This window comes from Vitis vinifera, chromosome 5 (genome assembly GCF_030704535.1).
Source record: "Vitis vinifera cultivar Pinot Noir 40024 chromosome 5, ASM3070453v1".
In the NCBI taxonomy this organism is placed as follows: domain Eukaryota; kingdom Viridiplantae; phylum Streptophyta; class Magnoliopsida; order Vitales; family Vitaceae; genus Vitis; species Vitis vinifera.
Window position 1 is genome coordinate 11,158,964 of NC_081809.1, and position 72,089 is coordinate 11,231,052.

General features: G+C 32.0%; 2 protein-coding genes, 1 long non-coding RNA gene and 2 pseudogenes across 6 annotated transcripts; all 5 read right to left on the reverse strand.

Annotated features, from left to right (window-relative positions):
- The window catches only part of LOC132253716 (glutathione transferase GST 23-like), a 1,569-nt pseudogene extending 539 nt beyond the window's left edge, over nt 1-1,030 (reverse strand).
- Nucleotides 1,031-13,726: 12,696 nt separating this feature from the next.
- LOC104879322 (uncharacterized) lies at nt 13,727-19,276 on the reverse strand. Of its 2 annotated transcripts, XR_009465688.1 has the most exons (3): nt 18,683-19,276; nt 15,463-15,559; nt 13,727-14,007 (listed from the first exon to the last, which is right to left on the reverse strand). It is a non-coding gene; the product is annotated as an uncharacterized LOC104879322 (long non-coding RNA). The 2 variants fall into 2 exon arrangements; XR_009465687.1 differs by lacking the exon at nt 18,683-19,276 and having other exon boundaries at nt 15,463-18,664.
- A 5,624-nt stretch (nt 19,277-24,900) lies between these two features.
- Nucleotides 24,901-30,996, reverse strand: LOC132252615 (disease resistance protein RUN1-like; annotated as a pseudogene).
- Nucleotides 30,997-38,395: 7,399 nt separating this feature from the next.
- LOC100259744 (disease resistance protein RPV1-like) lies at nt 38,396-44,481 on the reverse strand. Of its 3 annotated transcripts, none has more exons than XR_009465690.1 (8): nt 43,828-44,481; nt 42,432-43,509; nt 41,987-42,286; nt 41,791-41,893; nt 41,126-41,691; nt 39,537-41,060; nt 38,960-39,464; nt 38,396-38,731 (listed from the first exon to the last, which is right to left on the reverse strand). XR_009465690.1 is itself a non-coding variant. In XM_059736949.1 (7 exons), exons 1-7 carry the CDS (start codon nt 44,328-44,330, stop codon nt 39,285-39,287), a joined length of 4,254 nt encoding a protein of 1,417 aa, XP_059592932.1. In that variant the 5' UTR covers nt 44,331-44,481; the 3' UTR covers nt 38,873-39,284. The 3 variants fall into 3 exon arrangements, 1 of the variants encoding a protein (XP_059592932.1); XR_009465689.1 differs by having other exon boundaries at nt 38,914-39,464; XM_059736949.1 differs by lacking the exon at nt 38,396-38,731 and having other exon boundaries at nt 38,873-39,464.
- Nucleotides 44,482-65,488: 21,007 nt separating this feature from the next.
- LOC100244144 (glutathione transferase GST 23) lies at nt 65,489-66,945 on the reverse strand. Its single transcript, XM_002282777.4, has 2 exons — nt 66,464-66,945; nt 65,489-65,982 (listed from the first exon to the last, which is right to left on the reverse strand). The coding sequence occupies exons 1-2, from the start codon at nt 66,770-66,772 to the stop codon at nt 65,632-65,634; spliced, it is 660 nt and encodes a 219-aa protein (XP_002282813.1). The 5' UTR covers nt 66,773-66,945; the 3' UTR covers nt 65,489-65,631.
- Between the last annotated feature and the right edge of the window lie 5,144 nt (nt 66,946-72,089).

Below are 72,089 nucleotides of genomic sequence, written 5' to 3' on the forward strand. Positions count from 1 at the left end.
AGTTCTTTTCATTTTAATCATAGGTATTAATGGGAGATTTCAATTTGATTCCTCTTTCCTCTCCAAATTCCTTAATTCCAAACCTAGCTAGGGTGTGATAGCCAAACAGAATACAGCCAAGCTCCAGCTCTCCCAAACCAAACCAAACTGATCAAGAACTCAGCTCCCAGTTAGTTACAACAACCCAAGGAAGTTAGAACAACTGTATAGTAGAGTAGATTCAACTGGTATAAAAACCATGATGTTGCTATTATATTCAAGAGATGAAATGAAAAACACGGTTTTCAGTTCAGTTTCTATCATGGTATCAGAGCAGAACGAGCTCTTGAAAGAAGTCTTCTTGAAAAGATAAGCTTCAGGCTGCACAATACGCTCATCTCTCAAAAAACAAAAAAAAGATTTAAAAAGTCTACAAATTCTTTTCATTTTAATCATATGTATTAATGGGAGATTTCAATTTTAAAAAGTATCATGGCTAATTTTTGGATCACTTCAATAAATTTTTACAGATAGCTAATTAGAAATTCACTAATGAATACTTTCACAAATGACTGAAACCAAGAAATGGGCTATGAAAGCTAGATGGAGAGCTTTCATATATTTCAGTCTTGCAAAAGATTCGGAAATTAAATCATAAGAATTGATAATAAAAACAAGATTAGTGAGTTAAACCTACATTTGATTCTCCAAAATTGATCCAAAACCGAGCCATGGCTCTCTCATATGCATCTGTCGGCAGCAGTACATTCTCTGGCCATGTTTCTTCGAATTATTCGAGGATTACAAGGGACTCGGCTACTGCTTTGTCACCATGAAGAAGCACCAGAATCTTCTTATGAACTGGATTGTGGTGTAACTGCAACTGGCCCTTGTTACCAAGGTCTTCCTCTATATACTCATAGTTTATGCCCTTGAGTTTTAGAGTCCAAATCACTCCGTAACCAAAAGGGCTTGCCCAAAACTCTAATATCTTCACTCCTGCCATTGTTTTCTAGTATGCCAGCTCAATTTGCAGGGCTATTAGTTTCAAATATTTGAACTTGGAGGAAGATGGGACCCTTCTCTTCAACTAAGGATTTTCAGCTTGTGTAAGGAGGATTATTTTTCATGGCATGCCTAGTTTTATGGACTTCTTTTAAAAGGCAGATATGAGAATTTTTTTGAAGATGACATCAATTGTTTTTAAAAGAAGAAAGGAAAACATTTAAAAGGAATAAAGATATGAAATTTTTTGAAGATGACACCAATTCTTTTTTTAAGGAGAGGAGATTTTTTTTTTTTTTTTTTTAAAGGAATAGGAGATATGAATTTTTATTTTGGAAGATGACGTCTTTTTTTTTTTTAAGGAGAACGAGAATTTTTTAAAATGGAATATGAGTTTTTTGGAAGAGGATATCATAATTCTTTTTTAGAGGATATTTATTGTATATTGTTTCATGTTAATAAAGTTTTGATTTTTATTGAGTGCTTATAAAATTGTTAGGACTTATTTTTCTGGTTGTTATGTAGTATCTCTGATTTTGTATATTGTTTCATGTTATTTAAGCTTTGAGTTCTATTGAATGCTTGTACTATTTATCTAATTTTATTAAAAATCAAATTTTGAAAAATTTTGGTTTAAGTTTTAAATTTTTGGATATTATTCATGTAATTAGAATTTTATTAAAAATCAAAATTTGAAAAGTTTTGTTTGAGTTTTAATTTTCTGGATATTATTATTCATTTCATTAGAGTTTTATTAAAAATCAAAATTTGAAAAGTTTTGGTTTAATTTAATTTTCTTGATATTATTCATGTAATTAGAATCTTATTAAAAATCAAAATTTGAAAAGTTTAGTTTGAGTTTTAATTTTTTGGTACTATTTATTTCATTAAAATTTTATTAAAAGTCAAATTTTGAAAAGTTTAGTTTGAATTTGAATTTTTTGGATACTATTCATGTAATTAGAATTTTATTAAAAATCAAAATTTGAAAAGTTTAGTTTGAGTTTTAATTTTCTGGTATTATTCACTGCATGAGGAGTCTTAGTGTAATGGATAGTAGGTCACAGACTCAAGCTTTGTCTTGTTGTTATTTACATAGGATACTAGCGTTCTCTTTAATAGAATTTTAAATCAATTTCAAAATTGGATTCTAAATGAGCCAATATTCCTATGGGCCTTAGTGTTACTACTCCGAGCTCATATACCATGATGATATGATTTGAAGGGAGGGCTAGTTTGACTCTAGGTTTATTCTTGTGCATAAGAGTGTTTTGGTAATTATACTAGGTTGCATAGGAGATAGTGAACAAGGCCTTTGGTTTGAGTTAATTGATTAATTAGATGACCCTATGTGATTAATTAATCAATTAGAACTCGTTTTGGGCTAGATTAAGTGACCTAGGCCTTGATGGACTTAAGTCACTTAAGCCTAATGGACAATCCTATAAATACCCCTTTATGGATTAGGGTTTCATAATGACTTGTGGTGAGAGTTGTCTTCCAACCCTAGAGAGAGAGTTATAGCCTCCTCTTTTTCAAAACCCACACTTTGGAGTGTTAAGATTGTGGTTCGCGTCCTCGAGTAGAAGATCTTGGGTGTGCAAGACCTCATTGGATGAAGGCTTACAACACTTAGACGTGCATAGGTCGCGTGCATGAGAAGTGCATGGGATGCACATAGGCGTGTGCATGAGAAGTGCACGAGACATGCACAAGCCTTGCGCACAAGAATTGCATGGGATGCGCACGTGGGCAACAACATGAGGAACATCCATACATGTTCTTCACAGTAAGGAATTTATTTGGGAACATCCAAATCCAAGGATGAACACTTTTTCTCTATATCTTTATTCTAATATGGTTTTTATAGCCATATGTTTTGACTATAATAGATTTAGAGAAGCTTAGAATAGTTTACATTCACCCTATGATATCTAGAGCATGAGAACGGAGTAGTCTAGGGTTTCCAACACTAGTAACTCTATTTTAAGAGTGTTGATTTATCACATGGCCCATAAAAGTGAATACATGGACATTTATTTTTAATATGAATGAATGGATGCATGTTGATTTTTTCTTTTTTTTTTTTCTTTTTTCTCTTTAGATTAGGTTGTAAACTTCTTAAGGAGTATAGAATTTTAAATTTCTCCATAAAATATTTTTCTTTTAATGGATGAGTTGTAAGCTCCATTTTGAGAGCATAAGGGTTTGTATTCTTTGTAAAAATTTTAAACTTTGGTCTATCTATGGTGACCCAAAAAAGGGATCAGAGCTTATGATTCATTCAAGGGCATTCAGATAGAAAAACCAATCAAGAAAAGTGAGTTTTTTGAGAAAAAAAAAATTGAAAAAAATGGAGAATCAAGCTCTCAGCATAGTAGTCCAAGTGGTAACGCTCAAACGCTACAAATCACAACTTAAGCGCTTGAGTGCTCCTTTAGGTGGTTTGAGTACTCTTATTATGGTAGCTATAATTTCTCCAACATGATTTTTTTTTTTTAAGGTTTTTCTATAATTTTAGGGGTTTTTTTTCCAATATTTTTAAAATCAAACTGGTCATTGAATTGAAAAAGTTGACCAGTGGTCGAAGAACTATTAAACCGATGACATCATAAATATATTATTAATAAATATATATATATATATATATATATAAAAATTAAAAATCAATAATATTAATTATATCTTTGATAAAAGATAAAAATAATTAATATTTTGAATTTTGTTAAATGAAATATGTATAACATTTTAATGTGAATATATTCAAAATGAAAGGAAATCTGATTATCAGATTTTAACTAATTTTATAATTTTAGAAAATATTATATTATTTTTATTTAATATTATAAATCCTTTTAAAAACAAATATATTTTTTCATTCGCCATTTTAATAAACAAGATGCATGCAGCCGAGCGGTGCTGTACATCTTTTGTTCAGCATACATCGAATGTGGATAAGTTAAAAAAGGCCCTTATATTCCCAACTTACCCAAGTCACATGTGCAGCACAGGAAACCAAGGTGCAGCCCATCCAATAGTGTTTGGATTGGGCTTTTATTTGGGCCTCATGGAATTAAAAAAGAGGGGAAGCTTGGGTCCATTTTAATGAAAGAACAGTTGGGATATGTGAAACCGCCCAGTCCAGGTGGTTCACTAGTTCAACCACTGATTCGGGCAGCTTGTGACCGATTCAATTGCCTAGCGGTTTAACAAGGTGGACTAGACTAGAAGTCCACCGGTCCAACTGATTGGAGTGGCCGGATTGGTTCGGTTTTTAAAAGAATGTTTTTTTATTTCTCTAACTTAATTTTGGTTGCATGGGTATATTGGTAAATTTTTTAATAAATTGGATTCTAAATGTTTTTGCTACCAAAATTTGTGACAAGATGCCTAAGGCGGGGAGGAATTATTTTAATTTTCCTTTTTATATTCTTAAGCTTACATATATATGGCATGTTGTGCATGAAAATTTGATTTTTAGTAATTTTGATAGAAATAAATTTCCTTGAAAATTAGATTTCAAAAGGATATTTTTATTAAATTGGAAAAGTAGTGACTAAAGAAAGAACTTTTTATCAAAATAAAATTTAAATAAAGAGAGAAATTTTTCCTTTTATAAAATCATTTGGAAGGATTTTAATTTTTTTTTTTACTTAAAAAATTATTTTATAAGATTCCTAAAAAATAAAAGCTTTCTTTTTGGATAAGATACACTCTATAGTTTAATTTTTTCATTTTTAGAAATTTTCTTATTTTGAGAATTTTTCAATTAGAATAATAAATAATTTTGGAAAATTTCAGGATAGGCAATAATAAGATATTACTAAAAAGTTTTGGAAACTTAGTAATTTAATGAGCAATAAATTTCTATAAAAATACTAATTTCAAGATCAGACACTTATTACATTGGAGTGGTGTATGAGAAAGGAAAATTTTATATGAATTGATTTAAAACTTTGAGAGCATCTTTGTTATCAAATTAATTTAGGATAAAATGCTCTTACAAAAATTTTATAATTTCCAAAGTTACATTCTCTTATCTCCCTTGTGTTTCTAATTACAAAATTAATAATTTTAAAATTTTTTATAGAAGATAATTATTTATCAAGGGAATTACCAAGGAACTAAAAAGCTCTAATCAACTCAAAATATAAAGTGGGCAAGGCCTTAGCAAAACCCACAACCTTCATTATCAAGTCCATCTTGGTTTTATGTCATTGTCACCCCAACACTGAGTTGGCTAAGAAATCAAATGATATGAAATTTCCAATTGGCGAGACTAGATATGTTAGTAGAGCAACCACCTCAACAATGAGTTTTTTTTTTACTAATATTAATATTAAAGATAGTAATCACACACTTAACTTAAAAGTAAAGTGGTTGAATCAGCCAACGTGATCCCACTTACATAATTAAGGGTTAAATAAAAGGATGTGTTGATCTTGCCTTTTTAAGATAAGAAGATCAATATGAAAGGGTCTCTACCTGGTAATAAGATCATGCCCAACCTAAGGTGGCATTAATACTTATGATTCTATGATATCTAGCAAAAGCTATGTAATCATAAGAGCTCTAGATTTTGCTAAATCTATTATCTTGCTTTAGGGTTAATGCATGTTGTTTATTTTTGTTACATTAATCATGTCCTTTAATTCAATTACTCCCATTCTCACAACAAACAAATTAATTAAGCATAACTATGTGAATTAAAAGAAAAACTTTTATATAGTGCTTACGTCAAAGGAACTTAAATGGGTGTTTTAGGAATTTAATCTTGTTGGAGTTGGGTTTGGGTGCCCAGATGGGCTGACCTAACCCTATCCAATAAATGAGAAAATGTGGGAGCAGTTTCTGGGAGTTTTAAAACTACCCAAAAACTGTCACTATTAAAAGATTAAAAAAAAAAAGTGTTTTTTTTCTCTTCTCTCTTTGTGAAAACTCTCTCATTGAGAATTCTCTCTCTCCATGGAAAACCAAAGAGAGAAAGAGTACATTTTCTTTCTTCCTAAAAACAAATGTGAAGAAATACGTTTTCTTCTTTCCCTAGAAAACATAAGAAAGAATATTTTTTTCCTCTAAAGAAACAAAAAGTTATTTCTCTTAAAGTCATTCCTATTTTCTCCATAAAAACAAAGGTTAAGGCTCTTGTGCTGTGAGAAAAGAATGGTTATCATATTTGTAGTTCCATTCACAACTTGAGGCGAGAAAATTAGTTAGTGAAACAACCAATTTGGATCTTGGGTATTTCAAAAGGTAACTCGGAATTTTCTACCTTTTTTTTGTTTATTTTTTTGTGTTTTAGAGAAAAAAGAATATTTTTTTTGGAAACAAATGAACAAAGAAGAAACTTTTTTTTTTTTTTTTATGGTTGTGGTTTCAAAAAAACTAAAAAATAAATAAACAAAAAAAAATGGATAAATATGATTTTGGATATTGTTCCAAATTATTAATAATAATAATAAAAGCAATGTTCTAGAAAAAAAAAACCACTTGGAGAAAAAATATGTGTAAAGTGCACCCCGCTGTAGGAGTTTTGGATGAATTGTAAAAATAGGTGCAAAGTGCATCCACTGTAGGAGTCTTAGACGAATTGAAATGGACAATTAAAAACAAAAAAAAGAAAAAGAAAAAGACAAGAGCCACAATTTTCTGGTTATGGTTCCAGAAAAGCCTTTCTCCAAGACAAACAAAGTGGAATATTTTTCTGGAATTTTTTTTTTAAAAAAGTAATAATAATACTAAACAAGTTAAATATGTTTTAGTTTACTTATTGACATCAAAGTGTAATTACTCTTGTGGGTTAGAACTCCTCTCATGCTCACTTCAAACCCAAGTTCGAGCTTTGAGGTCCTCATTCCTATTTCAAGTTTTTGAGTTGAAGTCAAATTATGTTGATTTGTTCAAATATAATTAGACTATAAAAAAATAAAATAAAAAATGTATGTTACTCATTATAAATAAATAAATAAAAATGAAGGAGGGATTGCTTATGAAAAGGCTTGATCCTTGACCATAAGAGTAAGAGTCTTGTACTCTACAAACTAGGCTAGATGTTTTTTGTTTTCATAGAAAGACTGATTATTGAAAATAACATTATAAAAGACATTGTGAATATTCCTAATATTGTTGTTCCTTCTAGCTTCAAGAGAAAAGATTAGTTCTTTTTCTAAATGTTACTTTTTTATGCTTTATACATGAAATGTATATATCTTATTTGCAAGATATGACATGAATATTTATTGTTTGATAAATGAGTATGTCTTTTTTGTACATGTGTGTCTTCAATTCTTTTGTATATATTATTGATACATGCTAGTTGTATTATATTTTTTATGGAGTGGGAGGTTTTAGGCTAAAAAGAAATTTAAGTAATTTCTTGGCCAAAATTAGAAATACTTGAATAGATTATTTCTAATTTGTAATAATTAAAATTGTATATAGGAGTTGATTGGGAACATAGTGAACTTTCGTTTCTATTGCAATTTAAGGTTATTACACATTAGAAGATGATTAGAGCAGGTAAAATCATTAATATCCAAAAAAGTACCAATTAATAAGATTGTGCAATATCTCTAAGTAGTTGAATATGTCAACTACAACTAGAAACATCATAGTAGAACTAAACAAGGATGAGAAACTGAATTGCGATAACTACGAGGTTTGGTATTGCAAAGTTCAATATATCCTTGTCGAGCAAGAGACTCTTGATACACTGAATCATATCATGTAAGAACCTAAATAAGGAAACTTTGCTCAACATAGAAAGATCAAGAGGCTCAAATGGCCTAGAAGAAAAAGAATTTTTTAGCTCACATTACATTATTAGACTATATGCAAGATGATCTCTTGATTGAGTATAAGGTTTACGAAACTTCTCATGAAACGTGGCAAGCTCTAAAGGAAAAGTGTGGTGGACTTTCAATTACTAAACTGAGAGAACTTGTAATGAAATTTGAAAATTACAAGATGCGACCAAACTATACAATGAAACAACATCTCAGGGGGATGAAAAGAATGATAAGAGATCTTAAGACATCTGGGCATGTCTTCACTGATAAGCAACAAGTTGAGGCAGTCATCAAATCTCTACCAAAGAGCTAGGAACATTTGGCTATGAACATGACACAAAATGAGAGTGTCAAGACTTTTGATAATACAGTTCGTCATTTCGAATTGGAAACCGAGTGACTTATGGTTGCTAGGCCTAATGAACAAACTCATGTAAGTGAATCCAATTCTCACAAACTTCCGGCTTTAAGTGTGATAGAAAATTCTTTAAGAAGAATAAGAAATCTAATGAGGCTTCAAAGAAATGAAAGATTAAGACACATAAGAAGTTTAAGCGTGCCAAGAAGGATAAAAACAAGTTGAAATGTTATAACTATGGCAATAAAGGTCACTTTACTCGTGAGTGTACTAAGTCAAAGTAGACTTAGTCCCCACTAACCGAATAGCTAGAGGCCAAAGAGCATATGTAGAGTTTAGGTGAATTAGTTTCGATACAAGATGAATCTATGTAGGGAACAACTCCAAAGTTGAGGTCAAGAGTATTGGAACGTGTAAATTGGAGTTGCGTAAAGAATGGACCCTATTCCTGCATGATGTTATTTAAATTCTGGATATTCGATGGAATTTGGTCTCTATGTTAGTCCTTTTTGGTTTAGGTTTCAATTTGAATTTTCATAATTCAATAATGAAGTTGTATTTGGGAACAACATAATATGGTTTTGGATTTATTTTGAATGGTTTTATAGTTCTTGACATTGATAACTATGTGTTGTCTAATACTAATGATAGTTATTATTTGTTGATGAGTACTTCTAGAAATGCATGTGATAATGTGATCATATGGCATGCTAGACTTAGGCATATTGGACAAGAAAGAATAAATAGACTAGCTAGAGAAAATCTTTTTGGTCAATTCACTAAAGATTGATATGCCAACTTGTGAATATTGTCTAGCTGATAAAACTGCAAGAAAACCATTCGGAAAAGGAACTAGAACTAAAACACCATTTCAATTAATTCGTTTTTGACATTGGTGATCCTATGAGTGTTAGAGCAAGGTATGGGGCCTTGTACTTCATCACATTTATAGATGACTTTAATCGTTATGGTCATGTTTATCTGATTTCTCATAAGTCAGAAACATTAGATTGTTTCAGTCGCTACATTAATTTAGTTGAGAATCAGTTGGACAAAAGGAATAAAACATAAAGAACAGATCTGGGTAAAGAATATCAATTAGAACAATTTAAAGATTTATGTGATGAAAAGGGTATTGGTACACAATAGACTATTCCAAGGACTCCACAACAAAATGTTGTTGCTAAGAGGAAGAATAGAATGTTGTTACACATGGTTATGTCAATGGTGGCTCAAGCAAATCTTGTTATTTCATATTGAGGAGACGCATTGTTGACTACTTCTCATGTACTTAACCAAGTACCCTCAAAGTTTGTTTCATCTACTCTATATGAGTTTTGGAATAACCGAAAGCCTGATCCTAGCAATTTGCGACCTTAGGGGTCGGTGGCTTATGTTCACAATCCTTCTCATAAATATGGAAACTTAGGTCATAGAGGAAGGAAATGTGTCTTTATAAGATACAGTGAACACTCCAAAGGGTATGTGTTCATAGGTGAGCATGAAGATGGTATAGTAACTGAATTAGAATCACGAGATGTCAAGTTCTTAGAGGATGATTTCCCATGTATGGGTGAGATTGATAGAGATTTACATCTTTATGAAATGATGGATCCCGACATAAGATCCATACCCGAACAACAATTGATGCTTCAATCAAGTAAGAATGAACTAGTACTCGTAGCAAGTACAGTAAGATAGTCAATGTGGAGAAAAAGTTCTTGATAAATTATTTCTCTACAACGATTTGAGATTGAAGGGGAAGTTCATATTGTCACTCAATATGATGATGTTGAGCCTAAGTTGGTTCAAGAGACTCTTACTTGTCTAACTAAGGATGAATGGAGAAAAACAATGGAAGAGGAATTGGAGTCGATGCAAAAGAATCAAGTCTAGGGCTTGGTTGATCTGCCTTCCGATTGAATAGCTATTGGGAACAAATGAGTTCTTAAAATAAAATGAAAGGCAAATGGTTCCATTGAAAATTATCAAGCTCGATTAGTGACTAAAGGGCACACCCAACAAGAGGGTATATAGACTAAGGAAACCATCTCTTCAATAGTTAGGTTTGCCTTAATTCATCTCATTCTAGCTATAGTAGCTCATATGGATTTAAAGCTACACCAAATAGATGCTAAGACAACTTTCCTTAATGGAGAGTTGAATGAAGAAATCTATATGGAACAACTAGTGGATTTCATTATCCAAGGCTAAGAGAACAAAGTGTGCAAGTTAAATTGATTGATTTCTGGCCTTAAACAATCATCCAGGTAGTGATACTTAAGATTTCATTGTGCAATAACTTCATATGTTTTCACAATGATTGATGAAGACCATTGTGTTTATATTAACCAAAATAAAGATAAATTTGTTATTATCTTTATACATGAATGATATACTTATAGCTGGAAATGATTTGGAGTTTGTTTAAACCATTTAAAGATGTTTGTCATTTACTTCTGAGATGAAAGATATGAGAGAAGCATCTTATATTCTTGGAGTAAAGATCCATAGAGATGGTTCTCATAAACTAGTTGTTCTTTCACAAGAGCACTATATTAAGAATATCCTTGAATGATTTAATATGCAAGATTGCAATTCCATTGACACTCTATTTGCAAGAGGTGAAAACCTAAGTAAATAAATGGGTCCAAAGACTCCAAAAGAAAACAAAAAAACATAACTAATGTTCCCTACTCTAGTGCTATTGGGATTCTAGTGTATGCTACGATGTGTACAAGACTATATATATCTATTATGTTGTTAGGATGGTGAGTCGTTGCAAGAAAATCCTAGAATGATGCTTTGGAAAATAGTAAAGAGAATTCTTCGGCATCTAATAGGCATGTGGACTATTCCTTTTATTATCAAGGCAAAGAATTGCGCTTGTGGATTATTCACATATTGCTTGGGTAGATGATATAGATGAGCACAAATCAACATCTAGATACACATTCTTGCTTAATAATGGTGTCAAATTATGGAAAAGTAAGAAACAAACTTGTATAGCTTTGTCAACCATGGAAGCTGAATTTACTGTTTGTTCAGCTATAATATAAGAAGTCGTATTATTGAAAAGTTTTTTTGCAAAGCTTGGGAATAGTCAAAGATATTTTTAAGCCAATGACAGTCTAAAGTGACAGTCAATTTGTGACTATTTATGTAATTGATCTGAAATATCATAGAAAAACTAAACATCTAGATACCAAGAATAATTTTAAAAGAGATATTATTGTGTGAGGAGGAAATGATCCTGAATATTTACCTACATGTGAAATGGTTGTTGATCCATTCATGAAATCCATTATAAGAAACATGTTTTCTATACATTTAAAGTCATTAATACTATGTAGGTTATGATCTATGTGGATCATATGTCATGGGTCATTATTGATTGGATATATGATGCTTTATATATGATAAAATAATATGAGTATTTGTTATTCATATAATTGAATATGTAATTGGTACTTACATATATATGTATGTCAACAGGCTGAGCTTAACTCTCTCACATGAGCAACCGGCCCAATCAATATGTTTATGAGTTGGGATGAGACAATATATTAATGATGATGAATGAGTGAATAGTATACAAAAGATGTTGAGTGTCGCCTTGATTAAGTATCAAGATGAGGTCTATAATAAATGAAATCTTGACCGAATGTAATCGCCCATAATTACATTTGCCTGCTTGAACCGGACTTGAGTTTTAACATAAAAGGTTTAAAGAGAACAATAGATGCAAAACTCAAATGAGCTACTGGTGTGAAGCTCTTAGTTAAGGTTCATATCGTGGTAGTTTGACATACACTCTCTAAGTGGAGAGAAACCACCATAGCATGTATTTCATACTACATGTGTTTGAATGTGACTAATAAGGAAAGTGAGTGATTAATCCATGCATCCTCACTGTGTGAGATCCTTAGGGTTTATTACAATTATAATAGCCCATTATTGTACTCTTTGTACTTTTGACTATGTTTTAAGGTGACAAATTAATGTTGCTACTTTGGTATGTTTTCGATGGAAATGAAATAATTTATCCTTATGGGACATATTGGGCAAACAATTAATTTGGATCTAAAAGACATGGGCTCAAAAAGAAGCCTTTTTTCTAGTTACATTGATAAAGATGTGTTCATGGTCAACCAGTTATATTACCTTTGTAGCCGATATAATTATAAATACATTTATAATGTTGGATAGTATACAACTTCGAAGGATTAAGTGTATACATTAAAACGTAATTAAATAAGTCTAAGGTATAGCAAGACATGATTATTATTATTCACTCATAATTTTTTAGGGTTAAGCTACTATGTATCCTTAACATGTGCATAAGTTTATAGCTCCCAAATTGTAGGTGTGCTCTTATGGTCACATGACCCATTTGCCTATATGAATGACCTTAAAAAATGGAATATAATGGATTTGGATGAGTGATGGGGCTAGTTCAGCCCATCTTGTGCAAGTGGGAAATGTTAGAGTTGGGTTTGGGTGCTCAAGTTGGCTAACCCAACCCAATCCAATAAATGAGAAAATGTGAGAGCAGTTTCTAGGAGTTTTAAAACTACCCCAAAATTGCCACTATTAAAATATTAAAAAAAAAGTTTTTTTTTCTCTTCTCTCTCTTTGTGAAAACTCTCTCGTTAAGAATTCTCCCTCTCTGTGGAAAATTAAAGAGAGAAAGAATACGTTTTCTTTCTCTATCTTCCTGAAAACAAAGGTGAAGAAACACGTTTTCTTCTTTCCCTAGAAAACATAAGAAAGAATAATTTTTCTTCTGAAGAAACAAAAAAAATCCTTTCTCTTAAAGTTATTCCAGTTTTCTTCATGAAAACGAATGTCAAGGCTCTTGTATTGTGAGACAAGAATGATTCTCATATTTGTAGTTCCATTCATGAATTGAGGCAAGAAAATTACTCAGTGAAACAACCAATCTGGATCTTGGGCATTTCAGAAGGTAACTCTGAAACCTTATTTTTCATCAACTCTAAATAATCCTAATAAGTAGCCATCATAAGAAGATGGAGAGGCATATAATAAATGGCATAAGGCGGGATGAGAATGTCAAGTGTCTTATACTTAGGTCTTTGGACAATTTGTTGCAACAACAACACATGTATCATGCAACGACTTATGATATTCTCTTTAGCTTGTAACACTATAAGATAAAAGGGCAATAATGATGTTTTTTAGGCGTCAATAAATGTATAAGATGATGCTTCTTGAAAGCGCCCTTGTCGCCCCTGTCAAGGAATGGATATAGGCAACCTTGTCGCTTCTAGAAAGCGTCATCTATAAAAACACTTACATTGACGCTTATTCAAGTGTCATCTTTCCAAAAGCATGACATTCTTTAAGTGCCATTATTTCCACCAAATTTTCAATGTTAACACTTACACTAGCGCCAAGGAATGTCCAAAATATCATTTGTCTATTTTGAAACTCAAAAAAGTGTCATCTTATGTGGACAATAATACTGAAAATCCCCCCATTGAAATGATATATTTTGTATGTCCTGTTATATATAATTTTGGCTGCATGATTTTTTATAAAGTACAAAACAATAACTTCAATATTAATAACTATATCTTCCAAAAGAAATTGAATAAATTTGGGAATAATATCATGATAAAGAACTAATGTCTACATAGTTAATTAATACGTAAATTTGTTAATGTATCAAAATATTTACAACAAGCATATTTTGCAACTTCAACATAAATCAAGTACACATGTACCAAAAAACAAGGTCTCTAAATTCCTTATAAAAAATAATATTACAAGAAGAAGAAGAAGAAGCCAAAAGTATTTTTAACCAAAAGTATTCCTATTGGTTGCATATCCATTCTTGAACTTGATATCTTTTACCTGTATACATTTAAAAAAAAAACAATAGAAGAAACAAATTATGTTTAGTTAATATACATGCAATGAAAGTTAAATTTAAATCTATAAATGGTCCATGAAAGAAGTGCAAATGAGAATAACTTGGTATTTAATGAGATGTTATGCTTCAATGAAGATGAAAAATTGTTTAATTTGATACTTGTTTATAAAATATTAATAGACTTTTTAGTTTATTATTAAGTTAGAGGAAACAAGTTAGGCTTTCAATGGTATAAATTCTACAATATGGAATGTAATATAATATTTTCTTATCTATGTCTAACATATGAAACTCATTTCTCATAAATAAATATATAAAAATACCAATAGGTATGGTTTATAATTAGTTTCGATCATAAATCATCATATCTAGTAATATAAGACATCTAATATTAACCATTTGCAAATGTCTTAATTTCTTCTTACAATTTTCCTATATTACCAAATTTAGTTTACTAATAACATTCCATAAGGAAAAAAAGAGTATTAAACTAAAAATCAATAGAGTATAAGGAAAAAAAATTATGACAAATAGAATGAAGAAAGAGAAATCTTTTTCCTAGAAAATGCCATGTCAAATCAAAATGAGACCAAGGAAGGAAGATCATCTCTCTCCACATCCACTCTGCCCCTATTTCTTTTACATTTTTAGTTTCTTTGTATTGAGAAATTTTGGACTCCTAATTTTCTCCAACATTGTTTGGTTTGTATTTATGATAGAAGGACCTCTATCATTTCGTGTAAATAACTTTCCTGTCTATCATACTCCTTTTGTTTCTCATAAAGGAAAAACTTGTTTCTCACCAAGGAAAATGAAACACATGTGGTTCAACTATCTACTAAAATCAAATATTGATGGTTTTCTTAATGAATGGTTTATTGAATTTTTTTCATACTTAACTTAGTAATTAATAAGTGGGTATAGGAAAAGGAATCACATTCCCTTAGTTTAGAAGTTGGGAAAGCGTATGGCAGCCTTAGTGGTGACAATGGTGGTGGTAGAAAGGTGGTTGGAGATTGATTGTGTTGTGGGAATAAGGGTATGATGTCATTCTTGAAGAAATATGTACAACAGAAAATTCAATGAAATCTAAATTATTACATATGGTAGCCTCCATAACAAAGAGCTAAACTATCATAAGAAAATGACCATAAATTTTAATGAACTAAAGCCTATACACAATGGGTGGAACCAATGATCCATAAATATGTGTTGATTGTGGATATCTTTCCCTTGAACTATAAGGAAACAAAGAGCTAAACTATCACAAGAAAACCATTATGCCAAGGGAACAAAAAAGAATGTGAAATATAAATTATCATATAGAAACTCGATTCCAATATATATATATATATATATATATATATATATATTATCATGCATCATCTGATAGGTTGAAAAATTGAGGCCTTGTGTTGAATTTAGAATATAACTACCTTGCCCAGATGAGTAATGAATTCAAAATCATCAACTAGTTGCTTCTTCAGTATTGGAGAAATTTGGATGTTCACGAGCTTCTCCACTGGTATGGCTCTTTTCTCCAAACAATAAAGAAAACACAAACTTAGTTCAGGAAACCTCAAACTGCTTATGGAAAACTTGGCCAAATAAATTCTAATAAAGAGAAACTCATCAACTAAGAAGCACTTTCAAGTCTTATACATGACAAGTTAGCAGAAATGTACTTCGTTCCATGCTGAGGGATTGAACAGAAAGTTAGGCTACAATGTGAAATAAAGTCAATGGAAACAACAAAGAGATATTTCTTGTAAGATCATTTTTCTCTAAATGAATTGAAAAGGCAAACTGTCTCAAGCCTGCTAAGGATACTATACTAGGTGGAAAAAAAATATCATGAATTAGGACAATGGAACCGAATAGAATTAAAAATCCCATATGGTAAAACATCCACCAAAAGTATCATCCATGTAGGAAATGTTACTTTGCATCTTAAGAGAACTACATCTTTTTGCATTTTCTTTAAAAGATGATCTCTCTCATCTTGGAAGATCTTCTAGTTACAAGCTAACAAATGCTAATACGTCTTAGGACTTTAGCCAATTGCATATCTTTTAAATCTGGGGCTAGGCTAAAAGTGTCCATAGGTGGACCAAATTAAATCCATTAATAGAAAACCTCCTACACATGCTAAGATAAGCAATCACCTATCAACAAGAAGGAAGAAAATAAAGGCATAAAGTTCAAGACATCAAAATATTGTATAATGCAATTTTACATGCTATAACATACCATAAAATCCTACAAACTTTTTGCCACTAGAACTAGGATAATGATCACCAACAGTACACACCCATATATACAAATACAAAAACTCAATCGTTCTATATTTGCTCCAGGCAATGACAATCCAAGAATTTACCTTAGCAACAGAGTCATTCTTCCACTTCTTACCTCTTGCAGTTGCACATGTTTTCCAGAATTAATAGATAAGAAGACCAATACAAAGCAAAACACCCAGATGATTGCAATCAACAACAAAAATTATTTTCAGATATAAATAAGATCAGACACAATGGAAGTGGTTCACCATGTCAATATGAAAGAAGGATGACAATGACTCTTTAATAGATAAAGTTGAGCATATTTATTTTAAAATTATGGAGAAGACATGATTTAATAAATAGGAAGATCATCTTTACTTGAATAATGACTGAAGGCATAATTATAAATCTACTAAATCTTAATTGATCAATTACCACCCCCAAAACAACACTAAAAATGGTGACAAATGAGCATCATGTCAAATTCAAATCTATTAAGGCAATTTTTAAAGCATGAGCTAACAACTTATTTGAATTTTGGTCTCCACATTTTAGTTAGGGGGTCCCAACAAGATGAATAAAGAATGATAAAAAAAAAAAATCGTAAACATTCATAGATAAAAATAATCCATATAATCAATTCTATTTTGCAATATCAATCTCTAATTCTCCTTTCTGCTAGTAACACCTTAAAAAACAAGCCCATTAAGCTTTCTAGAAGATATGATTCTTTTCCCATACCATGAATTTTTTCTATAACAAGCCAAATTTGTTGAAGGATGAAAAAAAGTACAACCTCCAAACTAAAAAGGAAAATGATAAAAAAATAAACAGACTAAAATATAAAAGCCTAAGGGGTCAAAGAAGAGGTCAAGTAACATTTCAAGGTGAAATCAACCATTTTGGTTAGAATATTTGCTTCTAATTCAAACCCCAAGCTTTGATTCCCTGAGCAATAATAGATGAGTGAATACATATTTCTTAAAAGCTTTAACCATAACAGTCAGTCAGGATAGAATAGCAAAGATTGTGTGACCACATTTATTTCTGGTTATACTTCCGCTACCAAATTGTCGTGTGTTCCCAATGGTTTAGCAATCAAAGAAAGCATCAAATGCCCAATATGGGCAAACATCAAAATCTTAGGGACAGTGGGATTAAGAGTTTAAGGTAGTGAATGGTTTGTTTTTTTTTTAACCACTATAACTTTAGAGACAATATGGCTCTATACAGGAGCAGATGGTGGATTGGTGGTGTAAGTATATCTAGGTTAATCTTTGTTATACTTCCGCTACCAAATTGTCGTGTGTTCCCAATGGTTTAGCAATCAAAGAAAGCATCAAATGCCCGATATGGGCAAACATCAAAATCTTAGGGACAGTGGGATTAAGAGTTTAAGGTAGTGAATGGTTTGTTTTTTTTTTTAACCATTATAACTTTAGAGACAGTATGACTCTATACTGGAGCAGATGGTGGACTGGTGGTGTAAGTATATCTAGGTTAATCTTTGTTAAGTTTGGATTTCAGATCATTTGTAGCTTGTGATGGTTCTAATTTTATCTTCTTCATTTTGTATAAGAGATAAGAAATCCCAACTACGTGTGTGTACTTAACTCTTATGCCATTTATTTATCTTCATGATGTATACTTAGTTCTTATGCCATTTATTTATTTATATTTTGATTGGCATATCCCTTTTCCATTTATAGGAATCTTTAAGATAACCTCTTACTTAGGAGAAACTTTTTGTATTTGATTGATTTATACATTGATTTCTTCTTGCAACTTGTTAAACTGCCTCGAGTTCCAATTGTTGACAAAATATTGAAGAAGTATCTTGATTACAGAATAAAGAGGGATGGCATGTAAGTATATTTGCCATGGCTCCTGCCATTTTGAACTCTCTTCCAACTTCTAAAGGTGATCAAACAAAGTTGCAATGGTACTGCCCGAGGTTTGATGGCAGTTATTTTTGTTGTTTGGTTTGGTGTGTTATTGATGTAGTAATATCAGGATAATTTGTGGCGGAATGTTTACTATAGTAGGAGGTAGTTCTTGTAATTTTCACACTAATATGGTTTGAATAGACAAGCATGCATACCTGTTCAATGACCAATCTCAACTATGTACTTATTGCATAAATGATTGTTATGGCAATACAAGCAGTCGCTCTATATAGATGAGTAGTTCACATGTGAAATTTTTGAAAGCCAGTAGCTTAAGATATGTAGTTATCAAAGACAAGTTCAAGAATATTGTAACTTCTGAATTCAAAAAAAAAAAAAAAAAAAACCCACACACAATCTTGACAAGAACAAAAATAGTCAAAGAGATGGGAAACCAGACATCTATTCAAAACCAGTAATAGACTTACATTCTCAAGTCCCAATGAGCCACATATATAAGCAACACCCCATACAAATAAAACAATTGCTTCCACCTGCACCAAAAGTGCATTGTGTGCCTGACAGAACCAACAACAACAAAGTCAAATAAGCTGCAATGTGAAATACATAAAATAAAATACCACAATTAAAATTGCAAAAAATGAAGTTAACTAAAATCAACATATAAATAATAAAAAAAAAAATAAAGGATGTTAATTTACTTCATCCTTTAAAACTATGATAATCAGATGAGTAACTGAGCAGAGGCAGTGTTGGTGACAAAAAAAAAACTGCTAAATCACATCCCCTTTATGCTGTTATGATGTGTTTGAATTTTGGGTCCTCATCATTTTGTTCCTTCTCAATCATGTACTTTTGTTTCTTCTTTGTAAACTCAAACTGGTTGGATATATACTAGGATCTTCTCACATTTTTTACAACATTCAAGTAATTTTATGTGATAATTAAACTCATTTATGTTTTTTTTAAGATTTATTTTTTTATTTTTCTTTTGTTTGTATGAAACACTTGGAAATGTTTGAAAAAAAAAATTCTAAAGTTTGTGGGCCTACTTTTCAAGAGTAGTTAAATAGATATGACATATCAAAATATCTGGAAGAAATTAAAAACTCATCATTTTATTTGACAAAATATAAGTAATGAAGAAAATTAGAATGAGAAATGATTCAAACCATGAATGAATTTTTGAAGGAAAAAGCGTTCAATAAACACAACGATATATTTTAGGTATTATATATATATATATATATATATATATATATATATATATATATATATATATATATTAATCAAAATTGATTGAGAAACTTTTGTGGTCTTGATTAACACTTGTGAAAAACCAAAAAAAAAAAAAAATACATCTCTGTAAAGAAGGGATTCACTCACAAAAAGACCACTTTTCCATGGACCTAAACCAAATCACAACAAAATTAGTTTAATGATTTTATGTATATAATAATAACAACAAGATCACTTTCATTTCACACATGCTAGTAACTTGAAAATAAACCAATTCACTTAAGACCCATGTGTAGGAAATCAAAATAATATAAATTATACCTAGATAGAGCACTAAAAAAATTGATTTTTTTTAATATTTGTATTTTTTTTCATTGGTTTCTCATTTGTGCTTGCTTTTCTAATTTTTATTTTTTACATTATGTGGTGGATGTAGGGAAATACGCAAAACTGAAAAATAACCCAGATAATGATGCCTGTATAAATGTTGTTTAATTTTCTTGTGTAAGAGGAATTCGGTTCTGGGAAGATTTGTGGTGGGGGGACCAACCTTTGGGAACCCAATATCCAAGACTATTTAGAGTAGTCGTGGATAAAAACATTTCTATTTCTTCAATTCTCGGTCCCACTCGTCCTTTCTCTTGGAATTTGAATTTCCGTCGTAACCTGTCAGATTCTGAGATTAAGGACTTAGAAGGCCTCATGCGGTCACTTGATGAATTGTATCTATCTCATACGGTCCTAGATGCCAGATTCTGGGCATTATCCTCTTCAGGGCTTTTTTCAGTCAAATCCTTTTTTCTAGCATTATCTCAATCTTCTGGATCTCCTCAGGACTTTCCTTCAAAGTTCGTTTGGAATTCTCAAGTTCTTTTCAAAGTGAAGTCCTTTGTCTGGTTAGTGGCACACAAAAAGGTGAATACTAATGACATGTTACAAGTGAGAAGACCCTACAAAGCCCTTAGTCCTAATATTTGTATTATGTGCATGAAGCATGGGGAATCAGCAGATCATCTTTTTCTTCATTGTTCCTTGACGATTGGGTTGTGGCACAGGTTATTTCAGTTAGCTAAGATGGATTGAGTTCCCCCAAGGAGCATATATGACATGATGTCCATCAAATTTAAAGGCTTTGGTAATTCTAAGAGAGGGATAGTTTTGTGACAAGCTACGAGTATCGCTCTAATTCGGGTTGTGTGGTGGGAAAAAAACACAAGGATTTTCGAGGATAAAACAAGGAATTCAGAGTTCCTTTAGGACTCTATTGTTTTCCTTGCTTCCCTTTGGGCTTTTTGTTCCAAGGCATTTAAGGGGACTCCTCTTAATGTGATTCAACTGGATTGGATAGCGGTGTGTACTCCATAAGGATTGGTCCTTAGAGGGAGTTCGTTTGTTTTATGTGTATTTTCCTGTAATTTAGTTGTCTTTGGTGGGAGGATTTCTCATCCTTCTTCTTGTACTTCTTTTTTCTATCAATATATCTTTGTGTTGTTTCCAATAAAAAAAAGAGGATTATCCAGAACAATAAGAATATGGGTAGTGGGTAGTGGGATGTGGGAGGACAACTAATCTCTTTGCGTTTATGTGAAAACAATATGTTAGAAGCACATGCAACCTTAGTTTGTTCTAGTCCAAAACACCCTTGTTCATTTGTTTTTCCTCTTCTGTTTTTATTTTTGTTTGCCTCTTCCCCATGTAGTTGTTTAATCTACTAAAAACATTGAGTTTTAACACACATAGTCAATAAGAAACACAATCATCCCAAAAATCATAAGAACACAAAAAAGCCCTAAAATAAAATATGAAAACAGAGCACATTGAGAGAAGAGGACTTACCACTCATAGATATGGGAATGCAATGGTATACATCAATGACACTAGTTCATAGTGGAAATTTTCCAATGGTGACCACTTGTGAAATTATTGAAGTCAGGTAAGGCTACTCCAAAGGGTTAGGGCATTTTAGTGGTGGGATTTGTAAATAAGGAATGGGTTATGGCTTCTTAGTGCTGGATTTCACCCTTGCAAAAAGGGTTTCATAGTACGGAAAGGGTTTCTCCCAACTTGCGACATCGACAATTGACATGTAGGGACCAGATTCTCTAGAACGATATGCTATGAGTCTTTGGAAGCTTGTCGTTCAATCATTATTGTTCCTTTAGGTATGAGATTCGAGCTTCATTTTTCGGGTTTTTCGAGATATGAAATAGAGGGAATGTTTGGCGGTAACATATTGCAGAGAGAAAAAATTCTAGAGATAGCCATATATTTATAGGTAAAATTCAATGGCACTTAAAGAAGTGCCGAGGAAAAATAATACTAGTTAACAAAACGATGATACTTCCAATAAGCGTCATTGTATACAAGGTAAAAGAGAAAATAGTATATCAAACAATGATGCTTCCAATAAGTGTCATTGTGTACCATGCTAAAGGGATAATAGTATGTCAAACAATGACACTTTTAATAAGCGCCATAAAATAAAGCATATTATATCAAATAATGACGTTTTTTAAAAGTATCAAGGAATGAAGCCGTCATTATTTTAAAATTTTGTAGTAGTGTAAGAGATGTTTGGTAATAAGGATTGTTCTAATAGACAAGCTGCCCTAAGGACTATCATGAACACCAAAATGATAGAGTGAACTCCCATAAGAGATTATATGTTATGTATAATTACACTCTTATAGAGTGAAGATATTTAGATTTGGCATTGTAGGGGAAACTAAGGTTAATATGATCTTAGAGACCTTATTAGATTCCCTTAGGTAGTTCAAAATCAACTATTTTGTGAATAAGATGTTAATGAACTTGTTAGAACTTATGAGGGAACTCTCAAGGATTAAAAGGGTGTTCATATGACAATCAATTAAAGGTTCTTCAGGTTCTTCAACTAAGAAGAAGAAGAATAAGAGTAGAAGTACCAAATAAAAGGGAAAGTTCAAGGTTTGGGAAAAAAAAGTAAAGGAAAGGGCACATACTTTGTTTATGGAAAGAAAAGCCACTGAAAAAAAAAAAGGAGGGTCCTAAATAATAGAAGAAAAAACAAAGTATGCATCATATTCTCAACTGAATCATGTTTAGTGATGAATTTTCCCAACTTTTGGTAGGATTTTGAGGTTAATGACTATATTTGTAATTCTTTATAAGGGTTTCAAATAAAGAGAAGTTTGAATGATGTGAATATGTATCTGACTCTAGCTTCTAATGTAAGGATAGTTGTGCAAGTAATGAAATATGTTACCCTTCTTTTAAAGAAGAAATGCCTTTTATACTCAAAGATTATCTTTATATTCCTAACTATAGAAATAATTTGATTTCACTTTCTAGTTTAAATAAATCTGACTTTTAATAAAGAATTTATTAGAAAGAATGTTGTATTGTGAATAATGACACTGGCATGAGAAGAAATAGTACATCATCAACTTTAGCACTAGATTACAATTGAGATCATGCACAACAAAAGTTCATTACAACTAAAAAAAAGATCCTATAATTAAAGTTGTTTTTTTCTTGATCATAAGAATGAACGTGAGTACATTTTTAATATGGCTATATTTTAACATGCAAGAAAATCTAGATGTGGATATATCCATGATTTTACTTGGTTGGCTAATAAAACTTCAAGGTCCTTCGCAAATTAAAAGAATTTAATTTGTATTTATACCTTATTTTTCGCGAATGCATTCCTAATTGTTTAGATAAGGGTTTAAATTTCATTATCTTTATTTGAATATTATGAACATACTAGTTAATTTATTGGTCCTTTCTAGAATAGCATAATTTACTTGATGAGCATAGAAAAGAAGTTATAATATACTCATTATGTGAACATCAATAGTGATATTTTGGTTGTTCACTTATGATCCCTGCTTTTCTCTACTTGTAAGTTGAGACTTATATATAAGAATAGCTCATCCAATGTGTTTCTAAATACTCACACTCAAATGAGGACTTATTTTTATTGTCTTTAGAAATTTCTACCTAAAAGTGGTCATAAAATGCAAGGTTTCAATTTTATAAATATTTGCATAATAATGATCATATTACAAACGATCAATAAAAGTTAGTTTCATGTTGGAAATCATATATTAGCAAAATATAAAAAATACTTAAATCATCTTTCCAAAATATTCAAATAATAAGGTGACTGAAGAATTTAAATATACTTATAATTCACATAAACATGTACACATCCATTACTTGTGAATTAAAGAATGAATTCCATATAGGTTTTAATCAAGCAAAATCAATACCATAATTTTGTCTTTAACTCGTTGTAATAGACAAGGACATATGCCTCTCTCAAAACATTTGAAATGAAAAATTTGAAATCACAATGTTTTTCTTCTTTTGAATTTGATTGCTTGTTCTTAATTTGACATTCTCTTTCCCTTTGAGATTAAAAAAAAAAAAAAAAACAAACAAACAAACGGAGTAACAAATTAAAAAGAGTGTCAATTCAACTCAATTAGAGTCTATTCAAAATTGGAAATTTCCTTGTAACAACTAACTAGCTTGAATGAATAAGGATGTATGGGTTGATCAATCAAGCTTTGGGCCTTTGAATAATCATATCAAATTTTCACTTTCAATTGCTTGAGACATTCCACCTGGATATCAATCAAACCCAAGGTTAAGACATTAAATTATGTAATTTTCTATAATAAGCTAGTTTCAAAAAATGTTTAATGCTTCAAAAGTAATAACTTATGAAATAAAGAATCAATCGCAACATAAGCTTTAGTTAACAAATGCAATGCCATAATTTTATATTTTTGCTCATTTGAAATACGTAGGAACCCAGGGTTATCAATCAAACCCAAGTTTAAGAAATTAAATTATGTAATTTTCTATAATAAGCTAGTTTCACAAAATGTTTAATGCTTCAAAAGTAATAACTTATGGAATAAAGAATCAATCCCAACATAAGCTTTAGTTAACAAATGCAATGCCATAATTTTATATTTTTGCTCATTTGAAATACATAGGAACAAATACCAACATGCATCTTAAAGTAATCCAAAACAAAATACTTGAAATTGAAATATTATTTCCCATCTTAAAGGAGATTCTATCTCTTTACACCAAGAATTATGTATAGAGCAAAAGTGTGAGTTTAAATTGGCATCACTTTAATCAAAATCTCAAATTGGGTTGAAGTATTTGACTTGCCTTGATTAATAAGGGCATCCGCATCCATGGCTTAACCAATAGGGGTTGGGCATTTGACATTATGTATTTAGCAGCTTGGAATATCCCATCAAAGCTTGATGTGTACTAACTTTTCCAACAAAATGTTTAATCTGCAAAAAAATTAACAACAATCAAGCTTGTCCTAGAGATGCCGAAAAACGAGTCCCAATAAAAATGGGTTTTGAAAAACAAAAATTCAGTAAAAGGAATTTCAGCCCCTTGGAATCAGCAAGGCATATATAATAGAAACTAAGAAAAGGAGGGTGGCTTAATTACCAAAAAGTTGAGATAAATGTTTGGTCAACATCAACAATTCTCTTACTTGAAATTAGTGTCTTGTACAGCATATCCAATGAACAAATTTGCAAAGAAGCTCCAGCCATCTGTGCATATGGTCCATTTCATGGTCTTGGGCATCAACACCATTACCATCAATATGCAGGGTGGTGCCATCACAGCTTCTCTCCACATCAGTATTAGTATCTTCTACTGCTGAACTGGTGTCACAGCTTACTTCTACGTTGTACAATTGTTAGATTGTTCTGTTCATAATCGTGGGCATATAGAAAGTGGAAGCCACACCTCGCCGCTTTCACTGGTTTAATACCGAAGTAGACATTAAATGAAGCGTTCAAGGTTCTCCATTCATTTGAGTGATATCTCTTGGGAATACATGACTTCGGATAATATACGAAGCACCCTTGACTTGATGCATCTTCATCATAGCAGAATTCACAAAATTGATCAAAGTGATAGGAAAAATATGCAGAGTCATAATCGAAATTCAAGTTACAGTTGAAAATCCTATGTGTTGTGGTCTCAATCTCAAGTGGAACATAAAGAGAGCACAGAACAAAGCCCAAGAAGTCATCATTTTCATACCAACTCCAAGGAAGTTTCATTGTTATTTTGAACCCGCTTTTCTGATGGCATATCCACTCCGGAATCCCATTTCTTTCAGCAATAAAAGTTATGAAAGATCTTCTAAATTCACGCTGCTGCACAAAAATTACCCTCTGAATTTTGCGTCCCCATGAAAAGAAAGGTTAAATGATATATGAAAACCATACCTGAATTTGGGATTTAAAACATTTGAATAAAGAAGACCAGAGTAGATTTGATTGACTGGATAAATTTTCCAGGGATGTGCAGTGATGGGCATCTAGACACCTTAAACCTGATGGAAGTTCTGGAATATGTTGAAGCATCTTGCAGTGACCCAAGTCAAGATGTTCTAGGTTATAAAGTTGACTGATCCCATCAGGTATGCGACTAAAGTGGTTCCCCCTCAGAGATAATGTTACCAGTGATGATAGGTAATAAATTTCACTGGGAAATTCCCTTAGATTGCAGCCTTTAAGCCTTAATGTCCTCAAGGAGCATAAACCGGACAAAGACGGCAATTGAAAATTCATTGAATCTAAATGCCCAACACTAAGATGAAGTAAAGATTGTAGTCTCCCCAAGTTGTCTGGCAATTTCTTGAAGTTTGGACAGCTTTCGACAACCAGAGTTTTAAAAGATGTCAAATTACAAATACTCTCGGGAAGATTCACAAGGTTTTTGCAGTTTCTCAGAAGCAAATATTGAAGCCCTCTTAGACGTTCAATTGATGATGGTATCTCTTTTATGGCGGTTCCATTTAAATAAAGCTTTCTCAAGCTCTCCATATCTTGCAGGATTTCTGGAAAGCTCTCTAGTTGTGAACAGCCAGAGCAGGAGAGAGTTGCAAGGGATTTGAAACCAAAAATGCTACTGGGCAGACTCGTAAGATTTCTGCAATCCCGCAGACATAAACTATCAAGTTCCGAGGGATTCTTGATAATGGGTACTTCATTCATATCACTGCCCTTAAAACAGCACTTCCGCCGAAGCGTCCCATCCCGTTGGCATGCCCTGCATATTCTAATATCTGCATCCTCATGGCTTTGTTGAAGGTCTTGGGAGTATATAAGGCGGACTCCACACTCCTTTACTTTCAAGACTTTCTCAGAATTAACGTAAAAGTCGAAAAAGACAAACCTAAGGCGAGTCCATTGATCAGAGCAAAACCTTTCCGGAATGGCTGCCTTGGGATAGCAAATCACCCACGTCTGACCTGATACACTCTCATTATCTTCGTCCTTCTCTTCTTTATAGCAAAAACAATTGGATTGAAACAAGGAACGATCTACCAATTCAACTCCATCACCAATGATAACCAAATCACACTGCAGACAACAAGAATGTCTATGTTTATGTTCATTCTTACGAAAAGATTCAGCCACAGATTTATGGTCTGTTTCATTCTCCCTTGTATGAGCAGATTCATCCTCAGATTTATTGTCTGATTCAATCTTGGACCCGTGAGCAGATTCTTTTTCGGGTATGTCCTCAGATTCGTAAGCAAGTGGAACATAAACACAGCATATAGCAAATCCCAAAAACTCATTATTTTGGTGCCAATTCTGAGGGAGCTCTGTTCTTGTAAAATGTCTATTTGTCCGACCCATAATCCATTCTGGAATTCCATCACTTCCGGGAAGAAAAATGCAAGTTCCCTTGCCATGGTAGGAAGAATCACTAAAACTAGTGAGTTGCGAATCCTGCACCAAAGCACCATGTAAATATAGAGTCCGCATATAACCAGTGTGTGACATGAAAATCATACCTGTGCCCAACTGAAACAATTGACCAGAGAATGCAATGGCAAAAACGGGGCTCTTGATGAAGTGTGATTTGAACCATGTGCATCTAAAAGCTGTAGACGTGATGGAAGCTCTGGAATTTGTTCAAGATTGTTGCAGTGACTAAGGTTAAGGGCTTTCAGCCTGGAAAGCTGATTGATGGTAGGAGGTATGCTACTAAAATGGCCCCCTTCCAGATTTAGTTTCTGTAATGATGATAAATAGCAAATATGACTAGGGATTTGGTGGAGCTTTGAACACTCTTGAAGTAGGAGAGTTTGAAGACCCTTAGCTTTCTCATATTGGCCATGATTTCTGGAAATCTCTCTAGCTTTGAACAGCCATTGCAAGACAAAGTTTGAAGGTGTTTCAACTTGTAAATGCCTCCTGGAAGAAGCTCCAGGTTTACACACCCTGCCAGATTCAAGGGAAAAAGAAAAACCAAGTTAGTTTTAGTAATTATAATACTACTGCACCAAACTTTTAAGTACCGTTGTACAACCTTTTAGAGTTAGAATCTCCAAGTTTGGCACACTTGAGAAGTCTGGGATTCTTATGAGATGGACAGAGTGACTGAGATCAATAACCCTCAACTTGTCATGAAGCTGTAACAAAATAATTTTTTTCAATAGATAAATTTACAAGTTAAAAATGAATATAAAATTAAATTGTAACTAAATAATAATAACAATACCTTATTGCCCCTCCAAACTTGCTTTATATTGCTGTCCCTTAATGAGAGTTCAACAAGGTTCTTTCCATGAAAATTCATTGGCAAAGATTCTAAAGGGTATCCATCCCAATGCAGATATCTTAACTCATAAGAAGAGAATTCAAAGTCCCTTGGAAGGTGGTTTTCAAGAAATAGCTTTCTACGCGGGTTATGGATTTTGAGCAATCTAAGTCTATTCATCTCTTTGAAAGATTCTGTAGTAAGCTGTAATGGATTAAATTTACATCCATCTAAGAATAGTCCTTCAATTGCTCGTGTCCCCTGAAAAATATAAGACGAGTAGGTGAAACAAAAGATGCATTAGACTTAATTGAGTTATACACACGACTAATTTCTGAAAAAATAATAATAGTATTGAAGCTTGCATACACACGTATAAACAAGTTTATGCATTTGACTCTTACTATATTTCTTATTAGCACATGATAGGCATCATAATCCCACAATCTACTCCTTCTTCCAGGGTCTTCAGGGCATTCTTGACGAATAATCTCCCAACCCATTTGTTGTATTAAATCATGCATATCTAGCATGTTTTTTGAAACAGTTATGAGACATCTATCATCTAGAGTTGTTATTGCGTGCTTTGCATGAGGGCCCAATATTCTTGAAACAAAATCTGTATTATATCCTTTGAAAAAGCATGCAACATCCAAAAATATCCCCTTGTCTATATCATCGAGTCCATCAAAGCTTATTCTAAGTACATTGTGAATTTCCATGTGGGGCATTATTTTTAGCTTACACAGTGCACTTTCCCAATTACTTATTTTCTTTCCAAAAAGAGAAGCACCTAAAACTTTAAGTGCTAACGGAAGGCCATTAGCATAATCTATGATATTGTATGAGAGGTTTTTATAAACTTCTTGGGGACGATTTTGTTTAAAGGCCCACAAACTAAAGAGCTCAATAGCTTCTTCCTTGTTTAATTCTGAAACCTCATATGGTACATCCGCTCCATATTGAGCAAGCACGTGTTTGTCTCTAGATGTAATGATGATTGTACTTTTTGCATGAAACCAATCTTTCTCTTCAGCCAAATATTCTAGTTGTTTCAACTCATCCACATCATCAAAAATAACAAGAACTCTATTGGAGCTTAGACACCTCTTTATCATACTAATTCCTTCATCAACATTGTTTATTTTAAAAAAATTTCCCCTTAGGATACCATGAAGAAGTTCTTGCTGTAACTAAAGTATATTATCACCTTTGGATCTCTCTTTGATATTTATAAGAAAGCTACTACCATCATATTGAGGTGAGATCTCATTATAAATAGCCTTGGCGATAGTAGTCTTCCCAGCCCCACCAATTCCATATATCCCTACGACGCTAACCATATTTAACTCAGTGTTCATCAACGATTTCAATTTTTCCAAATGAACACCAATTCCAACTATGTTCTTTCCCACACTTAAAGGTAGATGGTTTAATCTTCTAATGATTGTATCAACAATTTCCTTGATAACCTCAGTCTCATACCTGCCAATCATATAAATTAAGTAAAATGATGAGTTAGAATGAGTTGCAAAATATAATAAATTTAAAAAAAATTTAGTCGTGTATGGCCGTGTCCAATATTATTGAATTAGTAGCAATGGAATGAAAAAGAAAGGGGTCAAGCCAATTTACTTACATATTTAAGCTTCAAATTTGTAAGTATCAAACTACTAATGTGCCAAGTTGCAAATTTTCAATACTCTTACTGTTAGAGCATTGTGTAGGACTCCTCTATGAACAAGCTAATGCCTTCTTTCAACTTTTATTTCACAAACAACTTGCTTATGATTCCTCAATTTCACTTGTCTTTAGGTTTTATTAACTTACCAATACTTACCAATGTTGCAAAGACTCTGTTTTTAGCCTGCCAATTAATTTTGCATTTTCATAGAGGAATCAGGAAACGAGTGAATGTGGAGAATTTCATGATTTGCTTGTTGATTGGGAACTTAAATATGATTTGCTTTTGAGAAAATTATAAAAGGGTTAAATTTTGATACTTGTATTTTTGGACCAACACAAGGGAAAAATGAAAGTTAGATTTTGTTAACAATTTCATACTTACTGGTCATTCACATGGCATCCAGATAGATTAGCTGCTTCTCTCAATGCAATCCTCCACTTTTGTATCATCTCCATCTTTTCTTGATTTGCATCTCTTTCATGGTAGGCAAGTGCGTCTCCGAAACTTCCCCTTTGGTTTCGTACATCAGATGGATCCACATGGTAGAAAATTGGTAGAACCACTGATTCCTTTTGGCTCTTGCGTTCAATGATCTTTACGAGTTCATTTAAACACCATCTGGAGTAAGCATAATTTTTTGAGAAAATAATAATAAAAATCCTCGATTCTTCGATAGCTCTGAAGAGATCAGATGCAATATCTCCTCCTTTCTCAAGTTCCTCATCATCTCTGAAAGTTTGAATTCCAGATGCAGTCAATGTGGTATATAGATGATCAGTGAAATTTCTGCGAGTATCGCCACCTCTAAAACTCAAGAACACATCATAATTACGAGAAATAGAAGTAGTCGAGGAAGAGGCTCTATGGGTGCTGGAAGAAGCCATTTTTGGATGGCTTGAACCAAAATTACAAGGGAGTTTGGAGGGTCCTTGGATGCTCAATGACTATTGGCTTCAGACCTCTTCACCATGAACAAAAATCCAAGCTGGGAGGGAGGTTCAGCTGAAAAGTTTCATCTGCAGTCGTAAAAGAAAAGAAAAACGTATATAAAGCCCTCTTTGAGAAATTTCTTTGTATATAAATTCTAAGAGAAACTCACACATATTTTACCTTTTGGTTGGGGAAGATCCTTTCTCCATTCCCTTTGTGTTGGAGACTGCAGTTAAGGGATGTAGAGAAGATGGCGGGGAAGACGGTGTGCAGGATAGACAGGGGTTGAAGAAGAGGCGGTGGGTAGCAGAGGTCTCGTTGACTAGTGGATGGAATTCTAATCTTTTTTTTTTTTTTTTTTTACCACTTACCTCCAACGGCACTGTAGAATTTTCCATAATATGAATATATATATAAAAGAGAATCTTAGTTGTACAACTTGATCCTTATTTAGTCTATATTAGTTCCTTTTCTATGTAATATTTATTTTGATATTTTATAACTTGAATTTATAGAATATCTTTTGTTCAATAATTTTTTGTTTTAATTTTTATGAAAAATATCAATTTTTATAAATATATCAATGAATCAATTTTACGAATATATTGAGATATATCAAAAAATATTGATGGATATTCTGAAATAAAATATGAATAAGACAAAAATTATTCAAAATTTATAAAAATATTTAAAACAATTATAAAAAATGCATATAAGAAGTGACAATAAATACATTGATGTTGTTTTGTTAAAGAAATGAATATAAGTATGATATAATTTATAGCATTCAATAATAATATTTAGAATTTAAAAGTAAATTTTATATAAATGTATCTAATTTGAATGTTTTTAATAACATAAAAGACATGATGATAAAAATATTAATATTTTTTATTTTGAAATATTAATAATTTTATTTATAAATAAAAATATATATATTAATTTATGCACATGAAACATTATATATATATATATATATATATATATATAAAAGAGAATCTTAATGTAATGTACATAAATAAATATTATATATATAAGTTATACATAACGTTATAATATTAACAAAGTTAGCTTGGTGGCGTGGTGCTCACTCTATGCCTGAGGTCATGGTTTCTCAAACCCATCCTTCCACAATGATTTAAATCCCTTTTTAAAGGTAAGAGGTGGGATCCCACATCGGTCAGCCACAACACTTAAAAACCTGCTCATAGACCCTTTGGCAGGTAGCAATGTTTGAATGCGTGTGGTTGGCTGGGCCGACGTACACGTAAAATCTTCCAAAAGGGCAATTTATCTCTTTGCCGAGATATCCACCTACCGCGCCCTCGTTTGGTGTAGGTATAATTTTACTGAAAAATATCGATAAAGAAGAATATATTGATATTAATAATTTATTATTTGTGTTATTAAATTAATTTATTTTATAAAATATTATAATTTTATTGTTTTTTATTTTTTATTTTAGTAATTTTTGAATAAACTTATACTTCTAATATTTTAAAATAAAATTATTTAAAATTAAATAGAATTAAAAGGATAAATATATAAAATTTAAAAGTAAAGTGATAATAATTTTTTAAAATATAATTAATGAAATAAATGATGATATATTTAATATTAAAATTATAATTTATTTAATTTAAATAAATTTAATAATGTAAAATAAATATTGATGTATATATGATTTTTTTAATATTCATATTTTTTATATTTAATTATCATTATTAAGAAAATTATAGAAATGGTTTTTTTACTTTTATTAATTAATTAAAAAAATTTAAATAAAATAATTAGAATTAATTGATTTATTCTTTTAATAATAAACTTTAAGATATTTATTGTGAGTATATATTAAGTAACATAAATTTAGCCCAGTGGTAGCTGTGCTCATATCCAAGCCTTTTGCTTGGGTTGGAATCCCTTTGGCACAGGTGTTGGTAGAAAAATTTCCTCCATTTCGGGGAAAAACTCACCTTTTGGTGTGAAATACTTTCATTTATGTATATATGATATTGTTCTATATAAAATATTCAAGAAAAGTTTTTTGTTTCTTGTTTTCCTTACTTTTCCAACTATTTAATTCTTTTTAAATACACCTTTGAGCCACTTCAAGGCAACAATAATCCATGTAATTATTTTTATTTTTTGTTTTTATAATATGTGTATGGCATAGATAATGAAATTTACATCGAAAAAAGCAATCAAGCCTTGCATGTAGGGGTCTCCAAAAAGCCCGCGGCCCGCTTTAGGCCCGGCCCGGCCCGACGGGCTAAAGCCCGGCCCAAGCCCGCCGGGCCCGAGCCCGTTTATGGGCGGGCCGGGCCGCGGGCCTAAATTTAGGCCCGGCCCGTAGGCTTGGCCCGTAGGCCCGCCCTTAGGCCCGCCTTTAATTTTTTTTAAAAAAATAATATACTATATTTTTATATATATATAACTAATTCATTTAATAAGCACAAAATAAATGTAGCTCAGTTGGTTAGAGCCTTGAAATTTAAGCTTGAGGTGAGGGGTTCGAATCCCCCCCTCTTCCTTCCTTTATTTAAAAAAGCCCGCGGCCCGGCCCGTCGGCCCGGCCCGCCCAGCCCGCCAGCCCGCTAGCCCGCGGGCTCATAGGCCGGGCCGCGGGCCTCCTATTTACGGCCCGGCCTGGCCCGGCCCGCCCGTTGGAGACCCTTACTTGCATGTGAAGTTTCATTTTCACATTTTTTATTTCTTTTCTATTTTTATGTTTTCCCCTAAGGCATTATCTATCTATCTATATATATATATATATATATATATATATATATTTATACACATCTCATATTTACAACTTTTTATTTTTGCTTAACTTTCTTTTTCTTTTTTTATTTGTATTTAGTAACAATGGGTTCATTTGACATTCATTCCAAAGCCTCCTTTTTTGTCATCAAATTATTCAAATGATGATATTATATAAGGAATTTCAATTTATAATACTTTTATTCTTAAAAAATATTATATCTTTTTCTTTAATATTTACCCTTTAATCATTGTCGCAAAATGATAAGATTGAAGTAAGTGCAATTATGCTTTATTTGATACTAATAAGAATTTCAAAATCCCTTCACCTCAAGATATTGAAGTCTAGGTAAAAAAAATAGATGGATAAAAGTGTGACATAAAACTTTTCTTCTTTTTTCTTTTCCCATTTGAAAGGTGTTTGTAGTTGAGGTTAAAAAAATATCAAGTGGCATAACAAAAATATAGGATTCACGAAAAGAGTCAAATTAAAGGTTTTTGATGACTATCTTTGGCATTTTGATTTTTGTTTTTCTCCTTTTAACATACAACAACCACTCTTCTCTTTTAGTACTTGTCTTGAACTTTGATGACAATTGTGCAAAGCCTTTTATAGAGTTTGCTTGAAGGCATATTACCATCAAAAGTTCAATAAACCTAGGAAATTTCATGAAAATATTTTATATCATTTCTTCAAATTTAGATCTTGGTAAGAAATTGGTTTAAAGGGAAGCTACTATCAAAGTTTAGAAAATAGAATGTCTTCCATACTATATCTCATGTTTAGGTAACATGAAAAGAATAATACTTTTTTTTTTTTCATTTTTCTTTTGTTCCTCTTCTTTTTTGGCATTCATTGGTGATTAGTTATATACACATAATATAATTTTTAAAAGGATTTCTTTTATTTTTATTTTTTCCAAAATAATATTTGAGGAACCTTGATTATACCCTTTTATTATATTTTCTTCATTAAAAAAAAAATTCTTTTATGCATGTTGTTCATATTATATATGATAATTTAATTAAATTTTAGTTACAACTTTGAGCTAGTCGAAGCCCACAAAATCCATTTAATAATGTTTTTTTTTTTCAAAATATTTATATAGTTTGAGGTGCCAAATATAACAATAAAAGATCAATGGATATGAATAAAAAAATGACTAAAAGTATACAATAGTTTTCCCTTTTACGTACTTACTTTCTAATTTGGTAGCTCTTTTGCACTCTTATGAAAACTTTTATAAATCTTTATGTCAAATTTGTATGAAGGTAATCTATATACATGTGTGTATATACATATCACTTAATGATAGTTGGCTTCATATGGAAAAAGCAAATATTGCCTCCTAACTTTATTATTATCGTAATGTGATATTTTATCTTCCAATTTTACTTTCATCCCTTGGCATTTAATACTATGCTATTTATAATACTTTCTCTTTTTTCTTAAAACGTTTTTTTTTATTTGAATTTAGTAACAATGGGTTAACTTGACATTCATTCCAAAGCCTTCTTATTTGTTCTCAAATTATTCAAAAGATGATATTGAATTTATGAAATAGATGTTTGTAAAATTTATGTTAAATGATAATATTTTTTAAGAAAAAATATCATCTCCTTTTCTTTAATATTTATCCTTTTGTCATTACTACAAAGTAAGTGCAATTATGCTTCATTTGATGATTAATGAAGAAAAAAGTTACTTTTTTGATATTAAATATTTATCCTTTAATTATTTTTGCAAAGTTAAATTAGAGTTTCATGAATGCCTTTTCTACTACAATTATGAAATTCGAAATTTATTGGCTTGGTACATTGAAATCTCTCAAAGAAATTGAGTTCATGGAAAAGATAAGTATCAGTATTGAAATTCAAATTAATATTTGTAACTTAAAGATTTCTTTAAGCATTAAAGTTTAGTGTTATATTATAATAGCAACTAAAAAGACATTTTTTTGCTCATTTTCCCCATTTATTCTTTTGAAAGTATAAAAATATTAAGAAAAAACTTCAAAATATGACAAGATAAAAATACTTTGAAAAATATAATACGTATAATATTTTTTGTGATATTTTGTGATAGTATATAGAATTTAAAAACATATTATTATTAAAATTATAATATATTTAGTTTGATTATATAAAATAAATGATAATATATGTATAAATATTTTTATTTAAAAATATTGATAATTTTATTTTTTATTTAAATATTATACAAAAGATACTAATATAGTTAAAATTGATTTTTAATTTATAATATATTTATCTATATATTTGTATTATATATAGTTTAGACGTGTAATATAACCAAAGTAGTAGTTTGGGTGGTGCACGATTACTGCGCCCTCATGGGCTGGCTTTATATAAAGCCCAATAGGAGAACTTTTTTAAAGTAAAAGTGATGCTGACATTCGGAGCGTATTTTCAACATTGGTGGGATGACTTCAAGCACTCTTTGCTTTTTTCATTTTATAAGTCAAGAATTTGATGATTATCTTTCACTTTTTTTTTTTATTGCTTTTCTCATCTCTACATTCGACAGCCAATCTTATTGCTTCTAGTGGTTTTCTTAAGCTTTGATGAAAACTACCATCCTAAGCATCCAAAGTTCAAAGAATCGGGAAACTCTACATGAATTTCACATAATCCCTTGAAATTTAGATCGTGCTAAGAAATTGGTTTCAAGGCATGCTACTACTAAAGTTTAATAAACCAAGGAAAATGAAAGACATTTCACACTATTTCTCGAAATTTGGATCCTGGTAGAAAATTTCTATCAAGATAGGCCAAAAACAAAATTGAATAAATCAAGGAAATTAGCATGATGACATTTCACACTATTTAGTTACATGATTGCTGGGTATTATCCAAAATTCAAAAGACCAAAGAAAATTTCCTTTCTATAGTTGGCTTTATGTAGAAAAAGCAAACATTGTCTCAATTTTTATATTGATGTAATGTTTATTTGTTGTTGTCATGCATTCAATATATAAACTACTACAACTACTACCACGTTTCCTCTCTATCATTGGCTTAAGTTAAAAGAAGCAAATCTTGTCTCATTCTTATACAATCAATAATATACACTACTACTACTACTAATAGCATACTACTATTACTACTACTATACTATTTCTACTACTAGTAGTATACATTCTAATTCTTTATAGTAATGTAATATTTACTACCACTAACTACACATTCTAATTCTTTACACTACTACTACTACTACTAAGCGTCCTACTATAATTACTATTAGTAGTATAATGCTATTACTACTGCTCCTACTATTAGTATACTACTATTACTACTATTAGTAGTATATTACTACGCCTACTACTAGTACGCATTCTAATTCTTAATAATAATGTAATATTTATTCTAATTCTTTATAGTAATGTAATATTTATTTATTTTTATCATGCATTCAATAATATATATTCAATAATATATACTACTTCATTACTACTACTAGTACTTCATTTGACATTTATTTCAAAGCCTCCTCATGCATCCTCAAATTATTCCAATATATATATATATATATATATATATATATATATATATATATATATATAAAATAATAAAAATTTTATAAAATTAATGCGTACAAAAATTATATGAAAATATTCATTATTTAAAAAAAAAATCTCACCCCATTTTCTTTAATATTTGATGACAAATATAATATAGTTAAAAAGAGTACACTATTGTACAAATCATGTAACTTTTAAAGTATCTCTATTTAGGCCTTGCTTGAAACCATAGAATAAAGCATAGGAATGAGTTAATGTGCTTGGGTTGTTTTTAGAATAAGAATAGGAATAAAAAATCATTGTTGTGGAAACCAAATTCCATTATCACTAGGATTTTGATTCCTTTATCTTATCTTACATGGGATTAGGATTCATCCTATCCTCATTCCTATTTTCATGTATCAAACGAAACCTTAGGCTATGTTTGGCGTGTGGGAATTGAGATGAGAATAAACACTTTGTTTCCATTCTATTTAATCTTGAATAAAAATAAATTTGATAATTTCAATTCTTGTATTTGGATGCACTTATAAATGGAATGTTGGAATGATCATTTGTTTTCATTTTAATGTTTGATAACATCATGTATGAAATTAATTTTCTCATTAGAACAACAAAAACCTTAGTTATAGTATAATGAAAAGTTTAATAAAGTTGAAAGGAGGAAATCAATAAAGAAATGATATTTTAACTTTCTTAAGTTTTGTACACTTCTTTTTATATTAAATTCAATTTTTAAATTTGTAATTATTTAACCAAATCCAAAACAATATACTTAGCTTCAATTTATGTTTCCAACTTGTATATGTTAATATAAGACTTAGTGGTAGTAAAGTATTTGAACCAGTAACCTATAGAGCAAATTTGTCTACTTAAACTAGTACATTGACAATCTCATCCTTTGAAAATTTTGGAACAATACAAAATATTGCAATACAACCCTCTAAAACTCTAAAATTCAGATCCTAAAGTCACTCGACCTAATCCTTACCAAAGATCACTCACTATAAATAACACCTTCTTATATTTCTTTTTTTTTTTGCATGAATATGTCACCGCATAACACCTTCTCCTCTTGAATTTGATTCCTTGTTCTTAATTTGACATTCTTTTTCCCTTTTAGATTTGAAAAAAAAAAAAATCAAATGGAATAGCAAATTAAAAAATGGTGTGAATTCAACTTGATAAGAGTTTAATCAAAATTGGAAATTTGCTTGTAATATCTAACTTGCCTTAATGAATAAGGATGTATGGGTTGATCAATTGAGCTTTAGGCCCTTGAATAATCATCTCAGCTTTCACTTTCAATTGCTTGAGATATTTCATTTGGATATCAATCAAACCCAAGGTTGAGACATTAAATTGTACGTGTGTTAGTTTTTATAATAAACTAGTTTCACAAAATGGTTGATGCTTCAAAAGTGATAACTTAGTTAACAAATGCAATGCCATAATTTTATATTTTTGCTCATTTGATGTATGTGGGAACAAAAACTAACATGGATCTTAAAGTATTCCAAAACAAAATACTTGAAATTGAAATATTCTTTTCCACCTAATTTGATTGCTCATTCTAGATTGGAGATTCTATCTCTTTACACCAAGAATTATATATAGTGCAAGAGTGTGAGTTTAAATTGGCATCACTTTAATCAAAATCTAAGATTGGGTTGAAGTATTTGACTTGCCTTGATTAATAAGGACACCCATGGCTCAACTGATGGAGGTTGGTGTGTACTAACTTATCCAACAAAATGTTTAATCTGCAAAAAAATTAATACAATCAAGCTTGTCCTAGAAATGCCCTAAAATGAGTCCCAATAAAAATAGGTTTTGAAAAAAAAAAAAAAAAAAACAAAAATTCAGTAAAAGGAATTTCAGCCCCTTGGAATCAGCAAGGCATATATAATAGAAACTAAGAAAAGGAGGACGGCTTAATTATTACCAAAAAGTTGAGATAAATGTTTGGTCAACATCAACAATTCTCTTACTTGAAATTAGTGTCTTGTACAGCATATCCAATGAACAAATTTGCAAAGAAGCTCCAGCCACCTGTGCATATGGTCCATTTCATGGTCTTGGGCATCAACACCAATACCATCAATCAGGGTGGTGCCATCACAGTGTCTCTCCACATCAGTATTCGTATCTTCTACAGTTGATCTCGTGTCACAGCTTCTCTGAGAATGAGTACTATTGGTATCTTGTACAGCTGATCTATGGCCACCCAAATCCACATGAGAAGAACTGCTACCTTGTACCATTGTGAGATTGTTCTCACAATAAGAGAACAATCTCATTACTTTCAGCTGATCATCACAGTGTCTCAAGTGGAACAATAAGAGAGCACAGAACAACGCCCAAGAAGTCATCATTTTCATACCAACTCCAAGGAAGTTTCATTGTTATTTTGAACCCGCTTTTCTGATGGCTTATCCACTCCGGAATCCCATTACTTTCAGCAATAAAAGTTGTGACATTTCTATATTTACACCCCTGCACAAAAATTACCCTCTGAATTTTGTGTCTCCTGGAAAAGAAAGGTTAAATGATACATGAAAACCATACCTGAATTTTGGATTTAAAACATTTGAATAAAGAAGACCAGAGAAGATTTGATTGACTGGATAAATTTTCCAGGGATGGGCAGTGATGGGCATCTAGACACCTTACACCTGATGGAAGTTCTGGAATATGTTGAAGCATCTTGCAGTGACTCAAGTCAAGAAATGTTAGGTTGTAAAGTTGACTGATCCCATCAGGTATGCGACTAAAGTGGTTCCCCGCCAGACATAATCTTTCCAGTGATGATAGGGAAAAAATTTCACTGGGAATTTCCCTTATATTGCAGGCATGAAGCATTAATGTCCTCAAGGAGCATAAACCGGACAAAGACGGTAATTGAAAATTCATTGAATCTAAATGCCCAACACTAAGCTGAAGTAAAGATTGTAGTCTCCCCAAGTTGTCTGGCAATTTCCTGAAGTTTGGACACCTTTCGACTCTGAGTTTTCTAAGAGATGTCAAATTACAAATACTATCGGGAAGATTCACGAGGTTTATACAGTTTGTCAGAGTGAAATGTTGAAGCCCTCTTAGACGTTCAATTGATGATGGTATCTCTTTTATGGCGGTTCCATCTAAATAAAGGTTTCTCAAGCTCTCCATATCTTGCAGGATATCTGGAAAGCTTTCTAGTTGTGAACAGCCAGAGCAACAGAGAGTTGCAAGGGATTTGAAATTACAAATGCCACTGGGCAGACTCGTAAGATTTTTGCAACCCAACAGACATAATCTATCAAGTTCTAAGGGATTCTCGATAATGGGCACTTCAGTCATGTCACTGCACCCAAAACACCGCTTTCGTCGCGCCCCATCGCATTGGCATTCGTTGCATATTCTAACATCTGCACCCTTTGTCTGTGTTGTTAATGGATGGCTTTGATGAAGGTCTTCGGAGTATATAAGGTGGAATCCACACCTGTTCACTTCCATGGTTTTCTCATAATTAAAGACAGGATCGAGAAATAAAGACATATTTTCAGTCAATTGACAAGGGTGAAACATTTCTGGAATAGCCGCCTTGGAATAGCAAACCACCAACGTTTCACCTGATACACTCTCATTATCTTCGTCCTTGTCTTCTTTATAGCAAAAACAATTGGATTGAAAGAAGGGAAAATCTACAATTCCATCTACACTTTTATCACCATTGATCTGCAGAAGACAAGAATGTGTATGTGTATGTTCATTCTTACAAAAAGATTCAGCCACAGATTTATCATCTGTTTCATTCTCCCATGTACGAGTAGATTCATCCCCAGATTTATTGTCTGATTCATTCTCGGACCCATGTGCAGATTCCTTTTCGGGTATGTCCTCAGATTCATCAACAAGTGGAACATAAACACAGAATATAGCAAATCCCAAAAACTCATTATTTTGGTGCCAATTCTGAGGGAGCTCTGTTCTTTCAAAATGTCTATTTGTCCGATCCATAATCCCTTTAGGAATTACATCACCTCCGGGAAGAAAAATGCAAGTTCCCTTGCCATGGTAGAAAGAATCACTAAAACTAGTGCGTTTCGAATCCTGCACCAAAGCACCATGTAAATATAGAGTCTGCATATAACTAGTGTGTGACATGAAAATCATACCTGTACTCGACTGAAGCAATTGACCAGAGAATGCAATGGCAAAAACGGGGCTCTTGATGAAGTGCGATTTGAACCGTGTGCATCTAAAAGCCGTAGACGTGATGGAAGCTCTGGAATTTGTTCAAGATTGCTGCAGTGACTAAGGTTAAGGACTTCCAGCCTGGAAAGCTGATTGATGGTAGTAGGTATGCTACTAAAATGACCCCGTTCCAGATTTAGTTTCTGTAATGATGATAAATGGCAAATATCACTAGGAATTCCTCCTTCCATTATGTTGCAGTGACCTAGGTCCAATACTTCCAATGATGATAAGTGGCAAATATGAATAGGGATTTTGTGGAGCTTTGCACACTCTTGAAGTAGGAGAGTTTGAAGACCATTTAGATGTGTAATTGATGATGGTAAGTCCATTATAGCTGTTCCACTCAAATCAAGCACCCTTAGCTCTCTCATATTGCCCTTGATTTCTGGAAATCTCTCTAGCTTTGAACAGCCATTGCAAGACAAAGTTTGAAGGTGTTTCCACTTGTAAATGCCTCTTGGAAGACGCTCCAGGTTTACACATCCTGCAAGATTCAAGGGAAAAAATAAAAATAAAAAACAAGTTAGTTTTAGTAATTATAATACTGTTGCACCAATCTTTTAAGTACCATGCATTGTACAACCTTCTAGAGTTAGAATCTCCAAGTTTGGCACACTTGAGAAGTCTGGGATTCTGATGAGATGGACAGAGTAACTGAGATCAATAACCCTCAACTTGTCATGAAGCTGTAACAAAATAATTTTTTTCAATAGATAAATTTATATAAATGTTAAAAATTAATATAAAATTAAACTGTAACTAAATAATAATAGCAATACCTTATTCCCTCTCCAAAGTTGCTTTATATTGCTGTTCCTCAGTAAGAGTTCAACAAGGTTCTTTGCATGAAAATTCAATGGCAAAGATTCTAAAGGGTATCGATCCCAATGCAGATATGTTAACTCATAAGAAGAGAATTCAAAGTCCCTTGGAAGGTGGTCTTCAAGAAATAACTTTCTGCGAGGGTTATGGATTTTGAGCAATCGAAGTCTATTCATCTCTTTGAAAGATTTTGTAGTAAGCTGTGATAGATTAAATTTACATCTATCTAGGAATAGTCCTTCAATTGCTCTTGTCCCCTGAAAAATATAAGATGAGTAGGCAAAACAAAAGATGCATTAGACTTAATTGAGTTATATACACGGCTAATTTCTGAAAAATTAATGATAGTATTGAAGCTTGCATACACACGTATATAAACAAGTTCATGCATTTGACTCTTACCGTATTTCCTATTAGCACGTGATAGGCATTAGAATCCCACAATCTACTCCTTCTTCCAGGGTCTTCAGGACATTCTTGACGAATAACCTCCCAACCCATTAGTTGTATTAAATCATGCATATCTAGCATGTTTTTTGAAATAGTTATAAGACATCTATCAGCTAGAGTTGTTATTACATGCTCTGCATGAGGGCCCAATATTCTTGAAACAAAATCTTTGTCATCTCCTTTGAAAAAGCATGCTACATCCAAAAACATCCCCTTGTCTATATCATCGAGTCCATCAAAACTTATTCTAAGTACATTGTGAATTTCCTTGTGGGGTATTATTTTTAGCTTACACAGTGCACTTTCCCAATGACTTATTTTCTTTCCAAAAAGAGAAGCACCTATAACTTTAAGTGCTAACGGAAGGCCATTAGCATAATCTATGATATTGTATGAGAGGTTTTTATAAACTTCTTGGGGACGATTTTGTTTAAAGGCCCACAAACTAAAGAGCTCAGTAGCTTCTTCCTTGTTTAATTTTGAAACCTCATATGGTATATCCGCTCCATATTGAGCAAGCACGTGTTTGTCTCTAGTTGTAATGATGATTGTACTTTTTGCATGAAACCAATCTTTCTCTTCAGCCAAATATTCTAGTTGTTTCAACTCATCCACATCATCAAAAATAACAAGAACTCTATTGGAGGTTAGACACCTCTTTATCATACTAATTCCTTCATCAACATTGTTTATTTTAAAATTTTTTCCCCTTAGGATACCATGAAGAAGTTCTTGCTGTAACTGAAGTATATCACCTTTGGATCGCTCTCTGATATTTCTAAGAAAGCTCCTACCATCATATTGATCTGAGGTCTCATTATAAATAGCCTTGGCAATAGTAGTCTTGCCAACCCCACCAATTCCATATATCCCTACGACGCTAACCATATTTAACTTAGTGTTCATCAACGATTTCAATTTTTCCAAATGAACACCAATTCCAACTATGTTCCTTCCCACACTTAAAGGGTGATGGTTTAATCTTCTAATGATTGTATCAACAATTTCCTTGACAACCTGAGTCTCATACCTGCAATCATATAAATTAAGTACAATGATGAGTTAGAATGAGTTGCAAAATATAATAAATTTAGTTGTGTATGGCGGTGTCCAATATTACTGAATTAGTAGCAATGGAATGAAAAAGAAAGGGTTAAATTTTGCATTTCCATAAAGGAATCAGGAAACGAGTGAATGTGGAGAATTTAATGATTTCTTTCTTGATTGGGAACTTAAATATGATTTGCTTTAGAGAAAATTATAAAAGGGTTAAATTTTGATACTTGCATTTTTGGACCAACACATGGGAAAAATGAAAGTTAGATTTTGTTAACAATTTCATACTTACTGGTCATTCACATGGCATCCAGATAGATTAGCTGCTTCTCTCAATGCAATCCTCCACTTTTGTATCATCTCCATCTTTTCTTGATTTGCATCTCTTTCATGGTAGGCAAGTGCGTCTCCGAAACTTCCCCTTTGGTTTCGTACATCAGATGGATCCACATGGTAGAAAATTGGTAGAACCATTGATTCCTTTTGGCTCTTGCGTTCAATGATCTTTACGAGTTCATTTAAACACCATCTGGAGTAAGCATAATTTTTTGAGAAAATAATAATAAAAAACCTCGATTCTTCTATAGCTCTGAAGAGATCAGATGCAATATCTCCTCCTTTCTCAAGTTCTTCATCATCTCTGAAAGTTTGAATTCCAGATGCAGTCAATGTGGTATATAAATGATCAGTGAAATTTCTGCGAGTATCGCTACCTCTAAAACTCAAGAACACATCATAATTACGAGAAATAGAAGTAGTCGAAGAAGAGGCTCTATGGGTGCTGGAAGAAGCCATTTATGGATGGCTTGAACCAAAATTACAAGGGAGTCTGGAATCCAAGAAAATCAGAGGGAGGGTCCTTGGATGCTCAATGACTATTGGCTCCAGACCTCTTCACCATGAACAAAAATCCAAGCTGGGAGGGAGGTTCAGCTGAAAGCTTCATCTGCAGTCGTAAAAGAAAAGAAAAACGTATATAAAGCCCTCTTTGAGAAATTTCTTTGCATATAAATTCTAAGAGAAACTCACACATATTTTACCTTTTGGTTGGGGAAGATCCTTTCTCCATTCCCTTTGTGTTGGAGACTGCAGTTAAGGGATGTAGAGAAGATGGTGGGGAAGATGGTGTGGAGGATGGGTAGGGGTTGAAGAAGAGGCGGTGGGCAGCAGAGGTCTCGATGACTAGTGGATAGAAACCTAATTAAGACTAAAAGTAATGCTTTTCTTTTCGGGAGAATTTGTGTTTTGTATCGGCCCAAAAATTAATAAAAGATCCTCTAAACACCTATAATTAATTACAAAGATATAAAATTGAAATAGACAAAAATACCTCCTTTGAATTACACCCATTATTTTTGTCTTTATACCGTCACTCTTTACATGCCCCCATTTATAAAATTCTCCTTTATTTAATCATTTTTTTATTTTTCATTATTTTTTAAATTCTTTTAAAAATAATTGAAAAATCAACATTATTTTATATTTTTAAATTATAAATAAATAAAAATTATATTAATGATTCAAAAATTATTTTGGAACATACTTTAGAAAAAAATATTATTTAAATGAATAAAAATTATTTTTTACATTTTAGAAGTAAATAATTTAATGATTAAAACAATATTTAAATTAAATATATTTACTATTTTTTTTTCTTTTATACTAAAAAGTATTTTAAAGTTTATTTTTTTTTTATTATAATAGAATAAAAAGTTTAAAGTTTTTTTTAAATTTTTTTCCTTCCATATTTTAATAATTTTTTTAACATAGACTTTTGGCAATAAGTTATATGAATGTTCCAAATTTGTTTATTAAGGAATTTTTTTAATGATTTGAATTAATTAAAAATTTATTGAAATAAGAAAAAAGAAAAAGAGAGAAAGAGGATAGATAAAGAGTTTTTATTTTAAATATCCAACAAAAATGTTTTTGTATTTAGAAATGGATTATATCAATACATAGTATAGTAGATATTGATTTTTTTCTCATGCAAAAGGGCTAAATGATATATTTACTCATTTTAAATGAAAACAAGTAGTTAAAAATTATATAGATTATGTTTGAGTTTGGTTTTAAAATACTTTTTCTAGTTTTATTTTTTTATTTTTAAAAATTATTTTTATTTTCTATATTGTCTCTTTTTGAAAATACATTTAATTAAAAAATGAAAAATATTTTTAAAAATGAAAATTGAAGACCTTGTTTAATACTATTTTTTTTTATATGAAGGTAATAAAAATAATTAAATTTCATTTATTGATTATTCTTTTTTATTTTTAAAATATAATATGTTCACAATTAAATAAAGGAATTGGTCAATTGTATATTTTTTACACAAAAATTTAATATGTTCATAAAAAAATTGGATTGAAGTTTTTCGTCATTTTTTTTAATCAAACTACTAGAATCATGTTTAATACACAATAGGCATACATGCATTACGGGGTTATGAAATTTGTGTCACTATACAAGAGTATTTACTAACTATATAAGGGAAATGTACTGTGTACAAGCAGTGTATAAGATTACCATTTATAAAAAATTTCAATCTATTTTGAACCACTCCTTTATTTTCCTTGTCACCCACAAATTGCATACTCATATCATGGACTTTATTTAACTCCCACATGGAAATTCTGATACTTTCCCTAGTAATGATGTTTGGGAAAAAAAAAACTAACCCTAGTTCATCCATCCTTTTATTAGTTAAACCATTAGAAATATGATTAACACACCTACATGGGCACATTACTTAGGAGAGATATATTGCACCATTGTACAATGGTATTACACTAATTATACAAGAGAAATGTGCTAAGTGTACAAGGAAAATGTACTAAGTGTACAAGGAAAATGTACTAAGTGTACAAGGGTGTACAAGACTACCATCTATAAAAAAATTTAATCGATTTTGAATCACTTCTTCTTTTTCTTTGTCACCCACAAATTGCATACCTATGTCATGCAATTTATTTAACTTTCACATGAAAATTTCGATACTTTTCTTAGTAATAATGTTTGGGGAAAAAAAATTTAATCCTAATTCATCCACCATTTTGTTAGCTAAACCATTAGAAATAAGATTAATATACCTACGTGGACACACAATTTAAGAAGGATATATTGCACCATTGTACAATGATGTTACACTAACTGTACAAAGAAAATGTACTAAGTGTACAAAGGTGTATAAGGCTACCATTTGTGAAAGATTTTAATCGATTTTGAATCATTTCTTTATTTTCTTTGTTACACATAAATTGTATATGAAATTGCACTATTATATAAGGGTGTTACACTAATTATAGAAGAGTATTACACTCGCTGTACAAGACAAATGTACTAACTGTATGAGGTAAATGTACTAATTATACAAGGGTGCATAAGGTTATCCTTTATGCAAGATTTCAATCAATTCTAAATTTTTTTCTTGTATAAAGGCCATCCCTTACTCCATTCATGCTAAATGGATTGAACACTTTTCCCCCACACATTCCTTCACCTAAAAAATGTTTTAATTTTAAATTTTAAATTTCATCATCCAAAATTTGTAATTGCATATTTCATTTAAGTAGTTTTAACAATATTTTTTCTTACTACATTTACATCTTATATAAAGAAAAATTAACCATAATATTAGGTATTACCTTTTTTATGAAATCAAAGTAATATAAATGGATAACACATTAATGTCATTGTTTCAAATGATTTAAGACAATATAAATAACATATAATAATTGTTGAGATTATGAATATTTTTTACCAAACTGTGTCATTTAGATCTTCCCTACCAAAATTAAAACATAGGAAATAAAATTAAAATTAACCACATTTAAAGTGTTTATTACAAGTAAACCGAATGAAATATATATTTTTACTATTTTACCTTTATAAACATAATGTCAGCAGATATTAAAAAAATCATATTTAAATAGAATTAAAAAGGATAAAAAATTGTCTTTGTAACATTTGTAATTTTTTTTTATAAAAAATCATTAATTTAAAAAAAAAAATTGTTGTAATTATAGTTTTGAAGATTCTATGATTTTTATATTATTACTTTTAATTATTTTCTTTGATTTTTTATTTTAAATTTCATCTAAACTTGTTTTTTCTTACATTTACATGTTTTCTATTATATCCCTATTTAAAGTGATTTTCATTTAATTTGTGTTCCATTATATTCTCTTTTCAATTTTAATGTGTTGTTATACCTCTTTACATAACAAAAGATTTTGTTATTTTTCATCTACAAAACTTTGTACAAAAGATATCATGTACGAGGAAAAAAAAATAAAAAAGAGAAAATTATGATATAATTTACATACACATCTCTTAATATGATACATTTGCTTGACTTAATGACATCATGCTTTAATAATTTAAATCATGTCAAGTCCACATCTATTTTAGATTTAAAAGGGTATTTGAATATTTTTCAAATTATTAAGTTATAATACATTATTCAATTAAAAATTAAGTATCACCATTAGTTAAAAGATGATTATGTTACAAAATAATGTATTAAGATAATATCAATGTATTGTCAATAAAATAGAGAAAATATTCAAATAATTGTCTACAACCTTAAAGATATTTATATATATATTGGATAAAAAAGAATAATAATATTTTTTAAGGTGATTAAAAAATATTTATTATATATTTAGTAAGTTTTAAAAAAAATATTTTATGAGGTGTTTAAAAAATATTTACTTTAAAAATATAGTAATAATCATTTTCAATCATTGATTTCCAATATTCAATTTATTAGACATGGTTTCTGGGAGAAAAATAATTGATAGAAATAGTAACACTTTCCTAGTAAGGAATTAATTTACATGTCCCACCAATTAATATGTGAGAGAAAAAGATAAGGTGAATGATGAAAGAGAGAGGAAAAAAAAAATGAAAGAGAATGGGAAGTTAGTTGTTTTCTTTTTCTTTTTGACAGCAAAGGGTATTTTTGGAAAATTGAACTTTCCATATCATTCTTCTCAATTTATAGACTTTCTTTAGGTGTTGGGCTTAAATATGGAACTTACATGGACCATATCTTAATTTTTGGACCCAGTTGAGTCCAAAACACAATTTTCCCTTTCTTTTTTATTAAACATATACTTAATTTTTTTTCTTCAATTTAAGTATTTTGATAATATTATTTTTTATGAATATTGATGGCAAAATTCTATCATCTTTCTAAAATATTTATTAGATTCTAGTAGGAAATCAACGTCAAAGTAGGCCCCTAACTAAAAGTCAAGAGAGCTTTATGACCTTTCACATTAGAAAATAGTTGGATTCATGTAGAAAAGGCAAACCTTCCTTCCACACCCAGTGTAATATTCCATTGTTTTTTCTAATTTTATTTTTCCCTCTAGTTCCAATATTTGTACAACCTCATCCTTATTTAGTTTAGCTCCTTTTCTATGTAATCTTTTTTTTGGTATTTTACAACTTGAATTTATAGAATATCTTTTGTTCAATAATTTTTTTAATTAATTTTTATGAAAAATATCAATTTTTATAGATATATCGGTAAATCCCTTTTACGAATATATTAAAATATATCAGAAAAATATTGATAGATATTTTGAAATAAAAATATGAATAAGAAAAAAATTATTCAAAATTCATAAAAATATTTAAAATAATTATAAAAAATAATATAAAAAGTAATAATAAATATCTTGATATTGTTTTGTTAAAGAAATGAATATATGTATAATATAATTCATAGTATTTAATAAAATATTGATAATTTTATTTGTAAATATAAAAAGGCATATATTAATTTATGCACATGTAATATATATATATAACGTTATAATATTAACAAAGTTAGCTTGGTGGCGTGGTGCTCACTCTATGCCTGAGGTCATGGTTTCTCAAACCCATCCTTCCACAATGATTTAAATCCCTTTTTAAAGGTAAGAGGTGGGATCCCACATCGGTCAGCCACAACACTTAAAAACCTGCTCATAGACCCTTTGGCAGGTAGCAGTGTTTGAATGCGTGTGGTTGGCTGGGCCGACGTACACGTAAAACTTCCAAAAGGGCAATTTATCTCTTTGCCGAGATATCCACCTACCGCGCCCTGGTCGGAGTATGGATATTTTGATTCAAATATCATGAAATTATTTAAAATATATAAAAATATTTTAAAAAAAAGTTCAAAAAATAATAATAATAATAATAATAAAGGTAAGAGGTGGGATCCCACATCGGTCAGCCACAACACTTAAAAACCTGCTCATAGACCCTTTGGCAGGTAGCAGTGTTTGAATGCGTGTGGTTGGCTGGGCCGACGTACACGTAAAATCTTCCAAAAGGGCAATTTATCTCTTTGCCGAGATATCCACCTACCGCGCCCTGGTCGGAGTATGGATATTTTGATTCAAATATCATGAAATTATTTAAAATATATAAAAATATTTTAAAAAAAAGTTCAAAAAAAAAAAATAATAATAATAATAATAAAAATGACTTCATTATTTTTTTATTTTATATTTTAGTAAATTTTTTAATAAATTTATACTTTTAATATTTAAAAATAAAATATTTAAAATTAAATAAAATTAAAATGATAAATATACAAAATTTGAAAGTAAAGGGATTATAATTTTTTAAATAGAATTAATGAAATAAATGATTATATATTTAATATTAAAACTATAATTTATTTAATTTAAATGCATTTAATAATGTAAAAGAAATGATGATGTATTTATATTTTTTATATTTAATTATCATTATTAAGAAAATTATAATAATAGTTTTTATACTTTTATTAAATAATTAAAAATTTTAAAATAAAATAATTAGAATTAATTGATTTATTATTTTAATAATAAACTTTAAGATATTTAATGTGAATAAACATATCAACTAATATAAATTTGGCCCAGAGGGAGCAAGGCTCATACCCAAGCCTTTTGCTTGGGTTCGAATCCCTTTCGCACAAGAGTTGGTAGAAAAATTTCCTCCATTTCGGGGAAACACTCACCTTTTGGTGTGGAGTACTTTTATGATTTTGTTCAATATAAAATTTTCCAAAAAAGTTTTCTGTTTCTTGTTTTCCTTACTTTTCCAATTATTTAATTCTTTTTAAATATACCTTTGAGTCACTTCAAGGCAACAATAATCCATGTAATTATTTTTATTTTTTGTTTTTATAATGTGTATGGCGTAGAGATGGCAAGCATGATAATGAGAAATCTTATGTTAAAATTAAACTATGCTTTTTTTTAGTAATTGATTATCTACTTTGCCTTTCATTTTGATGTTTTACTTCTAATATATATGATATTTTAGTTTGGTGTTCCCCTTGGACTTTAATTATGGAGCTAATTCTTATAATTATTGGTAGAAAATTTCTTATGACCATCAAGAAATTTAAAGCTTGTTACAAAAATTGATATGAAAGTAGGCTATTAACAAAAGGTTAATAGACCCCAATGTTCTTTCACATTAAAAGATAGTGAAATTTACGTAGAATAAATAACTAATGTTACAAAAATTTGTATGAAGACAATGTTATTTATAAAAGGTCAATAGAAGTACTTTCACATTGAAAGATAGTGAAATTTACATAAAAAAAAGCAACCAAGCCTCGCATGCGAAGTTTCATTTTCACTTTTTCTTTTCTTTTCTATTTTTATGTTTTCCCCTTGGACATTATCTATCTATCTATATACATGTATACACCTCATTTCCACAACTTTTTTTGCTTAACTTTCTTTTTCTTTTGTTATTAGTATTTAGTAACAATGGGTCAAATCATTTGACATTCATTCCAAAGCCTTCCTTTTTGTTCTCAAATTATTCAAAGGATGATATCATATAAGGAATTCTTAAATAGAGCTTGTAAAAATTACATCAAATTTATAATTCGTTAAAAAATATATATATCATCTCCTTTTCTTTAACATTTATTCTTTAATCATTGTTGCATAATGATAAAATTGAAGTAAGTGCAATTATGCTTTATTTGATACTCATAAGAATTACAAAATCTCTTCACCTCGAGATATTGAAGTCTAGGTAAGAAAATAGATGGATAAAAGTGCGATATAAAACTTTTCTTCTTTTTCCTTTTCCCATTTGAAAGGTGTTTGTGGTTGAAGGAAAAAAATATCAAGTGGTATAACAAAAATATTGGATTCGGGAAAAAACTCATATTAAAGGTCTTTGATGACTATCTTTTGCATTTTGTTTTTTGCTTTTCTCCTTTCAAGTTCTAACATACAACAACCAATCTTCTCTTTTAGTAGTTGTCTTGAACTTTGATGACAATTGCGCAAAGCCTTTTACGAAATTTGCTTGAAGGCATACTACCATCCAAAGTTCAATAAACCAAGGAAAATTGCATGAAAATATTTCATATCATTTCTTGAAATTTAGATCTTGGTAAGAAATTGGTTTAAAGGTAAGCTACTATCAAAGTTTGGAAAATAGAATGTCTTTCATACTATTTTTCATGTTTAGGTAACATGAAAAAAATAAATTTTTTTTTTCATTTTTCTTTTGTTTTTCTTCTATTGGCATTCATTGGTGACTAGTTATATACACATAGTATAATTTTTAAAAGGATTTCCTTTAATTTTTTTTTTCCAAAATAATATTTGAGGAACCTTGATTATACCATTTTATTATATTTTCTTCAGAAAAAAAAATCTTTTATGCATGTTGTTCATGTTATATATGATAATTTAATTAAATTTTAGTTACAACTTTGAGCCGCTTGAAGCCCACAAAATCCATTTAATAATTTATTTTTTTCAAAATATTTATGTAGCTAGAGGTGCCAAATATAAAAACAAGAGATCAATGGATATGAATACAAAAATGGCTAAAAGTATACAATAGTTTTCCTATGTATTTACTTTCTAATTTGGTAACTCTTTTGCACTCTCATGAAAACTTTTATGAATCTTTGTGTCAAATTTGTATGAAGATAATCCATATACATATGTGTATTATATATCACTTAATGATAGTTGGTTTCATATGGAAAAAGCAAATATTGCCTCCTAAAGTTATTATTATCGTAATGTGATATTTCATCTTCCAATTTTATTTTCATCCCTTGGCATTTAATACTATGCTATTTATAATACTCTCTTCTTTCTTAAAACATTGTTATCAAATTATTCAAAATATGATATTGAATTTATGAAATAGATGCTTGTAAAATTTATGTCAAATGATAATATTTTTCAAGAAAAAAAATGTTATTTCCTTTTCTTTAATATTTATCCTTTTGTCATTACTACAAAGTAAGTGCAATTATCTTCATCATCTCTGAAAGTTTGAATTCCATATGCAGTCAATGTGGCATATAGATGATCAGGGAAATTTCTGCGAGTATCGCCGCCACCTCGAAAACTCAAGAACACATCATAATTACGAGAATTAGAAGTAGTAGAAGAAGAGGCTCTATGCATGCTGGAAGAAGCCATTTTTTGGATGACTTGAACCAAAATTACAAGGGAGTTTGGAATCCAAGAAAAATCAGAGAGAGGGTCCTTGGATGCTCAATGAATATTGGCTCCAAACCTTTTCACACCATGAACAAAAATCCAAGACGAAAAGCTTCATCTGCAGTCGTGAAAGGAAAAAAAAAAAGACATCTATAAAGCCTCTTTGACAAATTTCTTTGTATATAAATTCTAAGAGAAACACACATATTTTACCTTTTGTTTGGGGAAGATTCTTACTCCATTCCCTTTGTGTTGGAGACTGCAGTTAAGGGATGTAGAGAAGATGATGGGGAAGATGGTATGGAGGATAGGCAGGGGTTGAAGAAGGGGCTGTGGGTAGCAGAGGTCTCTTTGATTAGTGGATGGAATGGAGGTAAGGAATTCTAATATTTTGAAATGAAGTTTCATTGAAGGTGTTGTTTATAGTTTTTGTTTCCATAATATTTGTGCGGCAGCTAACGGACATAATTATGATAATGAGAAATCCCAAATTAAGACTAAGTAAAGCTTTTCTTTTTAATTAATCATATACTTAATTTTTGTCCTTCAATTTCATATTCTAATTGTAATTTGTTTTATTATTGTTTTTTTTTGTCTTGTATTTTGATAATGTTATTTTTTATAGATATTGATGGGAAAATTCTATCGTTTTTCTAAGAAATTTATTAGATTCTGGTAGGAAATTGTCAAAGCAGGCTTCTAACTAAAAGTCAATAGAGCTCTAAGACCTTTCACATTAAGAAATAGTTGGATTCATGTAGAAAAGGCAAACCTTCCCTCAACACCCAATGTAATATTTTATTATTTTTCTAATTTTATTTATTTTCCTCTCTAGGTCCAATATTTGTACAACTTCATTCTTCTTTAATTCCTTTTCTTTGTAATATTTATTTTGATATTTTTACAACTTAAATTTATGGAATGTCTTTACTTAATAATTTTTTTCTTTTAATTTTTATGAAAAATATCATTTTTTTTTATAGATATATCAATAAGTTGGTTTTACAAATATATTAGGATATATCAGGCAATATCGATGGATATTCTAACACAAAATATCGATAAAATGGAAATTAATCAAAACTCAGAGAAATATTTAGAATAATTTTAAGAAATGAATATAAAAAGTAATAATAAACATTTCGACGTTGTTTTGTTATAGAAATCGATATATGTATGATATAATCTATAATATTCTCTCATAATATTTAGAATTTAAAAGTAAATTTTATATAAATATATCTAATTTGGATGTATTTAATGATATAAAAGAAATTATGATAAAATTATTAGTACTTTTTAAAAATATCGATAATTTGATTTATATATATACAAAAAAACATATATTAATTTTTGCATATATAATATAATTTATAATATATATTATATTTATAATATGAATATATAAAAAAGAGAATCTTAATATAATATACATAAATAAATATTGTATATATAAGTCATACATGACAAGGCCTGCACATGGAGCTCTTGGCCATGGATATGGAGAGTTGGAACCTCTTGGTGTGTGCATGCAAGGTTTTGAACCTACTGTGCTTGAAGATTGGCAATTGGAAAACCATTCAAATGGATGTGCAATATATAGAAATAGATGGCAGGAGAAATTAATGGCTTTTGACATTTCCATGAGGGGCCTTCTTTGATACAATGGAATTAACTTGGCTATGCATAGTGAAGAAGACAGGCTCAACTGATTCACCTTTCTTCAGATATGACCCCTTCAATGATGCTCACCATCATGACATAGAGGGTAATGGTATGATTTGTGCATTTGTGGACTTTCTCCCCACAGAATTTGCAAACATGAGGCTTTTAGCTTGTTAAGTTAATTGATTCCTCCCATGAAAGAGAACCCAGTTGTGAACTTGTTACAACTGGAGAAACCAACCTCATTCTCTCTTGACAGTGAAACTTCTCAACCACACCACCTAACCCAGCCTTAGCTCATTTCCTTCCACTTTCCATATGCATGAATTCCTTATGGTGTGGCCACCTTCTTGGGCTTAAGAAGAGGAGTAGAAACTTCATTTTTCAACCAGCTTGATATGAGTGGCCCTTTCATTCACCACGTGGTGCATTACTAGTCGTTCAACTATATCCATGTAGGGCTACCTTTGGCATGCAATCCCAAAGGCCACCCGTTTTCATCCTCTTAATTCTTCATCCTTGCTTTCAAACATCAATTTTCAAAAGTCCGATTTTCAAATAATTTAAATTTCACAACTTTTCATTATTCCTTAAAGTTTTAAATCACCAAAAATCCAATTTTAATAAACATTCGTTGCCATTTTCCCCCCGACAAGTATCTTTCACAAATTTCCTTGTTTTTTTAAACAGTTTTATGATTTTCTTGATTTTTAATAAACATGAATGAATTTTTATAATTCCAAAGTAATGGAATTTATGGAATTAATTCATGCTATATTAAATAAGGCATTGGTGGGGCCCACCATATGAGACATTCGTCATTCGATTATTGATTCTGATTGCTATATTTGATCGAATATTGATTGATTTTTGCCTTGATCTGTGGTATGCATGCAATTATTCTGTACTTGTCCACTAACCTTGTTTCCATGATAGCACATTATTGATTCATTGCTCAAGTATGCATCCTATCTTCTCTTATTTGCTTGGTCACTTTCCATTGCTATTTTGGCCATAATACATCTTTGATCATTGTTTGATATCCACGATTAATCGATCAATTGTCACACTTGTCTTTGCTTATTTAGTAAAGACCCATTTTTAAGGGCTTAGAAGGGTGCTACAACTTATTATCATACCTTTCCGATATGTAACTTAACCCTCGGGCCCAACTTGATTTTTCATAGACCTGTTTTTCCTTTTTAAGAGTCACACTTAGAGTTTTTTTTTTTCTTATTTTTTTCCCTTTAAAAATAAAACAAAAATAAGTGGCGACTTCGAAAACAAATTTTCAAGTGTGGAATGCATGTGAGAAATGTGGGGTCTACAAAATAGCGACTCCATTGGGGATCACTAGAGGGTTAAGCTTGAACTTAGGTTGAGACAAATGTGACGTTTGATTGGTTGATCAGTGGGTACCCTTCTCTCTTTGTGCTTTTGTATGCTTGAGTGTTGATAGCACATTAAGAGCTTTGATATGATTATCCTTGATGCATGTTTGGCTATTGTGTTCATTTGAAGCATTGACATGCTGATTATATTGATTGATCCTCTTGTTTGTCCTCACATATTGTATTTTCTTGTTGTATGATTACTCTACTCACCATGACTTGTATATTCTTATTGTTGCTTATCTCGTTCATTATGGTATCTTGATTTTTTTTTTCTGCTATATACTATCTAGATCACCTTTGAGCATGCTATTCATTTTTATTGGATACTCATCTCATCTATCATGTTTCTAGCTTCGCTTGCACATAGATTTGGATTATATATACCTGTTTTGCATGACTGCTTGGAGCATGATTGCTTTTCTTCTGTGTGATGCATGTGTTGCTTGTTTGTGTGAGGCACACACTTATCCTCTTATCTCCAATTCCCTAGTTTTGGTTGAACTTGTTTCCCTGGATCTCGTATTTCATATGACACTTCTTATCTTGTTTGCTCTTTGATTGAGCTAGTGATTTGGAGTAAGGTCTAGTGATGGACTACATATATCTATGTTTGAGAGCATTTTGGAGATGACCAACACATTGATGCCAATTGGAGTCCGACCTTTGAAGAATTGTATAAGAGCTAGATTTTAGGATATTTGTGTAGCTAGTGTGTTTTCTTCTTAGTTGGATAGGATTTTTGGATGCAACCACACCATTCACTGTGCCCTTTATATCACCATTGAGCGCTAAGAGATGCAAGAACCTTCATAATTAGGAAACCTCCTGGGATGGGAGGTAATGCATGTGTGGAGGTGATGACCACCTTGCATCGAAGCACCCCATCTCTTTGAAGGCGTGCAGAGGGTTGCATACTGCAGGAGTGTATGATTGCTTCTGCTAGGAACCCTTTAAAGCCTACCTTTCTCTTTTTAGAGCCACCTTCACCTTATAGGATGAGCTTAGATCATTTTATTAGGATTCCTTATTGACACATGGGTGCATTTGAGAGCCTTCAGGGCGCGTTTTAGTTACCACCTAGACCCAGTGCTTTCTTATTTTGTTTCTAATTGAGAGTGCTTAGAGATTAGTACGAGTTTGAGTATCTGTTGGATTACCTTTTGCCTTGTTGCATTAGATTCTTTCTCCTATTTGATGAGTTTAGCTTGCTTTCTCCCTAAGGCTTTCCTCTCTCTTTCTTGGTTTGGTACATCCTTTCACTTTGCTATCACTTGCTTAATGCTTTGGGATATGTTCGTTGATCATGATCACCTTTTTACACCGTACACCTATCATGGGCCTAGTACCCCATTCTTTGTTCAATTCTTGATTCAACTTTCAACTCGATGTTCACATTTTCATTATGGAAAGGTGAAAGGCATGTTTTCACATTCATATTTTTTTAAGGGATTTGCCTTGATCACCTTATTATTTTTCTTCGTGGAGCTTGGATTGAAAGTTGAGTCAAGGATACATAGTTACAGATGGAGTATCAATCTCATGCTAGTGTGTTTTTCACACTTTTTTATTTTTATTTTATTTTTTTATCTTGGATTATTGATATGAATTCTCTAGTCACATTTGTAGCCATCTCATAGTGGATACCTTTTTTTACTCCAAAGTTCTCGTCATACATCCAAATTTTAGATTGCCATCACTAAACCATGTATACCAGGCATGTGTCATACTTTTGACTATAAGAAATCTTTCACTTATATATCATGATCACTTAGACCTAACCCATCATGGAGGATTTTGAGCTTGTTGACCTAGGACCAGGAGATTGGCCTAAAGAGTTCAAGACTATGACCTATCCCACTTCCTAATTAGAGCAGTACCATATCCACATCTATACCTTGACCTTTTGGACTTCATGACCTATCCATGATGAGTTTTGTATAGTATTCTTCCTTTGATACCATTGCATGACCCTTTCTTCCCCAAGTATCCTAACCTAGTACATTCCTTCGTTGATTCAACCAAGTATGGTTTGAGATGATTAGACTTATGGTGGGCTTTGCATTATGATGAGGGAGTTATGGCGAGAGATCGATTTGATTGCTTTATAAGTTTGTTGACCATTCTGCGGTTGAGATGAGTAGAGATACCATTACAAAGCATCCAGATCTTAGCCATTGCAAATGATTTCAAAGAGTTGGGATGACTAGAGATGATGATTTTATGAGATGATGAGTGTTTTGTGATGAAACATGGGTTGGTCGCTTGATGAGATTGTTGACTATCCTATGTTTGAGATGGACAAAAAGGTTGCACAAAGCATTTGGAGTCAATTTTCACATGATTATAAAGGGGTTGGCATGGCTGTGTTGGATGGATATTGATATTTAGTGTTGACCATGTGAGATCATGAGGGCAAGATGTTTGAGGTTTTGGTCAAAGGATGGGCCATCGTTTCATGATCCTATTTACTTGATCACCCTTATATATGGAGTTACCCGTTGCAAGCCCTTTGAGTCTCACACAAATATTATAACATTTTTTGTCTCATCACCTGATTTACCTTTTGCGTCGGGTTAGGGGCCCTATAGTGCTTCCATGCTTTGATTAGATATCTCATGAGTTCTAGACTTGATAGACATATTTAGTCTTCATCTATCACTCTTCATTGTGATATTTTCCACTTTGACATCGTCTCATCACTTTTTTCGATATCACATATCACCACTTGTGATGTACATCATCTTTCTTTTCCCTTATCATTGCTTATTTTGACATTCTCTTTGCTTAACCTAGAGTGTTGGTTTTCCACACACCATTGCATGGAAGACGGTCACATCCTTCCCCTAGTTCACCTCATGGGCAGTGGTTTAGAGATCTTAGTTTGAGAGGTTGTCTTGTTAGTAAGGATTCATGTTACATTAGTATGTGGGGAGAGTTTGATCATTTGTGGTATGCGTTTTCATTGAAGATTGCCCATTATTGATTAGAGTATGCAAAAAAAAAAAAAAAAAAAAAAAATAGAGTGCATTGTTCATTGTACCATTCTCCATTGAGCACATGTATAGACGTGTCGGTTTACTTCATTAGGTTCATATGTCAGTGAGAGTTCATATGTGAGCTCTTAGAGATTTTCCTTTTACTCAATCCTATCTTTGCATGTATTTCTAGGTGAGAGTATGAGTCGCTTATTCGATTTTTTTGAGAGAGTTGAGCAACCTTTCTTTAGGATCTCTGGATCTTTGCCCTATTCATCACTACATCCATTATTTTATGTGACTTGTCTCCATGCTTTGATGTGGATTGATCGGTACTCATATATATATATATATATATATATATATTTTCTGATTGATTTCATTTTGTTACTCTCTTTGACTCTGTTATATTTGCTTATTCTTTCTTTTCTTATCTCGCTTGATGTTGGATTTGGATTTAACATTCACATACTTTTGTTCATCTTGTGGATATTGATGTTCATTCCTTTATCATGTGAGAGCCTCTAGGTCCATCACTCATGAGGTTTTCTATGCATTACATCTTATGCATAAGGGATATGGGGATTGTATCATTAGGATTATTTGAGCCTAGTTTCCTCTCGTTTCTTTCACCCTATTACCTTAGCCTACGTTATGTCTCATGTCTTAAGACCACCTTGAGATTATGACTTCACACATTGTGTTTGATTGCTCACACATGGATGATTCTTGAGTTTGGTTGGAGATTTTTGCTTGGAGCATGATGGATGAGGAGCTATGATATGATTTACATTAGAGCATACCCTTCTTATCAGTGGTGGATATTTGGGATGATGTGATCTACACTAGGGCATACCCCACTCATCGGTGATAAATTTTTTGAGATGATGCCTTACATTGGGGCATAGCCAATTTGCATCTTCACTTGGATTATGACAGATTAGTAGTTATGGCATGACCCTACATTGGGGCATAACCATTTCAGAGAGCACTTTTATTAAAGATATACTCATTCTACTTGATATTCTACATTGGAATACATTTCTCTCATCAATGGTTGATTTTTGAGATGACGGTTTATTTTGAGACAGTTGCTTGAGAGATTGTGCATGGTAGACATAACCACCTTATTTCCTTCTTGTGGAGCATGGGGTGATTAGGGTCTGTTGAAATTATATTGGTGTATTCATTTTCAGCATTGAAGGATGAGTTTAACTTTGTTCTGATGACCCATACTGAGACATAACCCTCTCATTGGCGATGTAGTTTGATTTGTCTTAAAGCATAGCCACTTCAAATAGTTTATATCGAGGCCGACTACTTCATTCATTCTCATGGAGTATGTGGATCGGAAGTCTTTGGATCATGTTAAGATGTTTTCATTTTCAGCAGTGGGAGTTGAGATTAATTGATTTGTTAACAAACACTAGAACATGGTTTCTCTTAGTAGTTGTTGATTTGGATACACTACTTTATACTAGGGCATAGCCGTGATGGAGAGTATTTTTCATTAAAGCATAGCCACCCTATTGAATCCTTTACATTAGGACATATCCATCTTTTGGAGCGAGATTAGATTGATTCTTTATGTTAGAGCATCTAGAAAGTGATATGGAGATATTTGGATTGTTCCATGTTGTCCTCATTGTATATAGGGGCATAGCCATATTAGAGGACATCATTTTATATTGGGGCATAGCCACTTTGCTGTTCGACATTGAGATTTGACTTTCTGTTTATGATTACTACTTTCGATGGATTATGGAGCTATTGACACCTTAGGTTTTTTTCTTTTCGGCATACTTGGATGAACTCGGAACCTACCTACCTTTCATTTCATACTCAGATATTTCACCCTTGATACTTTCATGTTTTACTGTCTTACTAGAGCCTAATCATTACCTTCTTTTGGCTCACACATTTCACCATGACATATGACCTCACACCTTACTCTCTAGATTAGAGGAGGATGTAGAATAGTCCTTGACTTCTCTAGTTGAGCTCTCATACATATTTTGGACTTTAAGTTCAACATCTTACATGATGGTAGGACCTGACAGATTACCGATTTATTAGTGATGATGTTTTCATTTCTGACAGTTGACATGTTGAGTTTTGATTTACTTACACTATACATGTTAAGTATTAGCCACCATTATTTTTGTCCACCAATCAGTTTCATTTTTTTGGTGTGGTATCATCATGCATGACCCCATTTGGCATTCGCATTTGAGGTTAGACATCTTCATTACATGGTTGATGAGCATATTCTAGAGTACAGTAGTTTTATGGCATTCATATCTTAGTTTGTTCACTATCACATGCTTGGGCATACCCCCTTCTTTGAGATCATCAAACTTTTCACAAGCTTCATTGCTTTTTGATCTAGTTGTTAACCTTGTAAGTTGCATACTGGGAACCTTTCATAAGCTTCATTACCTTTTGACTTAGTTGTTGACCCTGCGAGCTGCATACTAGGGCATACCCCTTTCTTTGAGATTATCAAACCTTTAGTAGATTGCATTGCCTTTTGACCTGGTTGTCAATCCTTATGAGTTGTCATACTGAGGCATATCCCCTTATGTCGAGTTTGTTTGCATCGTTATCTCAATTATGCTTTGCTTTTAAGCCACCTGATTAGATCATTATCATATCAGTATTGTTTTGCTTTGGTGTAGACCACACCCATATTGATCAACCATCTTCTTATTAGTCTATGGCAGTTTATGTTGGGACTGCACCTATATCGATCAATCATTATCTTGCTAGTTTGAGTTTTTAGAACTGTACCTACATTGATCAGTCATTCTATGCTAGTTTGAGTTGAGATTACACCTATATTGATCAGTCATTGTCTTATCAGTTTTAGTTTGACTTTTTGGGTTGCACTTATATCGATTGATCATCTTCCTATCAGTTTGAGTTTTTGAGACCGCACTTATATCAATCAGTCATTATATTGTCAGTTTGAGTTTTCAAGACCACACCTATATTGATCAATCATTGTCTTGTCAAATTGAATTTGAGTTTTTGGGTTGCACCTATATTGATCAACCATCTTCTTATCAATTTGAGTTTAGTTTGAGTTTTTGGGACCATACATATATTGATCGCTCATTATCTTGTCAGTTTGAGTTTTCAAGACCACACCTATATCGATTAGTCATTGCTATGTCAGTTTGAGTTCAATTTGAGTTTTTGGGACCTTACCTATATCGATCGATCATTTTCTTATCCATTTGAATTTTTAGGACTGCACTTATATTGATCAGTCATTTCTATGTCAGTTTGAGTTAGGACTATACTTATATCAATTGGTCATTTTCTTGTCAATTTGAGTTTGAGTTTGAGTTTTGGGGCAGCACCTATATCGATTGACCATTTTCCGATCAGTTTAAGTTCAGTTTGAGTTTTAGGTACATCACCTATATCAATTGGTCATTTCTATGTCAGTTGAGTTTGAGTTGGGATCACACCTGTATCGATCAGTCAGCTTAGTTTTGAGTCTTGTTCGACTTTGAGCTGCGCCTATCCTTTCAAGTTTCTTCGGCTTTGAATCGCGCCTTAGTTTTGAGTCTGGTCATCCTTAAGTAACACTTTCTTCTTCCTTTGAGTTCTTTTTTTGTTTGTTGATCACTTCTTATCTTGGTCATCCTTGTGTTGTTCATTGTATCACAATCTGGTGCTATTCATTGCATATGCACTCCTCACATTATCTGTATCTTTATGCTGAGCTTGTTCCCCCTTATCTGACCTCGATCTTGAGCTTATTGTGTTGTGTCAGGATCAAAATTTGAGATCTTTTCTATTTTTTGGTACAGTTCACTTTGTTCCATTCATCTCTCACGTATTCGTAATCCATTCATTACACTTATAATCTTTATCGAAGAGGAACATATTTATAGACTCCTGATTTTGGATCTTGGGAGAGGCTTTTTTTTTTTAAAACACTTTTTTTTTACCACTTTCTAAAGGCTTCCAAAAGCCAACTGGAGAGTGTGAGCTGTCAAGAAAGTGAGTGGAGTAGTGGTGGTTTTCTTGGAGCCGCAGTTTGGCTAGGACAGGGGGATATTCTATAGTATGGTGACACGTAGCAGAGGTGCAGGAGGTTGCTTTTTGGTAGCTGTTTTTAGAGAGGCTTGGAGGAGCAACGAGAGTGAGGTGGGTTTTTTGGGAAAGAGAGCGAAGGATGTTTTGGAGAGGGGAAGGAGTACAGAAGAAAACGAGCAGAGTGTAGAGGAGTATTCGAGGGGACTGTCTCAGGTAGCAGAGACTGTTGGTTTGAGATTGTGAGAGATGGTGAGCTGAGCTTAGACAAAGAGAGCTGAGAAAAAGCTGTGAAATAGAGGAAAAACTAAGAAGAAAGGTAGGGAGCTGTAGAGGGAGGTGGGCTGGGTGAAATACGTTTGAGGAGAGGAATACTAAGTAAGAGGGAGTTAGAGCAAAGGAGAAGAAGCTGAGAGAGATCTTGCTGATTCGTGGGAAGGAAAGTAGAGCTTGAAGCCAAGCAACTCTTTGCTTGAGGAAAGCTTTCCAGGTATGCCTACTCTGAGCTTCTTGTCTCTCATTTTCACGCTATTTTTCTCTTATTTTCTGCTGTTTTTCTGGACTTCTTCTTATTGATTGGTGTAGACATGAAGAGTTATTTGATTGTTTTTGGCTGAATTTGATCCTTTGTATACATGCTCTGTTTTGGGTTTTCTTTGCTTTCCCCTGTACAAGACTAATGCATGGATTTATTTCTGAACTTGATATCATGGCTCTTGTTCCCCGATAATTCCACCTGTTTTTAACCCATGGATGCTACCTGAAATGAGGCTCTATACGTTCATGTTTTGCTTGATTTCTTATTTGCTCTTCCCTCAGTATTTACTCTGGCTCCTATCCTCGCTTTTTATTCCTCTGTTTCTGGTAAGTTGGGGTGCTGGGCATCTAAGCTTGGGTTGTCCATCTTGATTGGGATTTTTTCTGGGAGAGCCTCTTGAGGGCAAATTCTATACAAATGGGTATTTCTGGATACCTGTGAGCCATGTGGTCCACATTGAAATGCCTAAGGATGCAATGGAGGGATACAGATGAGGATAAGTAAATCTCTACTTGATGCTCTGGACACGGGTAAGGCAATCATGTAGAATGGGGTACTGTCGTCTATGAATCTTTCACTGTGGGCATGGGTGGAATTCCTCATGCACTAGGGTTACAGTGCTTGCAAGTTTGTGATAGCAAGGTGGATAAGGGTGTTTGCAGTTATGCAGGGAAGTTGGATGAGGATCTATCATGCATTCATTCTTGTTAGAGAACTCTTGAAAGATGGGAATTGGAAAAATGGAAAGTTTCATGGGGAGTGGATTTTTGTGTCTTGGAAGATTATGATAGATAGGTATTTCAGAAATGGATGTATCAAGGAGGCATTAACAGTTTTTGGTTTAATGGTGAAAATGATGATAGTGATTATTGAAAATCTGGGGTTCTTACCCCAAGGAACCCCAGAGAAGACAAAGACCCTACTTCTGCAGAGCTTGAGCATAATTTTCTTGACACCAACCTTAATCCAGCAGTTTAGAAGCGGGTTCTCCAAATAACAACTTAGGTTTGAGCTGAATCAATTGAAAGAGGAATCAATTATGGTTGAATGGTGGGGATTATAATTTAAAAGAAGACCTCTCAGAAACACAAGCATGCTTACCCAAAGTTTTATTTAGTTCCAATGGTGAAGATCTCATTCTGAAGGCTAACACTCAGCTTACGAGTGAGCCACATATGTCGCATGACAATCAGAGCACAGGGTTTTCAAATTCCAATGCATTCTTTCGGGTTCGGGACGGATAATGGGCTTTCAGAAATTACAAGGAAAAGACAATATTTTATGGACGCTCTGCCTGTTTTGCTTGGCCTAGATCCCTCTATTTTCGTATTGCCGAGGGGTCTTCCTCACACACCCATCCGAATGGTTTTCCAATTGCCAATCTTTAACCATAGTAGGTTCAAAACCTTGCATGCATTCACCAAGAGGTTCCGGGTCTCCATATCCATGGCCAAGAGCTCCATGTGCAGGCCCTGTCAGTAGTGAAGTTCTGATGATTATGAGTCAAGTAACCCTTGCTTAGAATCAGTCACATGGAAGTCATACTCTCATGAGTGCACATCAACAAACAAGCATGATCACAACTGATTGAAGGGAGAATCAATCGAAATTTTTGTCTTAACAGATGCTTAGTTTTTGAGGAAAGGCTAAAGGTGTCAAAAGATGAACTATTGATTTCTGGAAGAAAGGGTCATTCCGGTGGTGATAGTGAATCCCCTGATAGCCAGATGGATGTGCAACATACAGAAATAGATGGCAGGAGAAATTAATGGCTTTTGACAATTCCATGAGGGTCTTTCTTTGATACAATGGAATTAACCTGGCTATGCATAGTGAAGAAGAAAGGCTCAACTGATTCAAATAGACTTATAACAAATAGACTAATTAGAGTATTATTTTTTGAAGCTTTATCACACAGCTTTCTATATAACAAAAAAGGAAGTATTTTGAAAACTTGCTACAAAGCCTCCATCCTCATAATTCGATTCGGAAGGTTTATTGAATTAAACTCTCCCTAAAGCGTTTCGAGTGTGCCCACAATTTCTGACGATCAGGAAGATTTTCTTTGATCACTGGAACCTGCTTAAAATTCTGAATCCATGCTTGCAATCGAGGGAACGTGGTGGAATTCAGCAATTTTGTGCCTACGGCTTCTTCTATGCCCTCAAACCAGTAAGCCAGCCAACCAAATGCTATGTCCACCAGTCCTATAGCTTCCCCTCCGAAAAACTTCTTATCCCCAAGGCTTTGCTCTTCTATGATTTTCAGTATTTCCACTGTTTCTTTTATGGCCTTCTCTTGCTCTTCCCCAGCAGCAGATTTAAAGAATTGAAAAAAAGTGGCATTCTAGAAGAAATTAAGCAACAAGTATATATATTTAGAATGAACTGTTGAAAAACAACAGTAAGGTGATCTCAAATATCAATAAAAATTGAAGTTAATTATTAAATTAATTAAAAGAGGAAAAAAAAAGATTTAAAAAGCCTACAAATTCTTTTCATTTTAATCATAGGTATTAATCGAAGATTTCAATTTAATTCATCTTTCCCCTCCTAATTCCTTACTGCAAGACCTAGACAGGGTTAGAGAAATTTGATAGAGTTAAAGAATGCTTAAAAGTATCATGGCTTATTTTGTCTGATCACTTAAATAAAATTCTACATATAGCTTAGGAATTTATTAGTGAATACTTTCACAAATGACTGAAAACAAGAAATGGGTTATGAAAGCTAGATGGAGAGCTTTCAAATATTTCAGGTCTGTAAAAGATTCGGAAATTAAATCATAGGAATTGATAATGAAAGCAAGATTAGTGAGTTAAACCTACCTTTGATTCTCCAAAATTGATCCAAAACCGAGCCATGGCTCTCTCATAAGCATCTGTCGGCAGCAGTGGATTCTCCGGCCATGTTTCTTCAATGTATTCGAGGATTACAAGGGACTCGGCTACTGCTCTGTCACCATGAAGAAGCACCGGAACCTTCTTGTGAACTGGATTGTGGTGTAACAACAACTGGCTCTTGCTACGAAGGTCTTCCTCAATATACTCATAGTTTATGCCCTTGAGTTTTAGGGTCCATATCACCCTGTAAGCAAAAGAGCTTGCCCAAAACCCTAATAGCTTCACTCCTGCCATTGTTTTCTATTATGCCAGCTCAATTTGCTTGGGGATGAGTTTCAAATCTTTAAACTTGGAGGAAGATGTGATCCTTTCTCTTCAACCAAGGATTTCAGCCTGTGTAAGGAGGATTATTCATTTAATTAGATCTGTAATAATATTTATGTATGAAGGGGTATTTTCAAATTAAGAATCTTCACAATGCCCTTAGCTAAGACTATATTAATTGTTATTATTTTCTATTAACATGAAAAAGAAAAAAGATATATTGACTAGTGACTCTTAAAGGTCAATGAGTTAGGTAGATTTTTATTTCTGCCACTAATATAACATTGCAGGTAGGTCCATTCCTGGTTATAAATATCCAATTAGAAGAAGCTCTACCTTTTTCATGGAAACGACAAAAAGGAAGATTGAAAAATCAAAGAAGTAACATCAAGTGTTTATAAAGCATCAATCATTTCACTTGGACAAGATGTTAATTGCCAGAGTCGGTCAATAGAAGATAAGATCTAGGATGAAGACCCCGAATAAGAAAGAAAAGGTGTGAGAAAATTTATGTAACAATTATTTCGAATTCTAAAGCAAGTTTAGCAATGAAATAACTCCCTTATAACCATCAATATATATATATATCAATCGGGTGGTACATTAGGTCAGAGTACTCACCAGCTCACATCACCCAAGTCAATGAAATCCAATACCTCAATCTTAGTTCAACTAAATATACCTTCATGATTGGCTTAAGTATGGGTAGCATATTGTTATGAACTTTAATGTATATTCCTTTATTATCTCCTAAAGGTTAGGATTAGATAATTATTTTAATCTCCTCTCATTTATTTCCTTCGTATATATGTAACTACTCTTCAAATGAATAAGATGAGCCATTATTCCATACTTTGTTATATGGCATTAGAGCTCTTTCTACTCTTATTGAGTTTCTTAATTTGCCATGGCTAACATTTCTATCACTAATACTTCAAACTCATCTAATTTAGATTTGTTAGCTTTTGTACCCAATGTTTCAACTTCCATTATTAGCTCCTCAACTAGTTTCATTTCCATCAATGTCAATGCCAAACTTCTTTAAAATTAACTTTTCATAATTATTCTTCATGGCATGTCTAATTTTATGCAATTCTCTTTTGCTATAACCTTTTCGGATATGTAGATGACTCTCTATTGTGTCTTCCTATTTTTGAGGCTTCTTCTCATTCTTTTAGGCCATGCCAAGATCAACTCATTTTTCATGCATTTTTGCCCCACTTTCAAAATCTATCATGCCGCTCATAATTGCCTCAACCAAAACTTCATGAAGCATAGTTAAAATTTACCAAACTTTATGTTGGTCACTCTTAAAGTCACATCCTTCAATCCAAAGGAAAAATTTCCTCAAGCACCCCTAGAGAAAAAATTTTCTTAGAGTTTTTACAAATATTCAAAAGCCTTTGCGATCAACTCACCCTTTGTCATTCAACTTTGGATGAAGAAGATTTGTTTGTACACTCTCCGAATGGAATGGGAAAAAGAATAAAAGGAAGTTGTTGTTGCCATTCAATCTAAAGAAATTCCCATTTCATTGGAAGAACTTTATCATCAACTCATAGATCATGAAGAGTTTATGCAACAAGACTCTCTTAGCTCTGAATTTGTTCCTATGTCTACAAACCTAACTTGCTATCATAAACAATCTCATATGTACTAGAAACTTCTATTCTCCTTTGTTTTGCCTTATTGAAAAACCTAGTTCATATCCGAATTATCTCACCAATCAACCATCAAAATGAAAGCAATCCAACCTAAATCCTAATGTCTGCCAATATTGTGAAAACTGAGTTTAGATTGCCAAGAATTGTTTGAAGCTCTTCCCTAATCAACATCTTTTCCATGCCAGTACCAACTATAGTATCCCATACCTCATGAATACCTTTCCTTAACTTATTGATTCAAGCACTTCGCACCATGTTATTATTGATTTAAGTAATTTGGCCTTGCATTTTGAACGTGAGAGTTATGATGATACAGTCCTTAGTGATGGTGAAGATCTCGATGACACACACTGTTATGCTAATTTCTCAATTCTTTATTTTACCAAAACCTTCCCTTTACAAATGATCTTTGTATCACATCAATGCAATTGTTTCTAAATTTTGTTTATCTCAAAATTCTTCCATTGAAAATTTTTCCTTCATATTTTTACGTTAAGTATCTTCAAATGATAGCACTACTATTGCAAGGGTTAGGATAAAGATGGTGTTTACGAATGCCACAACTTACATATGCTCTTAGAAATTGCATTCATGCTCTTGGCACACTCAAGGAACCTTAGGTTTTCCATTAATAATTGGGTCATCTATAGAAGCTCTTTAGAAGATGACAAGAAAAATTGAAACCCTAACCCCTAATAGGGGTATTTATAGGGCTCCTTATGAGCTGAAGTGATTTCAGCTTAAAATGGGCTTAGGTCCTAATTAATTAATTAACTTTAATGGGATCTAATTAATTAATTAGTCCTTACCAGAAAGATAATTCATAAGATCTAGTGCAACCTTACATTTTGATTAAAACACCCTTATACACACTTATGAATCAAAACTCAAATCCCTTAAAATAAACGTGTACCTTTATAAAATAGAAACTCAAGCGTGGACCATTGGGACCCATAGGAAAATATTAGTTCCTTTATAATTTAATTCTAAAGTTGATTCAATACTCCACTAAAGATCATCAATTGCACTCTAATATTATAATAGCATAGCTCAGGTTCATGCCTTACCATCCATAGCATGCAGACTCCTTATGACTTGGTGTCTATAATCTAACATGGTATTGCTATCATCTTTAAGATTACCTCTCCAATCCTTCTGTTATAGATCCCACTTATTATGTGATCAATTAACATACTTTAACTCCAAGGAACATATGTCAAATTTCTACTGAAGGAAATGATCTGACCATAGGCTTCTAAATCACATGTTCTTTGGATCACTTAAGAAGAGACACTATCTCAATTTAATGAGAAATTGTGGTGCCTCTATTGAGAATATCTATTGCCATTAGGCTTCATCAATAGTAACCCAATTCATAGGGACATATGGTCACTTTAAGATCTCACCCATAAGTCAACGTCTCCTATTGATTTTGGCACAGACTTAACACCTTCTCAAGGTTGAGAGTCCATGTAGTATAATAGCTTAGTGAATTGTGATAACCGATAGCCTTATGTCATGATTCACTATAGGTCATGTCCAATGTGCATCACATACACTATTGCACTCACTATGAGAAAATCATCCCAATGACCAAGATAAGTCATTCCTTTAATTACGAGATAGTGCATTACAGTCTCAAATGAATTGCCTAAATCTATGAACCAACTGTGAATTACTCATCACTCTACAAGGTACCCATGACTTGGATCTTCAATGCAGTTCCTAATGCGCCCAAGTCATGTGCAATGCAAGTAATGTGGGTATGTATGTTTAGATAACCAATTAATGCTCATGTAACTAAAAAACATAGATAAATAATTTTATAAATGAATCTCAATTTGTTAGATCATTTCATTTTTTCTAAGGCTTAATCCTAGCAATATATTCCTTATGAATTTGGTCACTAATGATGGAGGTTAGTTGTAATAGATATCTTCAATAAAGACACCATGATATCTCATGGTATTGAGACAATGGGTCTTCTTAAAACTAAAGTTGCAGTAATTTCTTAAGTGGAATTTGACATATATTCTTTATGAGTTAAAGTATGTTAATTGATCACATAATAGGGGGATCTGTAACTCAAGAATTGAAAAGGTAATCTTGAGAGGTTGATAGCACATATCTCCTTGATTACAAATACCAATTCACACAGTCTATGTGCAATGGGTAGTAGGTTAAAGACCCAAGCTTTATCTCATTATAATATCATTGGATACTAGAGTGTAGTTAGCTCTCTTTAGTAGAGTGTTTAGTAATTTCATAATTAGATTATGAGGGAACCAATATTTTCTTATGGGTCCCAATGGTTCCTGTTTCAGCTCTTGATTCATGTTGGCATGTTTGATTGAGAGAATTATGGGTTTTTAATTCCTAAGTGTGCATAGGGGCATTTTGATAAAAATATAAGGTTGCACTAGATCTTATGAATGATCTTTCTAGATTTGGCTAATTAATTAATTGAAGTCTAATTGAGTGAATTAATTAATTAGGACTACAATGGACTAGATTAAGTGACCTAAGCCTAATTTGGGGTAAAGTCACTTAAGCCCACATGGAACCCTATATAAATCCCCTTAAAGGTTTAGGATTTCATTTTTTGCATCCTCGTCTTTCAAACTTTGGAAAAGAAATACCTTGCCTCCTTTTAGATAAGTCCATCGTTATCTTGTGCCATAGATATGTGAAATGAGTGATAAAGTAGAAGATCTTTAGATCTACAAGATCTACGATGCCAACCTAGATCTATCCATTAAGACTTAATGATCCACCACTAAACATGATTTAACTAAAAGCGAATGATGCATACCTAACTTTTTCTTTAGGAATTCAAGGCTCTCCTTTTTCTAGTGGCTTTTCTTTTCAGAAAGGAAACACTTGCCCTTCCCATTGCTCTTCTTACTCATTTTCTTAAACTTTTGCTTTTGTTTGATGTTCTTTGAATTGTTCTTCTTCTTCTTCTTCTTTTTAGAAGAACCTGAAAAACCCTTGATTATCATATGACTACCTTCTTAGTCGTTGAGAATCCCCTCAGTCATCCGAGTTCCCTTATAATTTTAGGTAAGCTCATCACCAATTTATGCATAGTATAGTTGAACTTGAACTACCTGAAGGAATCCAACAAGGTTCGATCTAAAACTCAAACATCATCTTTATGTTTCTGAGTTTAGAAAGAATTTGATTCCAGTTTCTAGTTACGTAAATCGAATTGTTCAATGTTTTTTAATAAACAAGTTATTATTAAAATGAATAATTCAATTATATGCTCAAGACCATTGATTAATAATCTTTATCCTATGACTGCATTATCATTATTGTTAAGTAATGAGAATAATCATATCTCACTTAAAAGAAAGCAACCCATCACTAATCAAAAACACTTTTGACACTTAAACTTAGGTTATACTAATCTAAATAGGATCCAAAGGCTACTTAAAGTCTAGAATATTGCACTCTTTCATTCCAAAGGATCTTTTAGTCTGAAAATCCTATATGGAAGGTAAAATAACTAAGAAGCCATTTACTACTATAGGATACAAAGTCAAAGAATGTTTGGAGTTAATGTATATTGATATGTGTGGACTTTTGAATGTCGATGCATGGTGAGGGTATGAGTACTT

What these genes read in the sequence shown, in the direction of transcription:
- LOC100259744 (XM_059736949.1), bottom strand. Translation starts at nt 44,330, where the DNA reads ATGGCTTCTTCCAGCACCCATAGAGCCTCTTCTTCGACTACTTCTATT. An exon ending in AACTTTGGAGAGGGAATAAG is followed by an intron (nt 41,894 to 41,986) that starts GTATTGCTATTA and finishes ATTTTGTTACAG; the next exon opens with CTTCATGACAAGTTGAGGGT. An exon ending in ATTGCTTCAGTCGAGTACAG is followed by an intron (nt 41,061 to 41,125) that starts GTATGATTTTCA and finishes GCTTTGGTGCAG; the next exon opens with GATTCGAAACGCACTAGTTT.
- LOC100244144 (XM_002282777.4), bottom strand. Translation starts at nt 66,772, where the DNA reads ATGGCAGGAGTGAAGCTATTAGGGTTTTGGGCAAGCTCTTTTGCTTAC. An exon ending in TCAATTTTGGAGAATCAAAG is followed by an intron (nt 65,983 to 66,463) that starts GTAGGTTTAACT and finishes AATTTCTTCTAG; the next exon opens with AATGCCACTTTTTTTCAATT.